Here is a 59,777-nt window from a genome sequence, read left to right on the forward strand (position 1 = left end):
GCAGGTAGATGGGAACTGTAAAACAATTGTGCTTTTGTGACACTATGACAGAAATGATAAATCAGAGTACACTCCGTTTCCTGAGCCTTTTTTGTGCTGATTTGTCTTATTTAGCATGTTTTCTAGTCTTTTTGGTGTTTCTCTCCCCGCAAAGCGTTTTGGTTCATTACAGTGACTCTCTGATGCAGATTCAAGAAAGACCGAGGAATTATTATGCTTTTGTGGCACTAATCCTGAAATGAGCAAAACACAGTGCAAATACATGTAATTCGGTGTCCTGAGCCTTTTTCTTTGCTGTTTTGGCATCCAGCATGCGATTGAAGTGCTTTCTATGATCATTGCAAATTTCTGCATTCTCTGTCCTCTTACGCTTTTTCCTGCAAATACTGTGATATTTGACCCCCAAAACGCGAGAAACTTTCAAATTCAAGGGAAGACAAATGCGAATAAGAGTTAACAGTTTGATTAAAATAATAGGTCATTTTCATGTTTTCCTCGCTGAAGCAAAGCGCTTTTGGTGCTAAACCACGACTCTGTGCAGGTAGATACATGGGAACTGTAAAACAATTGTGCTTTTGTGACACTATGACTGAAATGATAAATCAGAGTACACTCCGTTTCCTGAGCCTTTTTTGTGCTGATTTGTCTTATTCAGCGTGTTTTCTAGTCTTTTTGGTGTTTCTCGCCCCGCAAAGCGTTTTGGTTCATTACAGCGACTCTCTGATGCAGATTCAAGAAAGACCGAGGAATTATCATGCTTTTGTGGCACTAATCCTGAAATGAGCAAAACACAGTGCAAATACATGTAATTCGGTGTCCTGAGCCTTTTTCTTTGCTGTTTTGGCATCCAGCATGCGATTGAAGTGCTTTCTATGATCATTGCAAATTTCTGCATTCTCTGTCCTCTTACGCTTTTTCCTGCAAATACTGTGATATTTGACCCCCAAAACGCGAGAAACTTTCAAATTCAAGGGAAGACAAATGCGAATAAGAGTTAACAGTTTGATTAAAATAATAGGTCATTTTCATGTTTTTCTCGATAAAGCAAAGCGCTTTTTGGTGCTAAACCACGACTCTATGCAGGTAGATGGGAACTGTAAAACAATTGTGCTTTTGTGACACTATGACTGAAATGATAAATCAGAGTACACTCCGTTTCCTGAGCCTTTTTTGTGCTGATTTGTCTTTTTTAGCATGTTTTCTAGTCTTTTTGGTGTTTCTCGCCCCGCAAAGCGTTTTGGTTCATTACAGCGACTCTCTGATGCAGATTCAAGAAAGACCGAGGAATTATTATGCTTTTGTGGCACTAATCCTGAAATGAGCAAAACACAGTTCAAATACATGTAATTCGGTGTCCTGAGCCTTTTCTGTGCTGTTTTGGCATCCAGCATTGTATTGTTATGTTTTCTTTGTATATATTTATTCTTCATTCACTGTCCTCTTTTTTTTTACTGCAAATGCTGTCATATTTGACCCCCAGAACGTGAGAAACTTTCAAAACAAAGTGAAAACAATGGCGAATAATTGTACTTTGGGCTTAAAGTATTATTTTGAATAATAAGTCATTCATAGGTTTTTCTTGCATAAACAAAGCGTTTTGGGGCTTAGCCAGGATTCTTTGATGCAGATGCATGAGAACTGTGCAAATGAATAGTTTTTCATTATGGAAAAATAACCAAAATGAGCAAATCAGAGTACAAATCCATGTTCTTCCGTGTCATGAGCCTTTTATGGCATCCAGCAGGGTATTGTAGTGCTTTCTATGATTCTTGCACCTTTATGCATTTTCTGTCCTCTTTAGCTTTCTTTTTCCTGCAAAAGCTGTGATATTTAACATCCAAAACGTGAGAATCTTTCAAATGCAAGGGAAAACAATCGCGAATAAGTGTTTTAAAGCTTAAAGTATGATTTTGAATAATATGTCATTAATAGGTTTTTCTCGCAAAGGCAAGGTGTTTTGGTGCTTAACCACGACTCTTATATGCAGGTGCATTAGAACTGTACAAATCAGTAGTCCATTTGTGACACAATCACGAAAATTACTTGTTCCGAGAATTTCTCCTATGTACTGACTCTTTTCGGTGTTGTTTTGTCATACAGCATGTTATTGCAAATGCCCTGCACATGCCCTGCAAAGCGTTTAGGGTCATTACACTGACTCTTTGTTGCAGGTACAAGGAAACTGTGGAATCATGATGCTTTTGAGACACTATTACTGAAATGAGCAATTCAGAGTACAAACACGTGTTATTCCGTGTCCTGAGCCTTATTTCGACATCCAGCACGTCATTGTTGTTCTTTCTGTGATCAATTGCACTACTGTGTTGTCTCTATCCTCTTCAGCTTTTTCCTGCAAAAGCGCTGGTATTTGACCACCAAACCTGAGAAACTTTCAGATTCAAGGGAAGATAATCCGCGAATGAGTGTACCTAGAGTTTAAAGTTTGATTTAAATAATATGTCATAAATAGGTTTTTCTCGCTAAAGCAAAGCGTTTTGGTGCTTAACCACGACTCTGTGATGCAGGTACATAGGAACTGTAACATAATAATGCTTTTGTGACACTATGACTGAAATGAGTAAACCAAAGTAGGTACTTTTTCCCGTGTCCTGAGCCTTTTCGGTGTTGTTTCGTCATACACCATGTTGTCATGGCTTTTTGGTGTTTCTCGCCCCGCAAAGCGTTTTGGTTCATTACAACGACTCTCTGATGCAGGTTCAAGAAAAACTGTGGAATCATTATACGTTTAAGACACTTTTACTGAAATGAGCAATTCAAAGTACCGATACATGTAATTCCGTGTCCTGAGCTTTTTCGATATTGTTTGCCATGCAGCATGTTGTTGTGTCTTTTTGGTGTTTCTCGCCCGCAAAGCGTTTTGGTTCATTTCAGCGACTCTGCGATGCAGATTCAAGAAACTGTTGAATCATTATGCTTTGGTGACACTGTTTCTGAAATGAGCTGAAAATCCATGTAATTCGGTGTCATGAGCCTTTTATATGCTTTTATGGCATCCAGCATGATATTGTAGTGCTTTCTATGATCATTGCACCTTTCTGCATTCCCTGTCCTCTTTAGCTTTTTCCTGCAAAAGCTGTTCTATTTAACTCTCAAAACGTGAGAAACTTTCAAATTCAAGGGAAAAAAATCGCGAATAAATGTTCTTCAAGCTTAAAGTATGATTTTGAATAACATGTCATTAAAAGGTTTTTCTCGCTAAGGCAAAGCGTTTTGGTGCTTAACCAGGATTCTATGATGCATGTGCATGAGAACTGTGCAAATCAATAATGCTTTTGAGACACACTCACCGAAATGAGAAATCAGAGTTCACCTCCCGTGTCCCGAGCCTTTTCGGTGTTGTTTTGTCTTACGGTATGTTGTTGGGTTTTTTTGGTGTTTCTCGCTCTGCAAAGCGTTTTGGCTCATTACCACGACTCTGCGATGCAGGTCAAAGAGAACTGTGGAATCATTATGCTTTTGTGACACACTCACTGAAACGAGTAGTTCAGAGTACATTATCCGTGTCCTGAGCCTTTTCGCGATTGTTTTGTCATACAGCATGTTGTCCTGTCTTTTTGGCGTTTCTTGCTCCGCAACGCATGATTATGCTTTTATGACATAAGAACTGAAATGAGCAAATCAGAGTACAAATCCATGTAATTTCGTGTCATGAGCCTTTTATGTGCTTTTATGGCTAAAGTCAAGCGTTTTTGGTCCTTTACAACGACTCTATGATGCAGATTAATGGGAACTGTGACAAAATAAAGCTTTTGACACTACTACTGAAATGAGTAAACCAGAGTCCAGTGTCCTGAGCCTCTTTGTTGCTGTTTCGTCATACAGCATGGTGTTGTTGCGCTTTTGTCATTACACATCAATACCTCTGCTTTCTCTCTCCTTTTTAGCTTTTCATATTTGACATAGTTACGAGTTACATCAAAATGACTTCGGAAACAGCCCAACATGTTTTCATGAGAACTTAAAGCACGATTTAAAATATTTTTTCATTTTCCTTTATCGCTCTGCAAACCATTTTTCTTTCACTGAACAGGTCCATGGGTATTGCCGTCCTCACTACTTTGTCACTTAATCACTTCTGTGTGATCTGTGTTGTACAAAAATCCATCTTATTCACTGTTGTGCGTTTTCAGTGCTGTTTTGGCATCCGGCATAGTACTGTTGTGATTATTGTCATCATATCATATTTCTGCTATCTCTGCCCTCCGTAGACTTTTCCTGTGTTGCATTCATATCCAGGAGAAAACAATCGGAAAATGTGTGTTCAAGAGTGATTTTGAATGATGAACAAAAAGCTTTCAAAATCAAACATCAAACGCTTTGAGTTACTTACAAAAAGCTGACAGACGCAATAAAGATGTCTTCAGCATCTCAAATCATAAATTGAATCATGACATGGTCTTTTTTGCTCTGCAAAGCCTTATATGCATAAAACTGTGATGTGCTTTTTATTTGGATCAGTATTTAATTAACACATAATTGCTTTTAAGCTCATGTCACATAACTTTAGGTAATACTTTTTGAATGAGTTGTAACGACGTGCTATTTCACTCTGCAAAGGTAGAAACTCAGCTATGGCTTCTAAAAACATGAGCGGTTGTTGCTTTTTAGTGAAAAAATTACAATATTATCACTCAATATTTTTATGTGCTTCAGAATGCGTTATCAGCAAGTTTTACTGCCTTTATGGTACTTGGAACTAAAACGTGCAAAGCTGTACATTGTGACCACAAGATGGCAGCATGTGACTACAAGTGAAATCACCGCAAAACAATTTCATCTTCAGTATTCAGGCTGAACAATATTGAACTGGAAAGGTGCCTTGCAGAAAATGCGTTGAAAGGCTGACACCAAATACTGCAATGCAAAACTGTGAAATTAATTGCACAAAAGCAGTGCATGACAACTGAAAATGCAAAACATGTAAAATAAAAACTACATAAAGTTGTGGTACAAAGCAATGAATGACAAAATGTGAAATAATATTGCACAGAGCTGCGAAAACATTTGCCTGTGGAAAGACAGTGAAGATCATTGTCTTTACACCCCAGGAATAAACTACTTTCTGGGAAGTAGAACCAACCACTTCCACAGTAAGTGATACTTCATCATGTAAAGCCTAAATGAAAAACATACACACAGATGCATGCATGATGCACACACACACACACACACACACACACACACACACACACACACACACACACACACACACACACACACACACACACACACAAACGAAAGTTGAGTTTATGTGTATATTCACGTGTAGTCTATTATTGTCTCATTTTAGTCTGTTGGAGCTATTCAGTGACCTGATCCCCATCCATTCACAAGAGAGGGCCACAAGAAAAAGATCTAAACCACCAAGCTACAACCTCACAAGTGAGGAACACCTTAGCTACATTGCCACAAAAGATAAAACCAAACCAAAGCAATTAAAAAAAAAAATAAAATACAAAAGGGTAAAAAGGTCAACAGGAAAACACAGCAAGACAACCAGCCATGTCACTTCTGTATGGCTCGCCATGGTACCTGGTGATCCAAAGGCAACAGAGGAATGGATCATCAAGTCTCTAACTGCTCGGTCAGGTGCCATGAGAGCTATGGCGAAAAGAACGGCATCTGTGGCGATGACGGCTTCACCTGTTAGGAATGTGTCTAAATTCGTATTTTAAGTAACAGTTTTTGCATAAATCCCATTTTAAGGCCTAGTAGGTTGCAGTTTTTATTGTTTTTATCAATGTGTTTTATGCCAAAGTTCACATTGCAATTTGCGATGAGCATATCAGTTGGTGTCTATTTATTCATTCATTTATTCATCATTTACTATGTAATTAATTGTCCTGATAATATGAAATAAATTATGTTGCCACATCGATAGTTGTTTAACAATAAAAATTAATGACTATCCCTTTGCAGCTGGACTGGCCCAACTTACCCGATAAGCGTCCCATTTTACCTGATCAGCTGACCCATTTTACCTGAACTCTGCTTGTGTAAAAAAGTTGGCACAGCTGACCAATCAAGACCTGTAGGGCCTAAAAAAAAATACTGCATAATTCCAACACAAAATGTAAAGAAAACAACCATTATTATTAGCCATAAAACCACATTTTAATAGAATGCATTGTTTTTTGTAAATGCCTGAAGCTATTTACCAAGAAGTGGCCCAATTTAGCTGATGTCACCCTACATTGTGACCACAAGATGGCAGCATGTGACTACAAGTGAAATCACTGCAAAAACATGTCTTCATCTTCAGTATTCAGGCTGAACAATATTGAATTAAAGATACACCACCCACCCACCAAACCCAGTTATGAAATTAATGGTACAGGCGTAATTTTAGTATGTTCTGTCTTGATGTGCGCGCTGCACAGGATCTCATGTGTTCACCTCTGCTTTATTGTTCCAACGGTGGCACAGCAGCAGCCTTTGGTTTTCTCTTCAAGCCTCTCAAACCTTTTCTGAAGATTTTCTGAGTTTCCTATCTCTCATTTACCTGCAGGAGGCCTTGTCTCCATTGTAACTCCACATCACTCATCCTTCCTTGCTGGACATGACTGACCCGTTTTCTTGAGCTCCATGTCATTTAAATCCTCTTCACCTTTGGCTGCTATAGAAATACAAAAGAAAAACAATTCCCACCCTGATCATTCATCAGTGTTTACAGATGCACGTTTTCTGTATATAAAGTCAGCGCAAGCAGAAGTGCCCCTGTCACTCTGTGGTTTACATTTGCTTTAAATTTCATCCTGATCAGTTTGCGGAGTCTGATATGATGATCAGTGCGGTGCTTACGCTGAGTTCACTCGTGCATATTACACTGCAGCTGATCGCTGTTCCTTCTCCCGCTCCCCCAGGAGTCACCTTTCTGCTCTCTTTGGGATGGAAGTTATAGTTTTGCTGTTTTCCTCTCATTCTTTAAAAATCAGCAGAGGAGTTTTCCTCCAGCTTTCAGAGATCAAACCTGAAAGCCTTCATGCCACTCTGTACCTCTGTGCAGGGGCGTGTCCAGACTTTCAGACTGGGGGGCGCAAACATATAAATTATTACCATTTGTCTTGACTCACTACTTTAACTATGAGTAACTATGGTTGTATAACTATTATAACCCAGTGTATGATTTTAGAATAAAATGTACTGTGCATCAGCCTGTCTAATAAATTAAAAAAGACTTTTTTTCAAGCCCAGATAAAAAGATAGAGCTGACTGTAAACTGTGCCATTAGATAAGGCTAAACTATGTTTGTGTTAAATTGATAATTAATCTATAAAGGTTTTAAGATGTAGTATGTTTTTATGTATTTAGCAGTCGGGGGTGGGCCGCGAAAATGTCTGAGACTTAAAAGTGGGCCCTGAGTTGGAAAAGGTTGGGAACCACTGAGTTAGAGCATCCTGTCTCTTATGAAACTCCTGAGCGCAGTGAGTGTGTGTTGAAATTTTCAGTTTGCAAACCAAAAGCAATTCAATGATACTTGTTCAGTAAACAGCAGTGACTGCATGCAGAGTATCTAATCCTAAAGAGTAAATTAATACAAGACCACATCTCTAACAAAGACATCAAAATTATGAGTGCTTTGCATTATGTTGAAGAGATATAGTGTACTTTATAGTGGACGTGAGAGATTAAGTGTTGGTGAACGATAACCATGTGTGAATGATACAGCATTCATTTACAGAAGTCAGTGCTTCAGAGTAAGGGGGCCCCCAAATGAAATTTGCCTAGGGCCTCATACTCACTTGGGCCCTGTTGTATTATTTGGTTGCAAAGGGAAACTGATATCATGGAACCAAAAATATGGCTCCAATATTGTGCAGATCTACTACTCATGCTTAGCTAAAGGGGTGATTCAGATAAATGTTAGGGAAGAAAAAAGCATTTCAAACAGGAATAAAGATATCGCCTCATCTTAGAAATAGAATGGACCTTCAGAAGTCTAAAAGAGTACCAAGTGTAACACAGATCAGTAGCTATATACACACTATGTAGTCTTGTGTGTATATACAGGAATTTTTTGGGAAAATTGTTTCAAAGTGTGCTTTTTAACAAGGATTGGAGAATGGACCCTTGTATGCCTTCTGTTGGGGTTAAAATCAAGAACACCTATAATGAAAAACTGTGGAATGTTGACCTATGCTGCAAGAAAGTTTGTAACTTAAATGGATTTCAGAAAAGACACCAACCCTCTCAAGAATGGCACAAAGTTACATTTGCACTGCTTCCCATAGATTATTTGACATATCGCACCAAAAAGGAAAATTGGAACATTTCATCATACATGGACTCCCTTTCTTGATTATGTGGGACCGAGAATGTGTATGGTATTCTGGCAGATGCATCCTAGACTGAAGGGGGTTCGCTAAAAGAGAAGGAGAGGTTCTGTTGTCTGTATCAGTTCATTCCCCATATTTATCTATGTTTATTGTGTGTAAGTTTTGTCATGTTCATCTGTGCTGTGCCTGTATACAAGTTTGGGGGATTGTGTTGATTGTGTGGGAGAGAATAGAACAGAAAATAATAGAATAGAACTTTATTGTCATTGTAACATGTACAACGAAATTGAAATCACGGCAGCAATCAAGAAAACAAAAGTAAGAAAGTGCAAAAAGGTCCATAATAGATGATGACAGCTTGTCCATCATTCTCCAGTTCAACCAGTTCAACCAGACTCCACCTCCACAGGGTCCAGGACTGAGCTTCTTCAGTCATGCTCCATCTCTGTCTCCTGTATCCTGTCTGCTCACAGCAGGTGAAGCTCTTCCAACATGGCGTTGGTGTCTGATGTTAGCTTCGTTAGCCATGTTTGTGAATAGCATGATGTGACTCTGCCCTCTGGTTTTCCCTCTATTGCTGGGTTAGCATAGCTAGCTCGTCCATCTTATTGGAGATAGATCCTACGTCCCCAATAACAATGGATGGAAAGACAGGTCCAAATCGTCACTTCTTAGCTCACACCTGAGGACCAGCATGTCGTCCTCACCTCCTTCTCCTCACCTTGTGGGAAGACATCAGGCCTTACACCAGTTAGCATTGACATGCTACAGACTGCTAACAGCTGAGTTCACATGTAAACAACGTGGCCATGGTTACATGTAGGATCTCCAGACAAACACAGGAGCAAAAATAGTAAAAATATCACTGAAGCCACAAAAAGTTTTGTGTCCATGACCAACAAATGAGCCAAACAAAGAAATGATCTACTCCAAATACAAAAATTACGAAAAAGAGACAAAAAAAAAAAAGACAAAAAATGGACAAAAAAAGAGAGAGCTGCTGCAAAAGGCAGCCATAGCCAACAGGGCGGCGCCTAGCTCTGTGTTTCTGACTGTATGATGATCCATAATAGGAATACTTGAGTCCAGATCAATGTGAGAGGATGACAAATGCCCACATTAAAAGTTATGTGGGTGATTTAATCAGTTATTATGTGAGTAAAGCAGGGTCACATTATCTGATGGCTACGCTGTTGTCTCCTTACAGCATGTTCTTAAATAGTTGTTTTTTTAAATTATAGCCACAACACTCATTTTAAATTTTTACTCATTTATTGAACATGTTTAGAGGGATTACATTATATGACGATCGTGAAGATAAGTATAGATGAACTAAAACGTAAATTTAAAAGGATTTGTACATGTATCTCATGAGAGAGCAGGCACAGCGAACTACATATTTGAAACAGTTCATATAGACTTTTACATAAAATGTAGCTCTTAGCAAACGTAGATTATAGTATACATTTCCTTTAAAAGTCGCCTGATCTAATGTAGGGTTTTTAGTTCCTGGGTTATGTAGCTGTATATACGATGGTTTCTCCTTTATCAGTAGGAAGCCATCACAAGCGGTGCTTACTCGTGGGTAGCAGATAAAGCAACATCAATCGACTGCTTTGTATAAATTACACACAATTTCTTCAGATTTTGCAAACATTTACCCCAGATGTATCTTTGAGTACGCCATTTATGTAACTCAACTTCTCCTCCTCTTTTTTGGACAATGCACACATAGTCAATGCCCGCCATCGCCCCCTGCGGTCACATATTCCGATGGTCACAGGTTTCAGTGCAGCACCGTTCAGACATCTAGCTGCATGCAATTATTTATTTCGTCCACTAGATGTCACAGTTGTGCCGTGTAGCACCGCTAAAGGAACAGAGGTACAAGGGAAATTTTAGAAGACAATTCATGTGTTTTACTGTCTTCTTACACTGAATAAATACTGGAAGAATTGTGAATATGTCAGCTCTCCCTCCATGTGCCAATCATCGCACGTTTCACAGACCCTGAAAACATTTTATTGCTCCATTCATCCCTTGTGGCAAGTGTTTGCAAGTTTAAATGAAGGTAAACTACCGGGATAGATTACAGATTAACTGCAGTGCGCATGTTTCGTTTCGACATAAAGTTGTCCTCTTTTTGCTCCTTTTAAGTTCTAGAGTTAATTTGATGAAAGAAAAAGAAGCATGGAGCTATTTTTTTCTAGGAGGAACTAAAAACGGGAATTTCTTCAGTGGCTTCTAATCAAACTTTCTCAATTCACACAAAAATTGCCCCTAGATGTGGACTATTTCCAGTTTGTTGTCAACCAGGAGATGCAACTTTTTAGAACATTTTCCAGCCAGGTTGAGATGCCGGAGAACATCACCCATGCTTTTACTGAGCTGTTAGCGCTGCACAAAGTCTGATCAATGAGACCAAGGAGTTGAAAATGCTGACATAGCACGGTGCATGTTCACTTTCAGGGGGTGTGGCAGGGGCAGTTTCCCGTCAGGAAAGAGGGTGCACAATCAATGGTATTTATGCATTTATTTATAATTTTCAGCAAAAAAAATCATCTATGGTAAAAAAACAAAACAAATGCACTGTGAGAATTTGAAGTTAATTGTACTTGTACTAGAACTTGTACTAGAACGCCTGTGGCGAGACGCAAGGATGGCTGTAACAAATGTGCACTATGAGAGTCTTCACAGCCTTGAAGATGAAGGTCTTCTAGATCCCTCTGATAGCATCCACCTCTTCTTTGTCCAGCATGTTTTCCTTCCGCATCTGCAAAGGGACCTGGGCCCTGTTCTACGAAGCAAGTTTAGCCTAGCGAGATAGCCTTGGAGCTACCTCGCTGAAGAGACCACAATCAAAATCAGTCAGAGAATATTGTGGGCTTTTGTTATGTTGAGGTCCCTCAAAGAATCGACCTTCAGTTCCAGTCACCATTTCAACATAAAAACAAAACAAAACAAAACAAAACAAAGCATTTACTGTGGTGCTCAAACAAAATAATTTGCATGTTTTTATAATTCTTCTAATTTGTACCAGCAGTAAATAAGACTTTAGACAGGAAAAGACAGGAAGAGAAGAGAAACAAAGTTTGCAGCATAACACACTTCTCAAGAATAGAAATCCTTCAGTAAGTGCATATCTTTTTTAACAGATGAAAGTTTAACATAGGATGGCCTCTTTTTTATTTTCATTTTTTTACAAACTCTCATTCAGTAGCTTAAAGATCATAAAATTGAACCCCTTTAAGACACATGGTTCTTAGGAGAATCATGGACAGGGGTCAGGGACACAGTTTTGTTAGAAAAGCCAGAACAATATGACTAAATAATTAAATCAATATCTAAGTCTTGATCTAATTTTCTGCTTGCTCTGTAAGACTCTGTGTAAGACTGAAAAAGTGTTGCTGGTGATTTACCAGTGACAATTTTTTTTCGGACGCCACCTGTGTCCACCCCTGTGGACACAGGTGGGTGACTCCAAAGAAGGTGACTGCCAGTGTAGCAGTGGGGGAATTTTTCTGCTGGCGTTACCACTGCAGAAGGCCTCTCTCAAGGATGTTTGTTGAGATCTGGATATGGAACTGCTTTTCAACATCAACTCCTCGACACATGGTTTCCAAGATATCATCAACACTGTCAAACAGTAAGCATAATCAGTAGATGTAAACTACTTGTGTTGAAAACAAATGCACAAGGATAACTTCATGTATTTACACACTAGATTTACGTTTTGATGACTTCTCCATTTTCCTGGCTCAAGGCATTTGCCTTACCCGTCTCAAAATGGTCTATTCCTCTACAAAAGTACAATAAGAATCTTGGTTGAAAAGAATAGCAAAAACGGGTAATGTAAGTTGCATCTTCAAGTAAAATAATCCCATATAATACATGTAGTATCTTCAGATATTTATGAAGAGAAGCACGCATTTACTTATTATTCGACTTAGCTTTTAACTTGGGGGGGGGGGGGGGGAGACTTACAACAGGTTTTCTATCACAGCAACTTGTTTTTTAATCTTCTTCACTCTTCAGTGCTGTGTTTTGTAGATTATCTACAACACTAAATCAGTAATCAACTAATTTGCATAACAAGTCACTTGTATGTTACGGTTGCATTTTCTTAATATATCACCTCTTCATGGCCCATATCCCTGGACATGTCGGCATGCCTTTTTCCAAGACCAGCCTGGGCAAGGTCAAACTCTTCAGAAAGAGGTTGGGGTTGTCTCCGGATTCAGGTTTAACAGTTATCCATAGATGGTATCCATAGCTAAAAGGCCTCCGAATTTTTAGATGCTGTGCCATGGGTTTTCAAACTCTGTATCTTTTGCTTTCCAGAACAAGATTTCCTGTGAAAAAAAATGGGAGAGATCTGATTTTGAAATATAAAGTCCGAATTTGAAATATAAAAATACTGTTACCATACTATACTAAAAATACAAAAAAGAATTAAAACATGACACACACACACACACACACACACACACACACACACACACACACACACACACACAGAGATAACCTGGGCCCATATTCACAAAGGTTCTCAGAGTCCTCTCAGAGAGCTCCTAACTAAAAATTCCTAGCAAGGAGTCTTAGCTTAAGAGTGATTCAGGAAGGTTGTAAGAGCAACTCTGAGCAAGGAGGAGACAGAAACTTTTATCTTAGGTTGTGTCCGAAATCATTCACTCATTCTCTACTCACTCCTCACTATATAGTGAATTAGATGTAGTGGACTACATCAGCTAAATTAAAACAACATTTCCAACACTACTCACTCACTCGCCAGCCGCTAACAGTGACGTAATTACACTCGCATCGCTCATGGACGGCTAGGGATTTACAGTAATTATTACTCTCAAACACTGCAAAACGTTTTTTATTTCAGTGATAACTAATGTTATACTTGGCGTATTTTCCGCAACAGCCAAATAGAATAACTTATTACACATTATTTATAAAATTCATAAACCATATATTTGCACAGCAACTTATGCTATATTTGAGAATTACAAAGTCCGGTGAATGCATCATCCGCAATGAAAAATTTAGCGGCTAACGTCTGTGTTGTTTGTTTCTCTACTCGAAGTTGTGAGACACGTTTGTCTGAAAGTTTAGCAGAGAGCTTAGAGTCATTCTCTGACAGTTTTTAAAGATTTTTCATGTTATCAGTAATCACTAATCATGTAATCAGCCATTCCTTCAGTTTGAACTCATGATGGTATATATTGCTATTATAGTGAGCATCTCTAATACACTACTTTACAAAATGCATTGTGGGATACATTGAGTGGACTATATATTGAATGACTGTGCTTACTCAGAATTCGGACAATAAACATCGAATTATACTATGTATACAAAGCTGCTTAATTGCAACAAACACTAGTCAGAAATTGTTAGAAAAGAATATGTATATATATAATATAATAGAAGCTTATTTACATTGTACAACTGAACTCAGAATCTCCTACTGGGAACTCGGGGTTGGTGTGGGTGCTCTAACTTACAAGTCGGAAATTCCGACTTCGGGAGCTGTTCCTGTTGGCCGTTCCCACCGGGAACTCGCAAATTCTGACTTCCGAATACAAATGGAATGCAGCATAAAGTCGAAATGATGTGAATAAAATTGAAATTTCAAGATCAAAGTGGAAATGACTAGAATAAAGCTGAAAAACAAATTCAAGATCAAAGTCAAAATGACGGGAATAAAGTTGAAATGACAAGAATACAGTCAAAAAATAATTTGAGATCAAAGTCGAAAGGACGAGAAAAAAAGTCAAAATAACCTGCTCTGATGTTTACCGGCAGTACGCCGGTTACAGTCAGGTCCTCAACAGTCACAGACACAACTTACAGTAGTAACAGCTGCCATACAGGAGCCTAAATGACAATCTTCGGAATCTGTGTTTGTGTGACAGGGTTGGTCTTTTATATTTTTATTGCATGTGGTGTTATATGAAGTGTGTGGGTAGGTAATGACTTTTCTGACTGGCCCTGAAGTACCCCCCCCTAAAACCAGCTCATTGGAGACCGGCGGGCAGGACTTCAGGACAGACACCTAAAAAGAGCAGCAGATAGCAGAGAGGGACGACAGTAGGACCGCAAGCAAAGCACGAGAAGCAACCCTGAAAAGACCCGATTGCTCTAGGAAGAAGAAGCAGCAGCCAGTTGTGGGCCTTTACGGTTTCCTGTGAAGAGAAGGAGGCTGATGTTGGGGAGTCACCGTGGAGTTGCCAAGGGGACCGTTGCTGTGAGGCACTGGCATTAGCTTTGAGGAGAAGCAACGTTGGATGCACCCCTCTCTGAGTTAAGTACCCTCACAGGACCTTTTTATATTGAACCTTGGACACGGTTATAATTGGGTCAAGGAACTTTTTAAACACAAAACACCAGTTTCATTCTTTTCTCTTTGTGGGTTTTAAGTGTTTTAAGGGGTTTAAGATCCTTTAGGGAGCTATTCTTTTATGCTAGTTCTTTTTTAGGATTTTACTCAGACACTTCTTTCTAGACCTGCAACCTGTCACAGAGCCATAATGTGTGTGTGTGTGTTTTTGTCAAAGATTTTCGTTATATTTTCTGTTATGTGTACAGGAAAGAAAAAGACATTTCAGGTACACAAAGCAGAACAATTTCGGAACAAAAACATTATATTCAATCACACTTATTCACACTACAAGAACTAAGAGACAAGACAACACACTCAATCGACATGGGGTATCAACAAGTGGACAAGTGGTATCGCAGAAATGAAGGGGAAGGGAAAGACAAGAGAAAAAGAAAGAAAAAGAGGAAAGGAGAAACATGCATTTAAGTATGTAATAATATTCAAATAATGAAAATAAATAAATAAATAAATAAATAAGAAAATTAATAAATAAAGAAAGAAAGAAAATCAGCAAGTCAGTAGTTCATAGGTTTTCAGCCTCAATGACAGGGTATCTATATGAAGTAAAAAGGGTTGCCAGATTTCATGGGAGGTCTTAAGGGAACCTTTCAGGGAGAATCTGATTTTCTCAAGTCTCATGCAATGTAAAATTTCTTGAATACATCTGTTATGTGTAGGTGGGGATAAATGAGTCCATTTAAGAAGAATGAGCCTACTTGCTAGCAAGGTAGAAAAGTCAAAAATACAATATGAAAATTTTGACCAGCCAGAGGATGGAAACAGTCCAAAAAGAGCAATAAGAGGGTCGGCGTTCACAGTGCAGCCAAGGACTTTCCCTAATGTATCAAAAATGGTGCCCCAAAAATCAGTCAGTTTAGTGCATGACCAAAACATATGCATGTGCTCAGCTGGAGACAGTTTACACCTGTTACAGGAGTCGTCTCTATCTGGATAGATTTTGGCTAGTCTCACATTAGTGAAGTGTCTCCTGCGTAAAATCTTACATTGTAGAAGTTGTTGTCTGGCGCATATAGAAGAAGTATGAGCAAGGTTAAGTATGCGGTTCCTTTGTTTGTCGGAGATTGTGATTCTGGGGTCCTGGTCCCAAATAGCCCCGAGGGAGTGGAGGGAGGTGGGGTTTATTCTGAACATTGAGTTTTACAAGACTGAGGTCTGGGATTTATGGTTTACTTTGGTCAAAAGAAGGGAATCCATCAAGGTCTCTGGTCTCTTTATTTGACCAGGATTCAAAAGCTGAGTCGGAGCAGGATGGAAGAAATAAAAGGTTTTGATAAACTGGAGCAAGTTTCGATGAGGAATGTAGGCCAAATTGTTTCCTTAATTGACTCCAAATTTTCAAGGTCTCAGAAATAATGGCGTTCTGTGCTATTCGCTTGATTGGTGAAGGTAACTGTGAACAAATCACTGACCATAACGCAACGGGTGAGGAGGCTAGTTCCATGCAGGCCCATAGAGGGTGATTATTAGGAGCCATCTTAACATTCCAATAAAGGATTTGCTAATATTGCTAGCCCAGTAGTATCAGTAAAAATCAGGTGAGGCCAGACCCCAGAGAGATTTAGGAAGTTGGAGAGTTGATCTTTATTCTAGCTTATTTATTGCACCGTAAAAAAAGGAATTAATCAGCTGGCCAAGTGAAGAAAAAAAAGATTTGCAGATGAGCACTGGAACATGTTGAAAGATATAAAGAAAGCAGGGAAAAGTACCGTCATTATGATCAGGTTGATACGACCTGGTAAAGGTAAAGGGATAGTGGACCACCTGGTCAGATCTGATCTGCAGTGCTCAAGTAAAGGTTGAAAGTTTTTTGCAAAAATACTCAGAGAATGGTTTTGTTACAAGAACACCAAGATATTTTAATCCTTGGGTCGTTTTCCTAAAAGGAAAGAGAGCGAGAGGGAGGTTCTCTGCAGTGGAGTTAATTGGAAGGTACTCGCTTTTATGTAGGTTAATTTTTAGAGGTGTCCCAGTCCGATATTAATATCGGATATCGGTCCGATATCAGCAAAAAAAAACAAATATCGGTATCGTATCGGAATGCATCTAAAATCTCCGATATAAGCACTCTGATATAAGCAGTCCATTCCAGACTCCGCTCCTGCTGTTTTTATTTGATTTATTTAGGTTATTTTCTGGATTTTCTAATTTATTCTTTATTTTATTCAATTACTAGTATTTTTTCATGTTTAATGTTAAAATTTCTGTTACCCGTTGGTTAATAATAGATGGGTCAGTTTTTCCTCATACCTACTGTTGCTGACTGCTGTTCTTTGTTTGAATAAAATCACTGAATCAAGTCTTTTCTAACATGACAGACATACTACAAAATAAGTAATAAAAGTATGCATGTTTAATGCTGACATTGTATCGGATTAATATCGGTATCGGCCAATACTCAATGCTGCAGTATCGGTATCGTATCGGAAGTGAAAATGTAATATCGGGACATCCCTATTAATTCTATAGTCAGATAATTTCATAAATTGTTCTAGAATATCCAAGATAACAGGAAGTGATGAAGTTGGATCGGTGATGTAAAGCAGAAGGTCATCTGCATAAAGAAATAAGCCAAATCGAGAAAATCCCTTCAAATTTATCTTCATAACGAAGCCATACAGCTAAGGGCTTGACGGCTAGAGCAAGCAGAGATGGGGAAAGCAGGCATCTCTGACGAGTGCCCCAGGATAAAGGAAATGAATTAGATTTTATACCGTTAATATTAATCTTAGCCACAGGGGGAAATGTAAAGAAGCTTAATCCATGATATGAAGTTGGAGTCAAAACTGAATTTACTTAGAATATGGAACAAGTAGCTCCACTCGACCCGATTAAAAGCCTTTTCGGCGTCTAGAGATAGGATGATTTCAGCCGGGATGGAGTCTGAAGAAGAGCAGATGATGTTGAATAACCTTCTAGTATTACTGAAAAAGATTGTCGACCAGAGATGAAACTGGTCTGGTGCGGGTTCGTTAGCGTAGGGGTGACCTTCAGGAGACGAGTGGCGAGCACTTTGGACAATTTTTAGAGTCAACATTTAAGAGGGAGATGGGCCTATAGCTGCTGCAGTGGAGAGGATTTTTATCTTTCTTAAGTAACAAGGTTATTGACACTTCTGAGAATGTAGAAGGAAGTTTCCCTCTTGCAAACGCATCATTAAATACCCTTGCTAGGATGGGAGCTAGTTTGCTAGAAAAGGTTTTGAAAAATTCTGTGGAGTATCCGTCCAGGGGATTTGGAGCTTTGTAAAGACCCGATAGCTTCTTGGACCTCAGCAAATGTTATGGAGGCTCCTAGATTACTAAACACATTGTTGTCTACTTGAGGGAATGTAAAGTAGTCTAGGGGGTTTGGCTCTGACCAGTTGTGGAAGGAGATTTCGGACGAGTAGAGTGTTAAATAACAATTAGAGAAAGTATTAAAAATTTCCCTAGGATCTGTTGTAACTAACCCAGCTGGGGATGCTATGTTAGGTATGAGTTTAGAGGCAGTTGCAGAGCGGGCTTGATATGCTAATAGTTTGCCAGGTTTATCAACTTGTTCAAAGAAGCGTTGCTTTGTTTGTAAAAGCTGAATTTCAACTTTGCTGGTTGATAGCAATTCATATTGAGACTGTAGCTGTAATCTCTTTTTGTATAATGCAGCTGAGGGATTGGAGGCGTATTAGGCATCTAAAATACGGATTTTATCGGATAGTTCTGTCAACTTAGAAAGCTATGATTTTTTAGAATGGGAAACAAATAAGATGATCTGCCCGCGTAAATATGTTTTAAAAGAATCCCACAGTATATCACTGCTGATATCAGGCATGTCAATTATTGTAATTGTTAAAGAAGAAATTGATTTCCTCAATGAGAAATTCTTTAAATTTAGCTTCAGAGAGCAACTGTGACTTAAATTTCCAGAATTTGTGAGCAGGTCTGCAGAGGGAGAAAGTAATGTCTACTGATGCAAGGGCATGAACAGAGATGACTATACTATGATATTCACAGGCAACAGTACTGTGCAACAGTTTATTATCCAGTAGGAAGAAATCTATTTGTGAGAAGCTATGGTGCACATGAGAAAAGAAGGAAAATTCTTTGTTGTAAGGAAACCTAGTTCTCCAAGGGTCAGACAATCCCAAATGGTCTGTATGAAATTTTAAGGTGGTTGCTGATTTTGTTTGAGCGATATGTTTAGCAGATGATCTATCAAGTGTGGTGTCCTATACCAGATTAAAATCGCCCCAAACAATGATAAGGTGGTCTTAAAGATTAAGTGAAGAAGAAAAAAAAAAAAAGATACAAATTTTTCATCATTCCAAGTGGGAGCATACACTGAAGCCAGGACTACAGGGGTGGTTTGTCAGAGACTATAACAACACGTCCGTTAGGATCAGATATAGTAACAGAGGTTTCGAAGGAGTTGTATAACAATTGCAAGCACCCCTTACCCTCTCAGTAAACCCAGAGTGGAATAAGTGACCCATCCAAGCCCTTTTTACACAAGATATTTCAGAATTGCGAAGGTGAGTTTCTTGTAAGAAGCACAGATCTCCCCTTCAGGTGTTGCACGTGTGATATTACCTTGTTGACTTTGACGACATCATTCATTCCTTTGACATTCCATGAGACGAAACGAAGATTTCTACCAGACATCAAGATGGATTATTCGCAGAACTGGCTGACTGAGCTGTGAAAAGAGCAGAGAGAGAAAATGAAACAGAGAAAGAGAGCAGAAAAAAGAAAAACAAGGAGGAGGGATAACAAGATACAAGGAGAGACAAAACACACACACATACTTGTCATCAGTGGCGAATCGTGGCCCCAGCCACTGGGCCTCCAGTAGGACCATGGGACCACACGTGGCAATAAACAATAAAACAAAGAAATAAAAACAATAGCCAGAATCATGTGACATGGAAGTTTAGTATATTGATAGTTTTGTGGGATTACAAATTTATCATGTGCCTGAACACTGCAACACTTAACACAACTTCAAACAATTAAAAAAATTAAGATATAAAATTGTACAAAAAACAAAAACAGGGTTTCAAGTAATCCAGCAACCACACAGTCTTCTCCATTACTTTCCGCCATTTCTATTCACGTTCTGCCAACTAGATCTTCTCTTTTCTCCTCACTCATTCACAGCTACAGTTAGGCGTTTATCCATCAAAGTGATACTCTGGGATGGAACAAGTTGGGTCCTATCACAAGGTTTAGGGCAGAAATTACCCCTACAGCAGTGTTTTTGTGCAGCAGAAGCCCAGAGCACTCACACCAAACACCTCCTCCCTGCTCGTGTGCCGGTTTCTAGTGATGCTACAAGATGTGCCGAGGCTTCGAAGCGCGCATCGAGGCTTGCTTCATTAGGAGGAGGAGCCAAAAATGATGACGTCCAAAGCCTCGTTGCCCGACTGTACCACGTGACTGCTTCGGAAAGTGGTTCAGAGCTTACCGAGAGGTTTGACAGCAGCATAAGCCCATCAGGCTCCATTCCAGGTGATATTTTTTACTACTTTCTCCTGTGTTTGTCTGGAGATCCTACATGTAACCATGGCTGCATTGTTTACATGCGAAATTAGCTGTTAGCAGCCTGTAGCATGTAAATGCTAACTGGTGTAAGGCTTGATGATTTCCCTCGAGCTGAGGAGGAGGTGAGGACGACGTGCTGGTTCTCGGATGTGAGCTGGGAGGTGACGACGTGGACCTGTCCTTCCATCCATCGTTGTTGGGAACGTGGGATCTAGCTCCGGGGGATGGACGAGCTAGCTATGCTAACCCAGCGGCATCGTGCTGTTCACAGACGTGGCTGACGGAGCTGACATCGGATGCCACATTGGAGGAGCTTCGCCTGCTGTGAGCAGACAGGATCCAGGAGACAGAGACTGAACAGACTGCTGGGGAGGCTCAGTCCTGGACCCTGTGGAGGTGGAGATTGGCTGGGCTGGAGAGTGGTGGACGGGCTGTCATCATCTAATTTCTTATGGACATTGTTGCACTTTCCATGCTCTTTCTTACTTTTGTTTTCTTAGATGCTGCGGTGACTCCTGAATTTCCCCTCGGGGATAAAGAAAGTATTTTCTATTCTATTCTATTCTATTCTATTCAAAATGTAGGCTTTTGATAGAGTTGATCAGTCACTTATAGTGTTGATACTAGAGTTGGGAAAGCAGTTTTAGTTTTCAAAATAAAAAAGAGTAAAATCTCCCCTGTACTGTATATTATATTATATTGCCCATATATAAGCATATTCAGTGCTCCCTAGTTCCACACTTTCACTGTGCTCTGCCTGTTTGAGCTCATGCAATTTTCCTAAAGCAACAGAAAAGCATTATTACACAACCTGCCATATCATTGATACTACCATTTATGGGGAATTTACACACAGAATATTAAAAAATGCTGTTTTATATGAACATGTGTTCATTTATGTAGAGAATTTATTTTGTTGAACATTTTTTTATTTTCATTTTTGTAATTAACAGTCGTTCCCAAGAGCAAAAATAGGCACAGAAGTTCAATCACACATTATGTGGTTAAGCTATAACTGCCTGTGATTGTGTGCCTGATCAGCAGGTGGTTTCGTGAGCACATGAAGCTTCGCGAGATGAACCCTTTCTCAAACCACTTGGGCTTAAGTGGTTCGATGCTTCATGAGGCTTCATCTCACCATCACCACCGGTTTCCTCTGCACTCAGACGGGGCCATCTTTTACTTGACCAAAAACACAAATAAACGGACTCCAACCGAAAAAATCTGATATCGGTCTGAATTCACGCTTTATTTAGAGAATTTTCAGCTCGTTACTTTCACATAAAAACACCATTAAATAAGGCTCTAGTTCTCATCGTGTCTCTTCGTCCTGGCAGACTACCTGCGTTTGTTTATATCTGGCACGCCGTGCGCGCGGACTGATAAACTAAGCGGCGAGAGCCTCGTAGCCAGCTGTGGCTCTGCAGCAGAGGTAGCGCCGTTTTACGACACGATGAGAACTAGAGCCTTATTTAGCGGTGTTTTTGTGTGAAAGTAACGCATTGAAAATTCTCTAAATAAAGCGTGAATGCAGACCGATATCAGATTTTTTTTGGTGGGAGCCTGTTTATTTGTGTTTTTGGTCAAGTAAAATATGGCCCCCTCTGAGTGCAGAGGAGCAGGGGGGGGGGGGGGGGGGGGGGGGTGTTTGGTAAGTATTCGCGAATGGACGGAAGATGACAGGAAATGATCCCACCCACACCTGAAATAAATATGATTGGCTAAGACAGCTGTCATTGTAAAATTGTGTCCACATTCCCTTGAGTTACACAGGCATTCGTTGCAGTTACTGAAGGCCCTGCCTGCCAGAATGTGTCGCTGATTTACCCAGATACCATCAAAAGGAAAATTGTGATTGGTCCATTTTTCATTTAGTTATATAAACCCATTGTTTGCCAGGACAAGTTTATAAAAATAATATAAAACTCATTACTATGATTTCATTGAGTAAAATAAATAAATAAAAAATAAATAAAGAAATAAAATAACTATTAAGGAATTCTTTTAATATTTTTATTAGGCCTCCACTGAATACCTTGAAAGGCCCAGAGGGTTCCCCTCTGCTTCTCATGCACTCAAAACAAAACAAAAGAATCCCTTGGGAAAACTAAACTTCTGTATCATACAAGATACAAGACTTTCTATTCCTACAACTCCATCTTACCCCTGCTCCCATTACAAAACAAGAAAACATACATGAAGAGAATTAACCCCTAAAACAAGGAATGGCAACTGCTCAACAGATTATGCAAAATAGAGCAGCACCTAAAGCACTAAAGTTTCCAGTATGTGAGTATTAAATGTTAAAATATTCAAAGCATATAACTGGTGGTGGTCGGATTCACATTGGGTCACTAAGTTATCTCATTTATCACTACTAATGCACAGCTGCATAATTCAGGTCATTGCTGCCTTTCATATGGTTGTGGGGGCTCTGCACACTGTCGTTGCTGACACAAAGGTCGTCGGACCTCCGCACACTGTCACTTCTGTCACCAATGGTCATCGGACCTCTGCTCACTGTCACTGCTGACAAAAGGTCGTGGAACCTCTGCTTACTGTCATTGCTGACAAAAGGTCGTGGAACCTCTGCTTACTGTCATTGCTGACAAAAGGTTGTCGGACCTCTGCACACTGTCATTGCTCAGTTCCAAGGATGTCGGACTTCTCACCTCTGTCATTGCTCACATCATGGGTTGAGTTGCAATCATCATATTTCCTTTCTATCTTCACTTACCCCAATTATTTGTGTTATTTAACATTATTTCTATGCCTTCTCTTTGCTTTTATCTAGAATCATCAGACTCCCCCTAAGGTACGTATTCTTACGGGTGATAATCATAATTCATGCCATTGTACCCCCTACATTGATTATTTTGCTCAACGCTTGATGGGTTCTAACCGCCAAACTTCATTTGCATGCATTTATTCATTAAATCTGTTCATAACTTTTTCTGTTGTATAAGTCTCTCTTAATTGAACTACTGTCATATCTGAGGTGTGGCATTTTCTTCAATGTTACTCAGTGAATGATTTGACCTCTGCAATATATCAAGCCACCTGAAAGATCAAAACTTTATTAGAACACAGCATTGTCTTTCACACATGGTATGAATCATAGCAAAAAACAGATCTTAAAGAGTTCAAAACAGTCTGCATGATAGGCCTGGGCGATATATCGATTATACTGATTAATTGCTGTGAATGCAGCAATGCATTCACAGTATATGTTCTTCTGTGACAAAAAAATTTATTAGGGGCTCGGGCTTCGAACGAGCCCCTCTCCTGCATAGCAAGCTATGCAGGAGAGGGGCTCGTGGCGAAGCCACGAGCCCCTAATGCTCTTCCGTTCGCCTCTTTTTTAGGGGCTCGGGCTTCGAACGAGCCCCTCTCCTGCATAGCAAGCTATGCAGGAGAGGGGCTCGTGGCGAAGCCACGAGCCCCTAATGCTCTTCCGTTCGCCTCTTTTTTCTTCTTCATCTTCCGGCCAAAATTTCGGCTCGCTACTCCTCCAAGGGCTTTGAGAAAACCCCCACAAATTATACATCAAAATGTGCGGCTCGGCCGGGAATGGTGTGCTATTATTTTTTTCAGCAATTCGCCAAATTTTGGCCCACTTATTGGCCAAAAACGGCAAAAAATCCCTCATAGAGAATGAATGGGGAACCTAGGAATCGCTCCCTCTCACTGCCCAAAATTTCCACTTACTTTGAGATGCTAAGACTTTGGCATACTTCCACTTACAGGCACCATTTTTGCTTTAAAATGTTCACTGATCTTTCAGCTCTAAGAGTATGACTGTACTTGTTTGATATCTATTACAGTTTTTGAGATTTTACTGTTGAAGCAACATAAACTTTTTGGTTTTTGCCCTGAAACCTCAGCTCCTCCAGTGCGGAATGTCTGAAAGTAGAGTGAGCGAGGCAGCTGATGACAGGTAGCAGCATTCTCCAATGAATTGTCATAACTTCTGAAATCTTCACAGCAGAAAAATAAAAACTACATTGTGAAGTTCCCTGACATCTCCTACTTCTTACAAAGGGAGTATTTTACCCCAAAAATGTACTGTTTTGCCAAAAAACGCCTCAGTGTGAGTGAAACTGTCACATCCCTGTAATCTGAAGTAATGTTAAAATCTGACCTATATTTCTCATCAACTTCATTCCTAACTACATTTGCAAATCGCCCTCGTGCGGTCTATTTTAATCTTTCCATCTTGTAAAGCACATCATCTTGTTCATCAGAGTCTCCAGATTCTCACAATGTTTTTGTTTTTCTTCTAGCCCTTAGGGTTTCAGCATAAATGCAGTTTGTTCGGACCTATGTCTAGCCAAAAACTCCAGCTTAGATCAGTGGATACAAAGGAGTTCCAAAGTGTAACTGACAGATCACACTCACTGTGACATCATCATTATGATCACCATGGTAACCACACAGCTGTGTCTACTGACTGCTGAGGTCATTGAGGGACAGAGAAACACAGGTTTTTGTTTACTATGCCTAAACAGCCAACCCAAACTTCCTTTACACACACATATACACACATACAGCCTATCCATACACACACACGCACACGCACACACACACACACACACACACACACACACACATACAGCCAACCCATACATACCCACATGACCACACACACACACACACACACACACACACACACACACACACACACACACACACACACACACACATACACACACACACACACACACACACACACACAAATCCCCATCTCTTCTCTCTCAATTCTCTCTGTCTCTTTCTCTCTTACTGTCTCCCTCCCTCTCCCTCACGCACACACAGGTGCATGATTTTGAAGATATCATTTGGCTGCCTTGTATTTAAGTCTTTTTTTTCTCTTCTGAACAGTTACATTTCCATTACTTATGAGAGGTTGAAAACAAGGTATTATGTCACATTTAATGATAATTGACGGCTGCCGTTCTTGTGTATTTTTTTTCTGGGATTGTAAAATATGTCAAGGCGTAGAGTCAAGAAGTAATTAGACTCGCAAAAGAAAAAGAAAATTATTAGTTTTGTTACCTAGCGCCACTCAGATTCTCCCAGAATTCCTCATAGTCTGTACTGGGCAGATTCTGGCTGCACAACTGCTACCAATGGCTGGGCCTTTCACAGAGGTATTTTGGCTTCAGAACTGTACAATGGCGGAGCCACGCTGTCCACTATACAGTTTATGTTTGGGACGTATTGCTTTGGAGCTAGAATAGTATAGATATGAAAGTGTACACACACACACACACACACACACACACACACACACACACACACACACACACACACACACACACACAAACACGGACCCCCTTTCCTTTTAATACGCTCTTTCTCTCCCTCAACCTCTCTCTTTCTCTCCCTCTCTCTGGCTCTCTCTCTTTTCTCTTTACAGCTCTCCCTCTGTCCCTCACACACACACACACACACACACACACACACACACACACACACACACACACACACACACACACAAGTACTTTAACAAGTTCTCAAGAGCTTATTTGGGGTTAAGGCTTTGCAACCAGCCACTCTCCAATGTCTTGTGAAATGTAGGTGTATATTTGTGACATAATGTTTTGGGGCTATAACAGTAAAGATATGAAAGTGTGCGCGCGAAGCGCGCTTCACTGTGCATGAGGTCATTTGACACCTGTTGAATCTGAAATAAGAAATGTTAAGAAGTGTTTTGCTATGTCAGTCCGAAACAAGATCTGGTGACGTCTGTGTTTCTGAACATTTTCAAGATATGAAAGTATGCGCGCGAAGCGCGCTTCATTGTGCATGGGATAATTTGACACCTGTTCAATCAGAAGTCAGTACAAAACAAGGTCTGGTCACATCGGTCTTCTAAACAATTTAATGAATGCAAAAAGCCCAGGCGCCGCCCGAGCCCCTCTCACGATTTCCGTGGAAATTGTCTAGTTTTTCTTCTTCATCTTCCGGCCAAAACTTTGGCTCGCTACTCCTCCAAGGGCTTTGAGAAAACCCCCACAAATTATACATCAAAATGTGCGGCTCGGCCGGGAATGGTGGGCTATTATTTTTTTCACCAATTCGCCAAATTTTGGCCGACTTATTGGCCAAAAACGGCGAAAAATCCCTCATAGAGAATGAATGGGGAACCTAGGAAACTCTCCCTCTCACTGCCCAAAATTTCCACTTACTTTGAGATGCTAAGACTTTGGCATACTTCCACTTACAGGCACCATTTTCGCTTTAAAATGTTCACTGATCTTTCAGCTCTACGAGTATGACCCTCCTTTTCTGATATCTATTACAGTTTTTGAGATTTTACTGTTTAAGCAACATAAACTTTTTGGTTTTTGTCCTGAAACCTCAGCTCCTCCAGTGCGGAATGTCTGAAAGTAGAGTGGGAGAGGCGGCTGATGACAGGTTGCAGCATTCTCCAATGAATTGTCATAACTTCCAAAATCTTCACAGCAGATAAATAAAAACTACATTTTGAAGTTCCCTGACATCTCCTACTTCTTACAAAGGGAGTATTTTACCCCAAAAATGTACTGTTTTGCCAAAAAACGCCTCAGTGTGAGTGAAACCGTCACATCCCTGTAATCTGAAGTAATGTTAAAATCTGACCTATATTTCTCATCAACTTCATTCCTAACTACATTTGCAAATCACCCTCGTGCGGTCTATTTTAATCCTACCATCTTGTAAAGCACATCATCTTGTTCATCAGAGTCTCCAGATTCTCACAATGTTTTTGTTTTTCTTCTAGCCCTTAGGGTTTCAGCATAAATGCAGTTTGTTCGGACCTATGTCTAGCCAAAAACTCCAGCTTAGATCAGTGGATACAAAGGAGTTCCAAAGTGTAACTGACAGATCACACTCACTGTGACATCATCATAATGATCACCATGGTAACCACACAGCTGTGTCTACTGACTGATGAGGTCATTGAGGGACAGAGAAACACAGGTTTTTGTTTACTATGCCTAAACAGCCAACCCAAACTCTCTTATACACACACATACACACATACAGCCTACCCATACACACACCCATGTGCACATGCGCACGCGCACACACACACACACACACACACACAGCCAACCCATACATACCGACGTGCACACACACACACACGCACACACCCACCCACCCACACACACACACACACACACACACACACACACACACACACACACAAACCCCCATCTCTTCTCTCTCAATTCTCTCTGTCTCTTTCTCTCTTACTCTCTCCCTCCCTCTCCCTCCCTCTCCCTCACGCACACACAGGTGCATGATTTTGAACATATCATTTGGCTGCCTTGTATTTAAGTCTTTTCTTTTCTTCTGAACAGTTACATTTCCATTAGTTATGAGAGGTTAAAAACAAGGTACTATGTCACATTTTATGATAATTGACAGCTGCCGTTCTTGTGTATTTTTTTCTGGGATTGTAAAATATGTCAGGACTTAGAGTCAAGAAGTGATTAGACTCGCAAAAGAAAAATGAAGTTATTAGTTTTGTTACCTAGCGCCACTCAGATCCTCCCAGAATCCCTCACAGTCTGTACTGCGCAGACTCTGGCTGCACAACTGCTACCAATGGCTGGGCCTTTCACAGAGGTATTTTGGCTTCAGAACTGTACAATGGCGGAGCCACGCTGTGACTCTATACAGTTTATGTTTGGGACGTATTGCTTTGGGGCTAGAATAGTATAGATATGAGAGTGTGTACACACACACACACACACACACACACACACACACACGGACCCCCTTTCATTTCAATACGCTCTTTCTGTCCCTCACCCTCTCTCTTTCTCTCCCTCTCTCTGGCTCTCTCTCTTTTCTCTTTATAGCTCTCCCTCTGTCCCTCACACACACACACACACACACACACACACACACACACACACACACACACACACACACACACACACACACACACACACACACACACAAGTACTTTAAGAAGTTCTCAAGACCTTATTTGGGGTTAAGGCTTTGCAACCAGCCACTCTATCATGTCTCATGACATGTAGGTGTATATTTGTGACATAATTTTTTGGGGCTAAAACAGTAAAGATATGAAAGTGTGCGCGCGAAGCGCGCTTCACTGTGCATGAGGTAATTTGACACCTGTTGAATCAGAAATAAGAAAAGTTAGGAAGTGTTTCGCTATGTCAGTCTAAAACAAGATCTGGTGACATCTGTGTTTCTGAACAATTTCAAGACATGAAAGTAAGCGCGCGAAGCGCGCTTCATTGTGCATGGGATAATTTGATACCTGTTCAATCAGAAGTCAGTCCAAAACAAGGTCTGGTCACATTGGTAATTCTAAACTATTTAATGAATGCAAAAAGCCCGGCCGCCGCCCGAGCCCCTCTCACGATTTCCGCGGAAATTGTCTAGTTCTTCTTCTTCATTCTTCCGCCCGCTTTTTTGGACCGCTAAAACTCCAGCAAACTTCAACCGATTTTCACCGTTCAAACTTCAAAACGTGTGTTTCAGTGGGGACAAGGGGGCTATGACTTTTCAGAAACTTTTCACGAATAATTTCCGAGATATTCGACAATTTACGAAATTTTGGTCACATAGAGATGAATGGGGAATTTTCAAAATTTTCTCCCTTCAGGACATTTTCTCAGCCTGCTTCAAACCCTCCTCATTCAGTCATACATTCAGCTACAAACTCCATTCAAACTTCAAAATATTCAGCTATCTTTTGGCTTCATTCAGTGGGTTTCAAATGTTTCCTAGCATTCATAGTTTCTTCACAATGACCCTTCAAAGGTCATGATGCATTTCAGCTCTTCGAGCCGTTTAACATTGGTGTGTATTGGACGGAATGTTTTGGCTCAGAGTGGGAGATTCAAACGACAGAGCACGGAGAGGGGGAAACAAGACCTGAGAAACTTCTGGGTCAACTGCTCTCTTGGCCACATTTTTTGAGCTATCAACACAAATAAGCCCTCAGCATGTAAGTAGTCTTGTCCTGCTTCTGACAAAGTGGTTTTTAAAGCAAAAGGATGGAGCACTTTTTCACAAAATGGCCAACTGTCATGAGAAGTTAAAAAAAATCCCCATATACCTCCATGTTAATTCCTGAGGGGTTTTCTCAGAGATCAGTAAATTTTCCCTCATCTATCTATCGCTCTCGTGGGTTCGTTTCTTGACCTTCATGCATGAAATTTAGACGGACAGCTTCCTCTGGGTCTCAGGATTCCTACGGTGTGTTCATTTTTATTCTAGCCCTCACGGTTTTGGCAAGGTGACAGGAGATTCGGACTCTTGCTTTGCCACAAAATCTTCATAAGATTACAGTAACAAGGGCAAAGTTGTGCACCTGCACCTGCTGCCCTTGACGAGCTGGTCACCGTGGAAACCTTTGATCTCATGCAGCTGTTTATAGTAACTCATCAAAACATCCAGGAACAAAGACAAGCATGTGTCTGGTAATTTATCAGTAATAACCAATGTAAAATCTGGCTTCAGATAAGCCTCAGCAGACAGGTTTACATGATTGAACACACACACACACACACACACACACACACACACACACACACACTCACACACACAGGGCAGAAAGTATCACACTTTAACAGCATTTGACTTCCATTTCCCTGAGTCAGCTCCTTATTTTCCTAGATTTTTTTCTTTAAATTTAAATTCCTTCCTTTAATTTCTGAATTGATTCAGCCATTCAAACTTTTAAATCCAATTTTAGATTACACTGATTCATGCTTCATCATCATTCTTTTTGTCAGAATTGCAAGCACCTTTACAGCCTGATTTCAAAAAGGGGTGTTGGGAATCAACAGACTCCACCAGCTCTCTGATGGCAGTTGGTAAACAATAATCACCATGGCAACATCTGGCTTCAGATGGGCCTCAGCCTACAGGCTTACATGGTTAAAAAACTCACACACAGTACACACTGGATTACATTTTAACAGGGTTTAAGATAGCAGACTTACATTTACCCTCAGTCAGGTCATTATTTCCATCAATGTTCTTTAAAATTTAATTCATTCCTTTAATTTTTGAATAGACGCAACCATTTCAACTTTAAATTCCTTCATCCATTCAATTTATTGTCCATTTATTTCCTTTCATCCAAGAGTTCATGGCAGGTTAATTTAGCATTCTGCATTAGCATTTGAGCGCAAGCTTTTACAGGACTTCTTTAAACAATTTTCAGACATATCCTCAGTCATTTATGATCAGCATTCTGCATCAGCAGTTGAGCACAAGCTTTTCAAGACTTCATTCAACCATTTTAAGACACATCTTCAATCATTCATGTTCAGCGTTCTGCATTAGCATTTCAGTGCAAGCCTTGCCTGACTTTATTCAACCATTTTCAGACACATCTTCAGTCATTCATGTTCAGCTTCTGCTTTAGCATTTCAGCGCGAGTTATTTAAGACTTCATTCAGCCATTTTCAGACATATCTTCAGTCATCCATGTTCAGCATTCTGCATTAGCAGTTCAGCGCAAGCTGCTTCAGCATTCTGCATTCACAGCGCAATTTCTTCAGAAATTGCTTTTCTAGTTCGAACTTTTTCTTGTGGACGATTTAAAAAATTTGAATTTGAATTTTTCTCCCCCGCTATTGTGCACCTTTTATACTGCAGCAAGCGCTGACTCCACGTGTGTGCAGCATGCTTTAACAGTTCACTAACGAAACAACAGAAACCTAAGTGTCATAAAATGTTCTTAAATATCTTTGACACCCAGCACCTTGACAGACACGTGTTCCTTATGGTCTGTATCAACAGCCCTAAGAGGTTAATATAAACTAGACCTCTCGTCAGTAAACGTTCAAATCCCTTTCCTCCAATCCTCTGTTTTCTATCAGTCACCTTTCAGGAGTTTGATTAAGATCTTTAACTCAAACATTTCCAAAGCTGGGACCCTTTCATGTTCACCTGCAGATAATTAATAATGTGACTGAGGCGCGTCAAACCTGCTGCTCTTCAAAGTTAATACTCTGATCATTTTGAAAATTAGATAGTAAAGAAATATACATTAGTTTTTCTCAGAACATCCCCACTCTACTGAAGAAAATCCCCTCTTATGGTGACATGGACGGATCATGATTTGTGAAAGTAGACTGCGGGGAATAGCTGATATCGGAACGACAATGGGCGATCGAACTGAGCAGTGCTGCCTGGACAGACATGACTGAGAAGTTGTTTGGCTTTTACCTGGGGAAAGCTGAGTTCCGTCTTTCCCTGCAACTCCCTCTGTTCCACCAACTCAATCCTCCATTCAGCAGTAAGGCATGACATTTGTGAGCCCACACTTGAATAAATAGCATTTATTTTTACTTATTTGTCTGTATTAAAATACAGGATAAACAGGCTACAGCCTTAAAAAATAAAACTAGACAGAAACAAAGTGGGTTTTTTAAATCGTTTAAAAGCAGAATATAACAGAACAGTGCTGTAGTGCACTGAAACAGTACTGTACACGCTTTTCCTAGCAGGATTTTTAAATTCAAAATGTACAAAATAGTGCAGCTTTCAATGTGAATGTGCCTCCCTTATAACTACAAAGTGAAGTTTTTGAAACAGAAGAAGAGCTGAAACTTTAATTCCAAGAGTCAAATAGAGGTTACTTTTATTATTTTAAGTTTTTGACAAAATTAAAACAAAACTGGTTTTGAGTTGTCTCTGTCATTTGTACTTATCGTTTTCTTTAAAAGGAAAAAAAAAAACATCAAAAAATCGTAACTTGAAATTTTTCTGAAAAAATCAAAGATTTTATTTTAAGGCCATATCACCCAGCCCTACTGCATGAATTTCCACTGGATTTTTCCTGCGCGCTCTTAAGTGCTTGGCTGTGCGTCAGCGCGCACAACCTAAGCACCAATTTCAAGTTCAGTTTTGATTTTTAAAATTAAAGTCAAAAAGCTCACTCTTTCTTTGTTTTTTAAAATCCTTTATATCCTGAACAGAACATCTAACAATTTTCAGAACATACACGGATCCTGAAGACAGCCGTTTGTCCTGTATGGCAGCTGCCACTACTGTCAATTTTGCCTGTGGCTGTTGAGGAGCTGGGTGTACTCAGTGTACTACCGCTAAACATCAGGGCAGGTTGTTGAGACTTCTTCCCCTCATTTTGACTTAAGTCTCCCAATTTTGACTTTAAATTTGAAATTCCAATTTATTGTCATCATTTCGGCTTTAATCTCAAAATCGTTTTTCGACTTCATTCTTCTTCATTTCAACCTTTTCTTCAACTCTATTCTCGTCGTTTTGACTTTTATCTCAATTTTTTTTACTTTATCCTTGTCCTTTCTTCTTTAATCTGGACATTTTAACTTTATTCTCGTCATTACCTCTTCATCTCGAAATTGTTTTTCGACTTTATTCCAGTCATTTCAACTTTAATCTTGACATTTCAACTTGGTTTGCGTCATTTTGATTTCAATCTTTTCGACTTTATTCTCATCATTATGACTTTAACCTCGATTTGCGCAAAATTGTTTTCTCCGTCCAAAATGGCCCTAATCTGCTTCCCTAGAAACAGATCCAGCCACTGATGATTACTTTTTTTTTTCTTCAAAACATTGTCATACTCAAACATTTATATTTCCACAGGTATAATGCCGGTGTTGCTCATAAACGGGATAAGTTAACTGTACGGAGCCTAAAAAGGGGGACTCCAGTAGATTATAAACCCAACTATTGATAAAATATAACCATGGTGTTGTAGTGGGTGGCTATGAATGGTGTTAAGTGTAAACATCATGTCAGGCTTTCCAGAAATGTGTATTAGGTGTTTCATCTGTAAGTTTGAAATTATGCAAGTGTTCACAAGCTGGTCTACACAGAGATGGTCTTTGTGGTGAGGTTGTCCTCACAGCTTGAAGGGTGAATTTGTGCTGTAGCTGTATATTTGCATAGTCTTTCGATACCAGTAGTAACTTTGAGCCTAAATTGTTGCTTTCCTCTTTCCATAAGCTCCAAGACCCTGTGTTTCCCCTGCCCCTTTGACCCCCATCCAAACTGGACTACAAGTGAAATCATTTGTTGTGACCTTTTGTTTCTGTTTTTACAGGACCTCCAGAGCTGACTGAGCTGTGAGGGTAGCATCGCCTGGACCAGCATGGACCAGCTTGTGAACATTTGCGCCTTTTCTCACTAACTGATCAAACACCTAAAACACATTTCTTGGAAAGCCCAACATTATACTTACAATCTATATCATTTACAACACCAAGAACAACACTACACTACACTCGGCGCTGCCCAAGTAGCTGCCTGTTGAAGCAGCTCTCTCTTCTTTGTCCGTTTCTTGTAATTCTTTTCGTCTCTTTTTCGTCATCTTTGTATTTGAAGTGGATCATTACTTTGTATGGTTCATTGATGGTCATGGACACCAAACTTTTTGTGGCTTCAGCGATGTTTTTACTACTTTTCGCCTGTGTTCGTCTGGAGATCCTACATCTAACCATGGCTGCATTGTTTACATGTGAAATTAGCTGTTAGCAGCCTGTAGCATGTCAATGCTAACTGGAGTAGGGCTTGATGATTTCCCTCAAGGTGAGGAGGATGAGGTGAGGACGACGTGCTGGTTCTGGGGTGTGAGCCAGGAGGTGAAGACGTGGACCTGTCCTTCCATCCATCGTTGTTGGGAACTTGGGATCTTGGGATCTAACTCCGGTGGGATGGACGAGCTAGCCGTGCTAGCCCAGCAGCAGAGGGGCTGCTGGGGGGCAGTGTGGCATCATGCTGTTCACAGACGTGGCTGACTGAGCTGACATCGGACGCCGGTGACACATTGGAGGAGCTTCGCCTGCTGTGGGCAGACAGGATCCAGGAGACAGAGACTGAACAGACTGCTGGGGGGGCTCAGTCCTGGATCCTGTGGAGACTGGCTGGGCTGGAGAATGGTGGACGGGCTGTCGTCATCTATTTTCTTGTGGACCTTTTTGCACTTTCTATACACTTTCCTACTTTCGTTTTCTTGATTGCTGCTGTGACTCCTGAATTTCCCCTAGGGAATAAATAAAGTATTTTCTATTCTATTCTATTTTCTATTTATATATGAATATTAGGGCTGTCATTTTAACGCGTTAATTAGATTAATTAATTACACCGCAAAGTAACGCGTCATAAAAATTAACGCAGATTGATCTGGATCCCAAACCCGCGAGGGGTTCAAAGACGCACTTATTTTCAAATGTATTTTCAAAAGCAGGTTAAACTGAGAATACTTCACTTTTCTTTGATCCAAGACTTGAAAAAAGTGTTTTGTACATAGTTCCTTACAGTTTTTAGCCTTTAGCCCTGGTTCTCCTGACCTCATAGAAGTATAGAAGTTCATATTGCATCGAGTAAAAATGTGAACAGAAGCAAAAAATGTCCTAAAAATCAAATCAGCTTACCTCAGGTGCAGGACTGTGTAGATTTTGTAAAGATAGAACCATAACACTCAGGGTACCTAAAAATGTGTTTTATATATTCCCACCTTATTTTTAAATGTCTTTTAATGTAATTTTAATGTCCTGGAATTCAGATTCTTTATTTTGGGGCCTTAAGCAGATGTGAGATTAAAATGCGATTAATTAGATTATTTAATTACAAATCCTGTAATTAATTAGATTAATTTTTTTAATTGCCTGACAGCACTAATAAATATATAATTATGTTTATTTATTTGGGTCACTCACTCCCTTTCAGGCCATATTCTCCTTACTATTGTCAAACATCTTTCATGACCAACACCAGCATGATACCTGTGGAAATATAAGCGTTTGAATGTGACAATGTTCTGAAATTTAAATAAAAAAAATACACAAATACATAAATAAAAGATTTGTTTCCAGTGTGTTTATACAACAGATTTGTTTTGCATGAAGTAGATGACCAAACACCAATACTACTAACACCAAACACAAGTGTGAAAAACTGTAGAAGAGAACATAAGATCATGGTGAAATATATAAAACTTTTCACAAAGTGCACTTTGTTAAATTAACAGTAGCAGCATCAGGGGTGTGCTATATCATACCATTTACAACAATACTGGTATAATTTTTTTGACAATATAAATTTGTCATTTCACGGTATTTACAGTGCAGAGACACAATGACATATGACGCTTCCTGCTGTGTACGAAACAACAATGGCGAGAGCGAAAGTAGCACTACAGCATCATCGTCCTCACATAAGGATTTAGTGCCTAAAAGAGGAGCAGAGCAGCGCAGAGCAGCGCAGAGCAGCGCAGAGCAGCGCAGAGCAGCGCAGAGCAGCGCAGAGCAGCGCAGCGCAGCTCAGCGCAGAGCAGAGCAGAGCAGCGCAGAGCAGAGCAGCGCAGAGCAGCGCAGAGCAGCGCACAGCAGAGCAGCGCACAGCAGAGCAGCGCAGAGCAGCGCACAGCAGAGCAGCGCACAGCAGAGCAGCGCACAGCAGAGCAGCGCACAGCAGAGCAGCGCAGAGCAGCGCAGTGCCCATAGCAGCTGGATACCCGAGATTACAAGATCACAGGAAAACCACGTTTCAGCAGGAATCCCACCCATGACGACACACCTTCATGGTAATTAATTAGTATGTTAAGTAGGGATGTCCCGATATTACATTTTCATTTCCGATACGATACCAATATTTATCCGATATGATATCAGCATTAAACATGCCTACTTTGATTACTTATTTTGTAGTATGTCTGACATGTTAGAAAAGGCTTGATTAAGTGATATTATTCAAACAAAGAACAGTAGTCAGCAAAAGTAGGTATGAGGAAAAACTGACCCATTTATTATTAACCAACGGGAAACAGAAATTTTAACATTAAACATAAAAAATACTCGTAGTTGAATAAAATAAAGAATAAATTAGAAGACCCAGAAAATAACCTAAGTAAATCAAATAAAAACAGCAGGAGCGGAGTCTGGAATAGACTGCTTATATCGGAGTGCTGATATTGGACATTTTCGATGCATTTCGATACGATACCGATATTTGTTTTTTTTGCTAATATCGGACCGATATTAATATCGGACTGGGACACCTCTAATGTTAAGCTCATCTTGCCCTCTCCAAACTTAAGCGCCTTTAGTCCATGCCTCCTCCTTTGTGTTGGTGTCCTTATAGAAAGAATGTGTTGTTAGAATAATGAAGTTTTTCGCCTGCTAGATTAACTTTTCCTTTTTTTTATTTTTTCCTTCTCTTCCCCTTGTCTGCATTATCTTTTCTGCTGAGCACTGTGTCATATGACAGCGTTGAAAAGACCAATGCATTTTTTTTTCTAGCAGTCAGATTAACTGCTATAGTGACCATCACCAGCCCTCCCTGTAGGCTACTCCATCATTCTAAACTTTATTTAACCCCTGATGTGAGCTATAGGGGAGGGCCGTGCCACACCACAGTGTGAAAGAAGGGGAAATAATGACAGGCAGGACAAGACAAGACAAACAGAAGGAAGGACAAACGTCTACTACTGTTGATTTAAGATAGCAATTCAAGTGCTGGGCTAATGCAATACAGGAAGTAAAGGTTGTACGAAACCAGGGACACCAGAAATGGGGTCTTGAAAGCGTGGGGAGCTTGGGCCTACGTGGATAGGAGAAGAAGTGGCATGCATCACAGGATGTGAGAAGATGTGTAATAGTACCCGACTCAGCATGCTCTGACGGGATCTATCATAACTCTTAGTTAGTCTCGACAGAAGCTTGAGTATCTGCACGCATGTGAGGTGGTCACCGAATATCCAAGTAAGTAAAACACAGCCAGGGGCGCCCCCCGGGGGCCACCAGGGCATCCGGGCCCCCCCACACAGTCCCCAAACCGGGCCCAGGGACAACCCTAGGACTCAAGGGGGCACAGACCTGCCTCCCCGCCGATACCAAAGACAGCACCCAGGGCCCAGAGCAGCGGCCCCCCCTGCAGATCGCACCCGCCCTCCCCGACCACCCGTCCGCCCGGCCCTAAGCCACCCCCACCCCCAGCACCCAGCCACCCCCACGCCCCCCGCGGCAGGCCGGAGGCCCCAAGCCACACAAGAGCCAGCCCCCCCAGGACCAGCCCCCTCCCCAGAGGGGAGGCCACGAACCACAGCCAGGCCAGGTGGGGCAAGATGTTGGCATGTAGCGGTGGGATGGAGGTCCAGGCCCATCCCCCAGAAAATCTGAGGCCATGAGAGGCCTAGCAGACACAGTGAAGGGGACAGAGGGATGGGGCAGCCCAAAATATTTGAGAGAGATGTGATAATATCAACCCAAAATTGTTGGACAGGTGTGCAGTTCCAGGTGGCATGAAGGTAAGTGTCTGGAGTGTGTTGGGAGCAGTGGGTGCAAGTGTCAGATTGTGCTAAACCCATTTTAAACATCCTATGCCCTGTAAAGTGGACCCTGTGGATGATTTTGTACTGGATTAGTTGGATATTACTGTTGCTCTTATGGAGAAGGTGTTTTCACAGATTTGGTTCCAGAAGTCAGCATTGGGGGTGAGGGCCAGGTCTTGTTCCCACTTTATAAAGAATTACGATACTTGATCAAACTTACACGAGGCTAAAACCAGCGCTCGAAGCATAGCTTGTTTACATTCCCTGCAGCTGGAAGGAGGAGGGGGGACGGAGCGCACTAGCGCTGCGCGTAAGGACACATGAGTTAGTTAGGTCAAGATAAATGTTTATATTTCCGAAGACTTAATGCACTTAAAAAATATTTTATGTATGGCACTCTTAAACTGTGGTATTACTTTTTGATTTTAGTTCTTGTAGGCAGAGAAAATAGCCTTTGAATTTGGTACCGTCTGTCCCTGTTAGCGTCGATTTCCTCGTCACCATCGATTAAAGTTTGTGTCTTACTGAGGGAGAGGAGACAACTTTCTACTGTATCTAATGTCCTTAGTGGTCACATAGAGCTCATACAACCCCACTTCAAAAAAACTGAACTATCCCTTTAATGGGAAGAATACTTGATTTAGACCAGTTTATTAAATAATCTGATGGATGGGAGAATGATCGGATTGAATTAATAGTTTCTTTTAATGATTTAGATTTGGATTTCTGATGTAACAATATGTCATCTGCATATAAACTGATTTTGTGATGAGATGTTGGAGTCTCGATACCTATAATGTTACTATTCTGGCGAATGGCTGCTGCTAGGGGTTCAATAAAGATAGTAAATAATGGGGGGGAGAGTGGGCACCCTCTAGATTAACTTTCCTCTGGATCTGACCTACTTACTTTGCTTACATTTCAAGCTTGTGTAGTAGTAGTAAATGATTGGAGAAGTGGCATCCATACTGTGTGTGCAATAAAAATGCTGTTGTTCAGAAGCAGCAATCACTAATAATGAGTTGTTTGTTTTTTTCCCATAACGTCATGAATATCATTATCACAAATTTTTGGCTGGTCGGCTACTAGCTAGATACATTCAACAAAAAGAAACATTAAGTGCCATTCCAGCCATTCAGGGGGCTGATAGCAGACTTCTGTGTGATCCTAAAGAAATAAGTGGGACTTTTAGAGACTTCTATGTTAAACTATATACCGCCGAGCTAACAGTGAGTAAAATAGATATTATATCCTTTCTCTCAACTCTCAATCTTCCTCGATTATCAGAGGACCAACTTGAGCAACTGGATTCACCCATCACTATTGAAGAAATAATGAATGTCATCAAAAATCTACTTTCAAGTAAAGCTCCAGGCTTAGATGGCTTTACAGCAGAGTTTTATAAAGCATATTCTGCAGAGCTAGCACCTTTGCTTTTAGAAACTTATAATGAAGCATATGACAAGGGCAGACTTCCTCCCTCTTTGACAGAGGCTGCTATTACTCTTATTTTAAAAGCTGGTAAAGATCCCTTGGATTTCAAAAGCTATAGACCAATAAGTCTGACGTCCTACGATAAGTATATATTATCCAAAATCTTAGCCAACCGACTATGCAAAGTTATAACTTCCCTGATCCATCCTGACCAGGTTGGCTTTATACATCCTCCCTGTTCTGCAGACAACATCAGAAGGTTTATTGATATAATGTGGGTCTGTCAGGACTACACCTATGGAGATAATTTTGTTTCTTTATTATTCAATCAAAAAGAATAGATTTGAAACCAAAAAAGAGATTTGTAATCAAAAGACAATAAGTAGGAAATGAAAAAAAAAAGTTGAGATCAAAACAGAGCAGGTTGCAATTGAAAAAAAAAAGTTGAGATCAAAATATAACAGTTTGCATTTGAAAAAAAAAAAGTTGAGATCAAAATACAACAGGTTGCATTTGACGGACGTCATGCTCAGCAGACCGCTGCTTCACCGGCTGGCCGAGAGGTCTGCACAGAGCGGACCGCGGTGCCGTTAACGAGAACCGAGATGCGGCTCGGCAAGGCTCAGCTGGCCGCTGTAGCATGGCTGCTAGCTGTTAGCGCACAGTTTAAAGCTTCTGTGAGCTTAGATGCTTTCACCACATGTGAAAATGATCCATCGTTTGATTTTTCAGCTCGTAGGGCTCGCGTTTGTTTTCACTCAGGTCCAAACAATTGATCAGTGAGCGTCACGTTGTCATGGCAACTGACCGGAGGAAGGCGTATGTCACTGTGTGTCAGAGAGAGACAGAGAGAGACGAAATAATGCTACACCAGACAGTTGTCCTGAAGTTTTTAGTGCAAACAGTATTATAATTATTTATTTATGTGATTGGTTGAACAACATTCCAAGAGTGTCTTGAGCATTCTCACTCTGCTTTGACTGGTGTTAAAATGTTATACATAAATGTTATACGTCCGTGACATGTCCCGTTAGGCGCGACTCTGCTCAACGAAGTTGTAACGTTGTCAGGTGATGAAAAAGACACCTGATCATGTGTTAATGGAGTGCTAAAAGTGAATTAAAAAGCTTAGCCTGGCGTGGGGGGGCAGGTAAAGCCTGGCGGGCCCGCCAGGCTTACAATACACTGGGAGAAACCCTGTACTGTTGTGTAGGAACCATGCCCCCGCGTGTACCGTGGAACAGTGTTTTAATCACTAACTATCTTAGCTAATGTAACTATGCTCAGGCCGTGACTAGCAGAGACAACCATGCTAATTAGCGTGCTTGCAGCAGTAGGGCATTATAATTCATTATACTGTGTTGTTGTTTTTGTGAGTGTACAGCGGACTCTAGCCAGAGGCTATCAACTTACCTCCAGGCGTTGTGTAAGGAAGTGGTAGCTGGCGCTCGCACTCGGTAAAGCCAGGTCAAACCAACCAATAGAAACTATTCTGTCATCCACCAGCGTAGGCCCCGCCCAGTAAGTGCAGTAGAATTCGCAAGCAAAACTTTGGAGTTTGCACACAAAAAGGAATGATTTGCAAGAGAAGGTTTTCAACTTGAAAGCAAAGAGGGCTGATTTATAAGCAAAATGGAAAGAACTAGGTTCTCAGTTTAATTTTTCAACCGCAACCTGTTGTGTTTTGATCTCAACTTTTTTTTTTTCAAATGCAACCTGTTGTATTTTGATCTCAACTTTTTTTTTTTTTCAATTGAAACCTGCTTTGTTTTATTCTCAACTTTTTTTTTTCATTTCCTACTTATTGTCTTTTGATTACAAATCTCTTTTTTTGGTTTCAAATCTATTATTTTTGACTGAATAATACAGAAACAAAATTATCTACATATACACCTCCCCTCTGGCAGCCATCTCCTTGGACGCCGAGAAGGCTTTTGACAGGGTTGAGTGGCAGTTTCTGGGGTGCTTCTCAAAGCTCCAAAGTTCCATCCTCGCCTCCTCCACTTGCGTCTTAGTCCCGCCCACCAGAGATGCATGCCAGAGACGCGAGGAAACAAAGAGAGAAGAGAAGGAGGTTAATTTTATGAGCATTGAGATGTCCTCTCCTCCGGAGCGTCACATGAAGCGACGTATTTTAGTGATGACGGCGTCACAGCTGGATAAACCGGTCTGAGCGCACGAGACAAACTAAACTAAGGAAAATAATGTAAACAACAGGGCGCTCAACCGCAGAAAATTCATATTCACTTTCAGATCAGTTTAACATGAATATGTTCATGAATGAAAAAGAAAAATGTCACGTTTTCCTAGGCCCAGATTGATAGTTTTTAAGTCTTATATTGGGGCCACTTTGTGTTCATAAATAATGTGTTTATTCTGCTATAAGCACTGCTATAAGCACTGGTGGGACAGGAGGAGAGAGAAGTGGAGCTGTCTGCAGCGGTGCCTTTCATCCATTACGCGCACGCAGAGGGACAGAGGTGAAACTGTTGCTGTATCAGCCAATAATGGCATGATCTCACACCCATCACTGATAAAACAACAGTTTGCTACTGTATGAAAATGGCGTGGTTATGTGTTATTTTTAAAGGTATTATTGAACTGGCTCGAGTGGGCCAGTGGAGTGCGCAGTCAGCTGACCCGGAGCCTTTGAGTTTCACTTTCAGCCTGCATGTGTTGTCTGTTGTCCGGTCTCTGGGGCTCTTTCTAATTGTCTGTTGTCATCCTCAGTGAGAATGAATGTTGTAATCATCCAGATAAATATCAAACATGAAAATTCTCGGGGCGGCTCCGACGAGTCTGTGAGACGATGGTGGGGCTAAAGATTCATCTGTCAACCGCTCACACGAGAAGATAATCTTGCCTGAACGTCGGCCGATTTTAGTCCACGACCAGATTTCTTCCCCGATTGTCGGGAGGACCGAATCTGGGTTAAATCGGGGCAAGAATCCTGTAGTGTGAGCCAGACTTTATGCTTAGACAGCTTATCTTGCTCCATGGAGCTCACGTTTCACACATGTGGACAGCTGACGCTTTATAGCCGGCTCTGATACGTCACAAGGGGACGTGTCTGTCAGTGAAAAGACTTCCGCGAAGCCTGCTCTTGTGTTTCCTCGATTATGCCTCCTCCAGCTCAGTCTCCTCTCTCCTCTCTCCTCCGAGCACATTTGGCGCTTTGAAATGTCCTCCAGCATGGCTGATCACAACATACTTCCGGTGTCGCGGAGGAGAGAGGAGATAGGAGACTGCATTTTGGCACATTGGGAAGCACCCCTGCTCTCTGCCCTGGAGTCTTTTGGTTTTGGCCAGAGGTTCATAGATTGGGTCAGCCTTATTTACACTCATCCCACAGCTTCTGTTCTCACTAATGGTGTCATATCCTCTCCATTTGACCTAGGTAGAGGCACTAGACAGGGGGATCCTCTTTCTCCCCGGCTCTTTGCTGTTGCGCTGGAGCCATTAGCAGTGGCTATCCGCAGTGAGCCTACATTTCCAGGCATTTTAGTTGGAGAGCATCGCCATAAATTAATGCTATATACATTCTCTTATTTGTTTCAGATCCTCTCTCCTCTCCCTGTTTAAAATTAAAGATAGGTTTTCTTCCGTTTCAGGTTTTAAAGTGAATTGGTCAAAGTCTGAGGCTCTTCCTCTTACACCATACTGCCCTAAATCTCTCTTCCAATTTGGTAACTTTGCCTGGCCCAAGAAAGGCATTGAGTATCTAGGTATAACATTTCCACCTGTGCTAGCTGATTTGATTAAAAGAAATTTTGACCCTTTAACAGAGAGCTTGCGAGCTGATGTGACACAGTGGTCCCCACTTTATCTCTCCATGTGGGGTAAGGCAAATATAATTAAAATGATGCGCATCCTATATAGGCATATCTCCTTCCTTTAAAATTTAACAATGAACCAAAAATCAACTTAAAGTGCAACAGCAACATAAAAAGGCATATCTCCTTTTAATATTGGTTGAACGACCATTAATAAAATAGAACTCAAAGAAACATTAAAAGACATCTTCCTTGAAATAAGGAGAATGAAAGAACCTGAGCTTATAATTTCAGATTTTTTTTTCAAAAAGACACGCCAGATATAAACAAACAGATATAAACAATAATAATGGAATGCAAAGTGAACGGCAGGTCATCCTCGCTCTCATAATCACTCATCTTCACGTTGTTATTGCATGATTCGTCCTGGCAGACTACCTGCGTTTATTTATATCTGGCACACCGTGTGTGCGGACTGATACACTAAGTGGCGAGCGCCTCGTAGCTAGCTGTGGCTCTGCAGCGGAGGTAGCGCCGTTTTATGACACGATGAGAGCAAGAGACTTATTTAGCGGTGTTTTTGTGTGAAAGTAACGCGCTGAAAATTCTCTAAAAAAGGCGTGAATGCAGACAGATATCAGATTTTTTCGGTGGGAGTCTGTTTATTTATGTTTTGGGTCGAGTAAAATATGAGTGCATAGGAAACCGGCACATGAGCAGTGAGGGGGTGTTTGGTGCGTGTGCCCTGAGCTTCTGCTGCACAAAAAACACTGCTGTAGGGGGAATTTCTGCCCTAACCCTTGTGATAGAACCCAACTTCCATCCTGGAGAATCGCTTTGGGCACGGCACAGTGTGTATGGCCAGTGTGTCGCAGGGCGTTCAAGCTCCTCCTCTCCTCTGCTTGCCACGTCTGCACACGTCCCGTCTCCGCTCATCAAAAGATGTGTGCGGACGAGAACACAGCTTTTTTCAGAAATCAATCCATGGGTCACGTGTGTGCCGAACCGATTACGTCGATCTGGTCAATGATGATCCGCTGCACCACTAGTCACACCGGTGGACAAATGTCATGTTTAAAACAAAATATTTTCATATTTGAATTTTAAAGCTCATTAACTACAGATGTATTTATTCTGGAAGTTTATACTGTAAAGGAAAAAATAGGGGTTTTAATTAAATATTATAAATTATTATTTATATTTGTCACAAAGGACACAAAATGTAGCGTCACGTCAAGCACCCACATAAATGTGGAAATAGAATTAAATATTGATAAATAAGTAAATAAAAGCCCTCTACTCTCACGGTTAATTATCTTATGTCTTATCTTAAGTAGCAGACACTGCCAGCATGAAATACAGCAGAAAATAATATTCATATGAGAGGGTGGTTCTAAAGCCACATTTCCACCAAGCAGACCAGTTCGGTTCGTCTGGGTAAGGCATGGATTTTGTGGTGTTTCCACTGACTTATCCCGGGAAAGATCCCCAAATAACCGAGACGAGCCGTCCCACGTTTTAGGACCCTTTTCGTATGCAACTATTGCAGTTTTTCTCAGTTGCTTTGGTTCATTTCTCAGATCAGAATTGAAATTCTCAAAACTACTTGTTCAATCTTCACATCATTGTGTCACTTGTGCAGTAAATCAATTTCAATTGTTTGGACATGCATGCAAATGATTATGTAGAATTCTCTTTTGTTTGCTACATTATCAGGTGCTTTAGTCATATTTGTAGCCCACCTTTACCCACTATATTAGGAAAGGGCCTCTAGGTTCTTAAATATTATATTGAGAGCTAATGAAGAGATACTGCTTCATCTATGTTACTGTGTAAAAAATCCCAAGTGTGCCTTTAATATTCGATACCCACTCTTATTACGATCTTTCATACAGAGAAACCAAGATCAGATTAAATGATCAAACTTTTAAGTTAAATGCAAACTTCCAGTTTACTGAACATTTTTAAAATCAACATTATAACAAGTAAACCAACAATAAATCATAATTGCTCCTGAAATCTGTATTTTCTCAGTTTCTTGGCTTAAAATAATAAGTTTCTTAACTTGAAATAATATGTTTCTTAACTTAAAATAATAACCTATGTAAGGGGCCACACACACTCACACCTGCCTGGTTATTAAGTTTAGAAAAACCCTATAGTTGCAGGCCTGCGGTGAGGCCCAAAACTTAATTGCTGCTTCACTCTAGGAGCAAACCAAAATAAACCCTGAGCTTGTAGTTCAGTCAGTACTCACAGCCTCCAGTCCAAGTTCACGTGAAGAGAAATCCAAACAGTGTCCTACGATGACAGCTCCATCCTCCCACTTTGGCGAATGCAGGGTTAGCCTTTAGCAAGCGATGTCCAGGAAAGCAAAGATAAAATCCACACTTTGAACTTTTCCAGCAGTCTATTAGCACTTTGAGAACGACCAATCTTCATATCCAGTCCGGAATGATGAGAAAGAAGTCTCCATAGAAAGCTGACTGAGCAAAACTAGTCCGTTGGCGGCGCTACATCTGCTAGACTAGCGAATGCTACATGCTACGGTGCTAAACTGCTTCAAAAGTTCTGTAAACAACCTACTGCAGGGCAGACTTCGGGCAGAAATTATCCATAGTTGATCCACAAGCAATAGACGAGTGTTCATTGACGACCATTGAGCTAAAAGTCCAGAAAACTCTTCTAATTACTCAAAAATAGCAGCCACATGGCAGATTCAAATTGCGTCTCTCCAGGTCAAGCTAGCGTATCCCACTTCCGGTTTCTTAGTAAAGCGAATACGAAACTGATCGGCAAGGGTTGTGTACACAGCACTTCCTTTTAGCTCTTTCACAATAAAAACAAAATATAATACATGAAAACATTTTGTATTTCACTCGTTTTTAACTGATACTCATCACTCGTTTACTTTGAACAGATTTTAAACCTTTTTAACACATACATGAAATACAATTTTAACCATATTTATTTGTACTCTTAGATAATTATTTTATTTCTTTATTTTGTTTTTTTTTGTTTTTATTTATTTATTTTACTCAATGAAATCATAGCAATGAGTTTTATATTATTTTTATAAACTTGTCCTGGCAAACAATGGGGTTAATATAACGAAAGGGAAAATGGACCAATCACAATTTTCCCTTTGATGGTATCTTTGTAAATCAGCGACACATTCTGGCAGGTAGGGCAACGAATGCCTGTGTAACTCAAGCGAATGTGGACACAATTTGACAATGACAGTTGTCTTAGCCAATCATATTTTGATAAACTGTGGGCGGGCTCATACCTGTCATCTTCCGGGGAATCGCGAGTACTTACCAAACACCCCCTCCCTGCCCCTCTGCACTCTGACGGGGCAATATTTTACTTGACCAAAAACACAAATAAACAGACTCTCACCAAAAAAATCTGATATCTGTCTGCATTCACGCTTTATTTAGAGAATTTTCAGCGCGTTACTTTCACACAAAAACACAGCTAAATAAGGCTCTATAGTTCTCATGGTGTCGTAAAACGGCGCTACCTCTGCTGCAGAGCCACAGCTGGCTACGAGGCTCTCGCCACTTAGTGTATCAGTCTGTGGCGTTCCAGATATAAATAAACGCAGGTAGTCTGTCAGGACAAAGAGACACTGCGAGAACTAAAGCCTTATTTAGCGGTGTTTTTTGTGTGAAAGTAACGCGCTGAAAGTGCTCTACACAAAGCGTGAATGCAGACCGATATCAGATTTTTTCTGTGGGAGTCCGTTTATTTGTGTTTTTAATCAAGTAAAATATGGCTCCGTCTGAGTGCAGGGGAAACCAACAGAGGAGCAGTGAGGGGGTGTTTGGTGCGAGCGCTCTGGGCTTCTGCTGCACAAAAACACTGCTGTAGGGGTAATTTCTGCCCTAAACCTTGTGATAGGACCCAACTTGTTCCATCCTGGAGTATCACTTTCATGGATAAACACCAAACTGTAGCTGTGAGTGAGAGAGGAGAAAAGAGAAGATCTAGTTGGCAGAACGTGAAGAGAAATGGCAGAAAGTAATGGAGAAGACTGTGTGGTTGCTGGATTACTTGAAACTTGTTTTTTTTTGTTTTGTTTTTTTTTTCAATTTTATATCTTAATTTTTTTAATTGTTTGAATTTGTGTTAGGTGTTGCAGTGTTCAGGCACATGATAAATATTTAATCCCACAAAACTATCAATATACTAAACTTCCATGTCACATGATTCTGGCTATTGTTTTTATTTCTTTTTTTGATTGTTTATTGCCACATGTGGTCCCATGGTCCTACTGAAGGCCAAGTGGCTGGGGCCACGGTTCGCCTCTGACATTTTTATATATATATATATATATAATTATAAATTGTCTTACTTCCCATGACATGTAGTCATTAGTTCATCACATAAGAGTTTACATTCAAAAGTGTTGAACAACTTATCGTAATATGTCAAACATCTTTCCATTGGACTTTTTTTCTGAATCTGTTTTTTTCGAAGTCAGGATTGGTAAATTGCTCCCTGGTTAATCTTGACTTCCTTACAATGGCTAAGGTTGGTTAAGAGATGCAGCCAAAAGCTGGGAGAACAACTGTGTCCTCAATCATTCAGACTTTTTGTGGAAAGAGACGATCTTTGTTGTGATGTGGATGAGAATTTCTGGCCCAACATACAGAAACACAAGGAGGTGTAGGAAGACTGCACTGCTCTGTAATTCCCACAGCACTGCATGAACAGTGTTCCCTAAAGAGACTGTCCTTATATGTTCATCACAATGATGGGGAAGGTCAACAGAGTGCAGCACAAACAGTGAAAGTAAAAATATGAATATTTTCCAGTCTCTTGTCATCAATCTCCCACATACACTTAGATGTAACTTACAATTTCCATTAACTGTCATCAAAGCTTTAGGCATAGTTATACATCAGAACTTCCTTCCAGAATACTCTGTTATACTGACAACATGACTAAGCACTTTAACTTCTCTATCAATACACAGACACAAGGACTCATCATTCTGATGCACAGGCATGTTCATTGACACAGAAATTTACTTTTGAGGGATGAACTAAAGATTTTTCGAACAATAATGGCTTTTGCAGGTAATTGATGGTGTTTTGCTATTTGTACAAACTGTTCTGAAAAATGCTCTTATTGTTTTGCAATTGGCAATGATGATTCGAGAAATGTACCAAAGCAACTGAAAAAAAAAAAAAAAAAAAAATATATATATATATATATATATATATATATATATATATATATATACTATATAAGTGTTGTCAGGCGATTAAAAATATTAATCTGATTAATTACAGGATTTGTTATTAATTAATCTAATTAATCCCATTTTAATCTCATATCAGTTTAAGGTCCCAAAATAAAGACTTTGAATTCCAGGACATTAAAATTACATTAAAAGACATTTAAAAATAAGGTGGGAATATATACAACACATTTTTAGGTACCCTGAGGCATAAGGAACGTATTATGAAAAGTTGTATGGTTCTATCTTTACAAAATCTACACAGTCCTGCACCTAAGGTAAGCTGATTTGATTTTTAGGACGTTTTTTGCTTCTGTTCACATTTTTACTCGATGTGGACTCAATTTTCACTGCAATATGAACTTCTATACTTCTATGAGGTCAGGAGAACCAGGGCTAAAGGCTAAAAACTGTGAGGAACTATATACAAAACACTTTTTTCAAGTCTTGGATCAAAGAAAAGTGAAGTATTCTCAGTTTAACATGCTCTGAACACACAAACTGTTGCTCATTGGTGCAGAGCAGCCCCAAGCTAACACACGACACAAGGAAGATGGAAGGAAATTTTCAAAGAATTCTTTAGATTTAAACACATGACATTTATCGATCATTCAGGGCTTGTTTGGTGCAGTAAAAAGTGTAAAATGACCTGTTTTTTACAGAATTGAGCTAGACCAAACGGTTGATTTTCTGTAGATTTTCAAATAGGACGTATATAAACAAGATGTGGACGGCAGTCCCATTAACAGTGCTCTCTCTAACCCCCCGTGCAAAGCATGTTGCTGACGTCAGGTGTGATACATTCAGGGACCGTCCGAAATTTGAAAATCTGACGAGAACACCACTTCTTCCATGTAGGACAAACGGTTTGTAAATGCTAGGCATTTGAAAATAAGTGCGTCTTTGAAAGCCTCGCATGTTTGGGATCCAGATTAATCTGCGTTCATTTTTAGAACGCGTTAATTTGCGGTGTCATTAATTAATCTAATTAACTGGTTAAAATGACAGCCCTAATATGTGTGTATATATATATATATAAATATATATATATATGTGTGTGTGTGTGTGTGTGTGTGTGTGTGTGTGTGTGTATATCAGTGGCGATTGCTCTAAGACTGCAAGGGAAGCTCAGCTTCCCCTACAAATGTCCCCCAAAAAGTGGTGCTATGTACTGCTGTGTGTACATTTCATTGACAAAATGAATTCCTTCATCTTTTGTTCAGAATCAGCTACCTATCACAGGTAACAGGCTTAACCTCCTCCTCGTTCATCCCCGCAGCATCTCAAGCGCTTAAACACAGTCAGACGCTGGGCGTCTTCTGACTTCACGGAGAAGCGGGTTGTTCCACTGTGGAAACTGGACGGTTATTGGATAAACGCTGGGCTTTGTCTCGTCCTCGGACACGAAGCGTCTCTGGGGGTCTATGAGACAGTGGGCTGGCCTGGACGCTGGGCTTCTGCATGGTGATTGGATGATCTGTCAGAGGCCGAATCCCTTTTTGATTGACAGTGAAATGAGCCAGTCAGCGATCTTGAAGTATAACCCTCCACGGGAGCATCTTCTCAGTTGTACATTCAGTTGTTCTGGACTGATTCGGTGGCTTTAGCGATCCCAAGCGAGTTTACCTTTCTTAAAAACGACGAGCGTTGTGTTTAAAGATTCTCTCTCTTTTCACCAATACAGCTACAGCTACAGCTATAGCTGCCGAGTTTCTCCCCCGTCACTCACACTTACAGCCTGCAGGTGTAGAGAGGAGCTTCTGTTTAAAGCGGCTCAAGTCTAACACCCACAACACAATGGGCCAAGACCCTTTTAGCAGTCTAGCTCTGCTGGCCATTGAGAGAACACTGGTAAAATCCCTGGAAAAAACACCTGGTTGATACGACAGGGTCACAGATCATTTTCTTGAGAAGAATGGAGGGTAGAATTTACGTTTAAATATATAATCCAATTTATGATGAAGGCTGGAAAAAATGAGCTTCCCCTCCTTGACTTGACCAGCAATCAATTTTACTGTAAAATAACAGATTTTCAAAGTAAAAATTTTAGATCCTAAAATAAAGGAGTAATAGCTGTGATGTTTTGGTGGCTTTAAATTTTTATGTTAGCCATAAGTTCTGACAATTCTTGGTCTGGATGTTTTCACTACTACTCTGACTTCTCACAAACGAGAAACCAAGCGATTAATGTGGAATAACATTAATTTTTTTTGTTATCCATGAGTTCCCACAAATTTTGTTCCGTATGTTTTTGGTACCTGTCTGACTACTTACAAAAAAATTCAAGAAATTTTATTTTAGAAAGAAGAGATTTTCAAAGTTTAAAGTCTTACACTATAGAATTGAAGGAGTAATATCTCTGATGATTTGGTGGCTTTCTTTTTTTTTCTTTTTTTTTTTTTTCTTTTTCCCCCTTGTCCTGTTCATTGTCACAACAACAGAATTATGGTCTGGCTACCGTATTGTGCAGAACACATTTGCTTTTTCCAAAAGGGAGCCGTTAGTGTATAAGGCTCCCTTTGAGTGTTAAAATTGTACTCTTTATTACTGTTTTTGGATATATATTTTATACATATATATACATACACACACATACGTATATATGCACACACACACACACACACACACACACACACACACACACACACACACACATATATATATATATATATATATATATATATATATATATATATATATATACACACATACGCATACATGTATCCATACAGTTTCCCTCCCGTATATTGCCAAGTTTGAAGATTACTGCTTAACCAGAACAAGGTGATATCAGGAAAGAAACAGTGATAAAGGGAAAGAGTGTAGAGAAGAGACTAGACAGAGGGGGAGAGAGAGACAACAAAACAACAGTAGAGAGCAACCACAACAACTGAACAAATGACTACAGACAGGAGAAATAAACAACCAGCTACTGAGCCTGAAAAGAGGCAGTATCCTGAGGTCTTTGACATCATAATCACAAGAAGCACCTGTGGAGAAATGAACTGGAGAAATCATGAGTAGCAGTGAGCACAACAACGACAATTGTAAAAAGGTACATATACGTATATAGAAATATACACAGAAGCATATACTCACCTACACATATAGGGGTACAGGTGGCAGTACAGAATATTGGGTTTGATTTAGGTCAGGTGATCATGCCAAGGTGTGATCATGCAGATGTGGCCCCGCTGTTCCCAGAGGCCAAACACGCACTGAGACAGCCCTCATATCCGGGCATCTAGCAGCCACAACAGAGCACAGGGCCCAGACAGACCACCACGGAGACAGCAGCACGCCAACCCAGGAGGAGGCAAGGAGGGGGCGTCCCCCGACACTGCGGAGGGAGGACCCCAGGGGGCCAGGGACTGAGGCCTACAGGCCCCGCTAGACGCAGGGCCCCCGATCGAGTGCAGGGGGTAGGACCCAGGGTCACCTGTGCCCAAGGGCCACTCACCCCCGAGGAGGGAGGGTTCGGCCAGGTACCCGGGAGGAGGGACCCAGCCCAGGCCACCACCCATCACGAGTCGGTGCCAGCCCCCAGCGCACCCGGCCAGACACCGGAGACCACAGAAGTCCTCTCCCCAAAAACCCAGTGTCCCCCTTACACAACCCCCTGTCCCAACCCACCCCTATCCCCCTCTCATCTGTACCCCAGCTCACCAGCCCTCCACTGGGACCCTGACACCCGCACATAAACATTCTGTCCATCCATACCCATACGTTGACACAACAGCACAACGACACCACAGCACCACAAAACGACCACACAACAACATCACAACACGGCAGCACCATATCACAACACACCTTTGGAGCCTCCAGCCACTCAGGTGGTGAAATACCCCTCCTTTTCCTCCTCACTCACCAAAAAAAAAAAAAAAAAATTAAAATTTTTTTTTAAAAAGGATTAAATAAATAAATAAATAAATGAATAAGTAAATATGTAAATATAAAGCCATGGGCATCCCCCGGGGCGCCGCAGGATCCCCGCTGTGCCACTTGCCCAGAACCCAAGGCAGCAGATCCCTTTTTTACCCCATGCCCCAGGGGGCACTGTAGAAACAGGGGTGTGAGAAGAGCTCCCTACCCCACCTCTGATTTGGTGGCTTTCAATTTTTTTGTTATCCATAGTTCTGACAATTCTTGGTCTGTACGTTTTCAGTACCACTCTGACTTCTCATAGACTCAATCAATTTTACTGAAGAAAGACAGAGATTTTTTAAAGTTTAAAGTCTTACATTTTAAAATGGAGTAATATCTCTGGTGTTTGGGTTGGCTTTTAATTTTTATTATTATTATTTTTTTCTTTTTTTTTGTTATCCATAAGTTCCTACAATTCTTGGTCTGTATGTTTTCAGAGCCACTCTGACTTCTCACCATAGAATGGAACTTATTGTCAATGTAACAAGTACAACGAAATTGAAGTCGCAGCAGCAATCAAGAAAACAAAAGTAAGAAAGTGCAAAAAGGTCCATAAGAAAAAAGATTATGATAGCTTGTCTATCATTCTCCAGTTCAGCCAGCCTCCACCTCCACACGGTCCGGACTGAGCTTCTTTCAGTCATGCTCCATCTCTGTCTTCTGTATCCTGTCTACTCAGGTGAAGCTCTTCCAACATGGCGTTGGTGTCTGATGTTAGCTTCGTTAGCCATGTCTGTGAATAGCATGATGCTACTCTGCCCTCTGGAATTCCCTCTATTGCTGGGTTAGCATGGATAGTTTGTCCATCTTATTGGAGATAGATCTTACATATCCAATAACGATGGATCCAACAGGTCTATGTCTCAAACAGGTCCATGTCGTCACTTCTTAGTTCACACCTGAGAACCATCACGTCGTCCTCACCTCCTACTCCTCACCTTGTAGGAAGACATCGGGCCTTACACCAGTTAGCGTTGACATGCTACAGGCTGCAAACAGCTGAGTTCACATGTAAACAATGCAGCCATGGTTACATGTAGGATCCCCAGACAAACACAGGAGCAAAAGTTGTAAAAATATCACTAAGCCACAAAAAGTTTGGTGTCCATGACCAACAAATGAGTCACACAAAGTAATGATCCACTCCAAATACAAAGATTACAAAATAAGAGACGAAAAAATTACTAGAAACGGACAGGAAAGAGAGAGCTTCTGCAAAGGCAGCCATAACCAACAGAGCGGCGCCTAGCAATAGGTTGTATTTTGTTATCTATATTTATCTTATTTGTGTTAACTGAAACATATTCCTACCTGTACAATAATATATTTCTTCATTGCTGCTCTGGGTGCTCCATAAAACCCTATTCAGTGTTACTACAAGCTTAATCTTTATGATTAGACTTTTAAGACTTTAGTCTGACATGTGAACTGCAGGTGTCTTGCCGCCCTGCTCTTGCACTCCATGAACACTGCTCAAACAGGGTGTATATCAGTGTATCATGGCTGACGACCTCAACACCTTCTACTGCAGATTCGAAAGGGACCACTTCACACCTGCCCCTCTCCTCTCTGCAGTCACTCTGCCCCCCCTGCCACCACCCACTGACACTGAGCCCCTCATCTCAACTCCATCTCACCCCCGGGGCTCCAGCACACCCACCCCCCAAACCCTCCAAGTGAGCGAGGAGGAAGTGACCCGGCTGCTGCAGGGACAAAAAAACAGGAAAGCTCCAGGCCCTGACGGGGTTTCCCACTCCTGTCTGCGAGCCTGTGCAGACCAGCTAGCTCCTGTCTTCACCCAGCTCTTCAACCGGTCCCTGGAGCTGGGGTGGTCCCCTCCTGCTTCAAGCGCTCCACCATCATCCCTGTCCCCAAGAAACCCTACATCTCAGGACTAAATGACTACAGGCCTGTCGTGCTGACATCTGTGGTCATGAAGACCTTTGAGCGGCTGGTGTTGGCCCACCTGAAGACCCTCACAAAGGACCTGCTGGACCCCCTGCAGTTTGCCTACGGGGCAAACAGATCAGTGGACGACGCTGTCAACTTGGGGCTGCATTACATCCTGCAGCACCTGGATCATCCTGGGACCTATGCCGTGTCCTTTTTGTGGACTTCAGCTCGGCCTTCAACACTGTGGTCCCCCCCTCCCTCTGCTCCAAACTGGCCCAGCTCACTGTGCCTCCTGCACTCTGTCAGTGGATCTACAGCTTTCTGACTGACAGAAGTCAGCAGGTGAGGCTGGGGCAGGCCATTTCGGACATTTGGACCACCAGCACAGGGACTCCCCAAGGATGTGTCCTGTCTCCACTACTCTTCTCCCTCTACACCAATGAGTGCACCTCCACAGACGCCTCTGTGAAGCTGCTGAAATTTGCAGACGACACCACCATCATCGGTCTCATCCAGGACGGTGATGAGACTGCTTACAGACAGCAAGTGGATCAGCTGGTGCTCTGGTGTAGTCAGAATAACCTGGAGCTGAACTCGCTCAAGGCGGTGGAGATGATAGTGGACTTTAGGAGACATCCCCCCGCCCGGTCCTCAACAGCCCGGTGTCCATTGTGGAGCACTTCACATTCCTGGGCACGATCATCACGCAGGATCTGAAGTGGGAGCAGAACATCAGCTCCATCCTCAAGAAGGCTCAGCAGCGGATGTACTTCCTGCGCCTCCTGAGGAGACATGGACTGCCCCCTGAGCTGCTGCTGCAGTTCTACACTGCAGTCATCGAGTCCGTTCTGTGCTCCTCCATCACTGTGTGGTTTGGAGCTGCCACCAGGCAGGACCGATTCAGACTGCAGCGCACTGTGAGGACTGCTGAGCGCATCATTGGTGTCCCCCTGCCCTCCATCCAGGACCTCTACTGCTCTAGGACTCAGAGGAGAGCAGGAAACATTGTGAGGGACTCCACTCACCCTGCTTACGGACTCTTTGAACTGCTCCGGCAAGCGCCTCAGAGCTCTGCGGACCAGGACAAGCCGGCACAGGAGTAGTTTCTATCCGTCTGCAGTCTCCATATTAAATAATAAAAGCTGTTACTAACACTGGCACCTTTTTAGAACAGTTTATAGCTGCACTACGGACCGCACAGTTGCACTTTTCCAACTTCAATTGTAAATATCCCAGTATTCTGTAAATATTTCTGATGCACATTTTATCCCAGCCCTTTTCTACACCCACATCTTTTTATTTATCTATTGTTTATTGTCATGTTTATGTGTCATGTTTGTGTGTACCTCTTGTGCTCGAGACAACAACTGCCGGAGTCAAATTCCTTGTATGTGTTGCATACTTGGCAATAAAAACAGATTCTGATTCTGATTCTGAATCAGTACAGCACGCACAGTGCAACCTTTTCTCAGAACAGTACTCAATTTGTTAATTGATCAAGGGCGCCATCTAGCGACCATATTTAACTCATACACTTATCTAACAGCAAACACAGGAAAAGATACAAATCAGTGTCATCTTATAATGCTTTTAATATTTTGTCATACACAAGTTCGTTTCGCTCCAAAAATTATTTTGGTTCAAACAAACAATGTGATTCAGGTTAATTTGAAAAATCTAAAATTTGTTTTAATGTCATCACTATTAGGAGGATCACTGTGCAGAAATTCAGATCACCTATCATTGTTCTCCTTCGCTTTTTCCTGCAGTAGCTGTCACACTCGACAACCAACACATGAAAAAAACAAAAGCAACTGTGTTTAAATTATAGGTCATTTCTGGGTGTTTCTGGCTCTGCAAAGCATGTTGGTACATTACCACGACTCTGCGATGCAGGTACAAGAGAACTGTGGAATCATTATGCGTCTATGAAATAATAACCTGTTCGGTGCTGTTTTGGCATCCAGCATATTATTGTTGTGCTTTCTACGATCATTGCACCTTTCTGCATTCTCTGTCCTCTTTAGCTTTTTCCTGCAAAAGCTGTGATATTTGACCCCCAAGACATGAGAAACTTTCAAAGTTAAGGGGAAGACAATCGCGAATGAGTGTACCTGCAGTTTAAAGTTTGATTTAAATTATATGTCATTAATAGGTTTTTCTGGCTAAGGCAAAGTGTTTTAGTGCTTAACCGGGATTCTATGATGCAGGTACACGAGAACTGTGCAAATCAATCGTGCTTTTGTGACACAATCACTGAAATGAATAATTCCGAATACACTTCGAGTGTCGTGAGCCTTTTCGGGTTTGTTTTTGAATGCAGCATGTTATTGTGTTTTTCGGGGTGTTTGTCGCTCTACAGAGCGTTTGGGGTCATTATAATGACTCTTTGATGCAGGTACAAGAACAACTGTGGAATCATTATGCTTTTGTGACACTAATACTGAAATTATAAAAACAGAGTACAAAAACATGTAATTCCGTGTCCTGAGCATTTTCTGTGCTGTTTTGGCATCCAGCATGTTATTGTAGTGCTTTCTACGATCATTGCACCTTTCTGCGTTCTCTTTCCGCTTAGGCTTTTGTCCTGCAAATACTGTGATATTTGACCCCAGAAACGCGAGGAACTTTCCAATTCAAGGGAAGAAAAGTATGAATAAGAGTTTACAGTTTGATTTAAATAATAACATTTTTATGTTTTTCTCGATAAAGCAAAGCGCTTTTGGTGCTAAACCACGACTCTATGATACATGGGAACTGTAAAACAATTGTGCTTTTGTCACACACCTACTGAAATGATAAATCAGAGTACTTCTCCCGTTTCCTGAGCCTTTTTTGTACTGATTTGTCATATTTAGCATGTTTTCTAGTCTTTTTGGTGTTTCTCTCCCCGCAAAGCGTTTTGGTTCATTACAGTGACTCTCTGATGCAGATTCAAGAAAGACCGAGGAATTATTATGCTTTTGTGGCACTAATCCTGAAATGAGCAAAACACAGTGCAAATACATGTAATTCGGTGTCCTGAGCCTTTTTCTTTGCTGTTTTGGCATCCAGCATGCGATTGAAGTGCTTTCTATGATCATTGCAAATTTCTGCATTCTCTGTGCTCTTACGCTTTTTCCTGCAAATACTGTGATATTTGACCCCCAAAACGCGAGAAACTTTCAAATTCAAGGGAAGACAAATGCGAATAAGAGTTAACAGTTTGATTAAAAATAATAGGTCATTTTCATGTTTTCCTCGCTGAAGCAAAGCGCTTTTGGTGCTAAACCACGACTCTATGCAGGTAGATGGGAACTGTAAAACAATTGTGCTTTTGTGACACTATGACTGAAATGATAAATCAGAGTACACTCCGTTTCCTGAGCCTTTTTTGTGCTGATTTGTCTTATTCAGCGTGTTTTCTAGTCTTTTTGGTGTTTCTCGCCCCGCAAAGCGTTTTGGTTCATTACAGCGACTCTCTGATGCAGATTCAAGAAAGACCGAGGAATTATCATGCTTTTGTGGCACTAATCCTGAAATGAGCAAAACACAGTGCAAATACATGTAATTCGGTGTCCTGAGCCTTTTTCTTTGCTGTTTTGGCATCCAGCATGCGATTGAAGTGCTTTCTATGATCATTGCAAATTTCTGCATTCTCTGTCCTCTTACGCTTTTTCCTGCAAATACTGTGATATTTGACCCCCAAAACGCGAGAAACTTTCAAATTCAAGGGAAGACAAATGCGAATAAGAGTTAACAGTTTGATTAAAATAATAGGTCATTTTCATGTTTTTCTCGATAAAGCAAAGCGCTTTTGGTGCTAAACCACGACTCTATGCAGGTAGATGGGAACTGTAAAACAATTGTGCTTTTGTGACACTTTGACAGAAATGATAAATCAGAGTACACTCCGTTTCCTGAGCCTTTTTTGTGCTGATTTGTCTTATTTAGCATGTTTTCTAGTCTTTTTGGTGTTTCTCTCCCCGCAAAGCGTTTTGGTTCATTACAGTGACTCTCTGATGCAGATTCAAGAAAGACCGAGGAATTATCATGCTTTTGTGGCACTAATCCTGAAATGAGCAAAACACAGTGCAAATACATGTAATTCGGTGTCCTGAGCCTTTTTCTTTGCTGTTTTGGCATCCAGCATGCGATTGAAGTGCTTTCTATGATCATTGCAAATTTCTGCATTCTCTGTCCTCTTACGCTTTTTCCTGCAAATACTGTGATATTTGACCCCCAAAACGCGAGAAACTTTCAAATTCAAGGGAAGACAAATGCGAATAAGAGTTAACAGTTTGATTAAAATAATAGGTCATTTTCATGTTTTCCTCGCTGAAGCAAAGCGCTTTTGGTGCTAAACCACGACTCTATGCAGGTAGATACATGGGAACTGTAAAACAATTGTGCTTTTGTGACACTATGACTGAAATGATAAATCAGAGTACACTCCGTTTCCTGAGCCTTTTTTGTACTGATTTGTCTTATTCAGCGTGTTTTCTAGTCTTTTTGGTGTTTCTCTCCCCGCAAAGCGTTTTGGTTCATTACAGTGACTCTCTGATGCAGATTCAAGAAAGACCGAGGAATTATTATGCTTTTGTGGCACTAATCCTGAAATGAGCAAAACACAGTGCAAATACATGTAATTCGGTGTCCTGAGCCTTTTTCTTTGCTGTTTTGGCATCCAGCATGCGATTGAAGTGCTTTCTATGATCATTGCAAATTTCTGCATTCTCTGTCCTCTTACGCTTTTTCCTGCAAATACTGTGATATTTGACCCCCAAAACGCGAGAAACTTTCAAATTCAAGGGAAGACAAATGCGAATAAGAGTTAACAGTTTGATTAAAATAATAGGTCATTTTCATGTTTTTCTCGATAAAGCAAAGCGCTTTTGGTGCTAAACCACGACTCTATGCAGGTAGATGGGAACTGTAAAACAATTGTGCTTTTGTGACACTTTGACAGAAATGATAAATCAGAGTACACTCCGTTTCCTGAGCCTTTTTTGTGCTGATTTGTCTTATTTAGCATGTTTTCTAGTCTTTTTGGTGTTTCTCTCCCCGCAAAGCGTTTTGGTTCATTACAGTGACTCTCTGATGCAGATTCAAGAAAGACCGAGGAATTATTATGCTTTTGTGGCACTAATCCTGAAATGAGCAAAACACAGTGCAAATACATGTAATTCGGTGTCCTGAGCCTTTTTCTTTGCTGTTTTGGCATCCAGCATGCGATTGAAGTGCTTTCTATGATCATTGCAAATTTCTGCATTCTCTGTCCTCTTACGCTTTTTCCTGCAAATACTGTGATATTTGACCCCCAAAACGCGAGAAACTTTCAAATTCAAGGGAAGACAAATGCGAATAAGAGTTAACAGTTTGATTAAAATAATAGGTCATTTTCATGTTTTCCTCGCTGAAGCAAAGCGCTTTTGGTGCTAAACCACGACTCTATGCAGGTAGATACATGGGAACTGTAAAACAATTGTGCTTTTGTGACACTATGACTGAAATGATAAATCAGAGTACACTCCGTTTCCTGAGCCTTTTTTGTGCTGATTTGTCTTATTCAGCGTGTTTTCTAGTCTTTTTGGTGTTTCTCGCCCCGCAAAGCGTTTTGGTTCATTACAGCGACTCTCTGATGCAGATTCAAGAAAGACCGAGGAATTATTATGCTTTTGTGGCACTAATCCTGAAATGAGCAAAACACAGTGCAAATACATGTAATTCGGTGTCCTGAGCCTTTTTCTTTGCTGTTTTGGCATCCAGCATGCGATTGAAGTGCTTTCTATGATCATTGCAAATTTCTGCATTCTCTGTCCTCTTACGCTTTTTCCTGCAAATACTGTGATATTTGACCCCCAAAACGCGAGAAACTTTCAAATTCAAGGGAAGACAAATGCGAATAAGAGTTAACAGTTTGATTAAAATAATAGGTCATTTTCATGTTTTTCTCGATAAAGCAAAGCGCTTTTGGTGCTAAACCACGACTCTAT

The 59,777-nt window shown here is 40.8% G+C and overlaps 1 long non-coding RNA gene across 2 annotated transcripts; it reads right to left on the bottom strand.

Annotated features, from left to right (window-relative positions):
* Nucleotides 1–8,596: 8,596 nt before the first annotated feature.
* On the bottom strand, nt 8,597–45,499 carry LOC141786784 (uncharacterized). 2 transcript variants are annotated; one of them, XR_012597977.1, is made up of 4 exons: nt 44,989–45,499; nt 19,275–19,380; nt 12,433–12,649; nt 8,597–11,933 (listed from the first exon to the last, which is right to left on the bottom strand). It is a non-coding gene; the product is annotated as an uncharacterized LOC141786784 (long non-coding RNA). The 2 variants fall into 2 exon arrangements; XR_012597978.1 differs by lacking the exon at nt 44,989–45,499 and adding an exon at nt 19,490–21,395.
* Nucleotides 45,500–59,777: the final 14,278 nt, after the last annotated feature.

Source organism: Halichoeres trimaculatus, unplaced genomic scaffold (genome assembly GCF_033239565.1).
Source record: "Halichoeres trimaculatus isolate MK-OKI-2021-1 unplaced genomic scaffold, fHalTri1.1 fHalTri1_scaffold_93, whole genome shotgun sequence".
Taxonomy (NCBI): Eukaryota; Metazoa; Chordata; class Actinopteri; order Labriformes; family Labridae; genus Halichoeres; species Halichoeres trimaculatus.